We start from the raw sequence: 72,089 nt of genomic DNA, 5'->3' as shown, positions 1-72,089 counted from the left end.
AAAATAATTAAAAAACACACCACATAAAATAATTAATAAGGATTATTAAAGGAACTAGAAGATAAGCCCGCTGTAGGCGAAATACAGCGGGCATTAGCAGCCTGTCCCCCGCCCCCCCGGGGGATCCTGTTCGCAGCCTCACCTGTTGGACAGCAGGACGAAGAGAAGGAGGCCTGCAGGGAGGAGGAGGTGCGCAAGGGACAGTGCGGACGAACGCAGAGCAGGCGGCTCGAAAGATACAGAAGGCTGGCATGGGGGTGGCGGCGTCCGAGGCTGCAGGGAAGGCAAAGAAGCACAGCCATGGCGCTCCACAGCCTTTAGGACCCGGGCAGGCTCAGGCCGCATCGCAGGCTGCAGAAAAGGCCAAGGAGCACGGGCGCGGTGCTGCACAGCCTTCCCCGAAGCCTTTGGGCTCCGGGTGGCTCCTAGGCTTGTCGGAAGGCTTTTGCAAAGGATTGGTGGGGCGCTCCTGTGCTGGGCCCGAATGGTTTGGGCCGTGGGCATCTTGCAGTCGCGGCGCAGGCATAGCTGAAGGGCCAGGAGCACAGGCGGCGCGTCCCTTTGTGGCTGGCGAAGTATTTGGCATGCGGCTGGCTCACAGCCGCGGCAAAGGCAAAGTGGCATGGCTGCGATTCGCAAGGGGGGGTAGGCCTTCCCCCCGTCATCATGCTGGCGGGCCAGGGCAAAGGGGAATTCCCTTTGGCTGGGGCGAGGCCTCCCCACGCGGCTGGCAGTCGGCGCGGCGCAGGAGAGGCAAGTGTAAGGGGGGTGAGCGCGAATCACTTAGGGCGGGCGAAGAAGGCACGTCCCCCCCAGCCTCAAGCGTTCCAGGGCGTTCCGCGGCTCCCCGCAGCCGAGGTGTCTTCTTCACGTTCCTGGGCATAGCCGCCGCCAACCTGCCCTGGCCAAGGTGAGGCAAGTAATGGCGGCGGCCGGCGACATGGGTTTGACGTCAGAGGGGGGGCGGATTGGGAGGCGCTTTGCGCCTCCCTAGTGGTCAGTCCGGCGACAAGGGAACAATTGCGTGCTTTGCACCTGCCGACTAGGCCCTCCGATTGTCAGTCTGGCGGCAAGGGGCCTATTGGCATCCTTCCTCATCCCAGACAGGGCCCTCCGACAGAGCCCTTACTGCTTTATTTATCCGCTCCATGAGGAGCGGTTAAAGATGTGCAAAAATGTATAATATATGAGCAGTGAGGAATGATGATAAAATAATAAAGCTAAATATCAATGACAGGCACATCTATAATAATTGGTTTACTAAATTGAGATGTTACTGACCAGAGTGAGTCCAACAGATTTTCCAAGTCCAAAACAGGTGCTCTGGCCAGCTTGGCCCACCCAGTATCAAGACGTGTCCCAGAGATATAATCCAGACAAAGAGGAAAGACTAGAATAAAGAATTTTTCTTTATGCTAAACGATCCACATAGACCTGGTTTGGTTGGACCAAGAAAATATATAGTGAACGATGTAATATGACTGGTCAGGTATATTGTTAACTAGCTGACCCAACCAATATGTGTATTGACATAATGAGACCATATTCTCTGTGGCTGTATAGGACCAAACCAAGCAAGCACCCTTTCTCACCCATGGGTCCTTGCACTAATGAGATGGAATGTGTAGGCCAAACTCCTTGATTCTTTGGCCTTGAAACCATGAGGTGTGAGCCTGTGTCAGCCTGCCATCTTCATTATCTCACTCTTTGAAGCTGTAAGCTTGAACTTGCATTCTCAAGAGAGAAAGCTTCCATGATTTTTGCAGGTCTCAGCCTGAATCAATGTTTTGGATTGGGCAAGAGACTGCCAGGCAAGCTAGTCTTTTGACTGGGAGAAGAAAAAAAATGGTACGGTGATGAAAAAGAAATCCAGGGAATAAGGTTTAGAGGGGTAATGTGACCCTGGAGGTTACAAGAGAAGCATGGAATAGAAAAGGAATGTGGGTTTTGATTCAAGGATGGCAGAAGGTCCCAAAAGAGTGGGACAAAATAATTTACCTTTTTGAGGATGATTCTTTATCAATAAACTGAATTATATGCATAAGGATTTTTTTTAAAAGGACTTTCCTTCTCCAAATGCCTCCATGCCCCATCCATTGAATCCTGTGACTTATCTCCTCATTCACAGTTAGCTGGAGCTGGAAGTCACCCATAGTGAATGCATCTGATTTGCATTTAAGATTGAAGCTTCTTGGAGGAAAGTTCAAGGGAGGATCAGCGTTCATTTAAAATAATTTATTTTATGCCAATTTCTTTGCATGCCTCAGTAACTGATGCGATTAACAGTTATAAGGGGAAGAAATCTGGGGGCTGTATCGCTGTAATCATGAATGCTTCAAATTAGAAGGATGGATATACTACCTGGGAAAGCAGCTATTTATAAAGATGAAGAAGCTTAGTGATAGAAAAAAGGGACAGACGTTCAGAGGGAAGGACAACAAAAGAGTGGACAAAAGAAATAATATCAGCAAGCCCAATAGTTCACTCCCAGTGGGAAGTGAGACAAGATGATGGAGATGTCATGTCCCTATTATCAAGGCATCCCAAGGGATTAGTAAAACGGCTGCAACCATTTATGCCCAAAATATTTTCCAGGGATACCTCCAAATGGAGTTGTTTAGGGCAGGGGTAGTCAACCTGTGGTCCTCCAGATGTCCATGGACTACAATTCCCATGAGCCCCTGCCAGCAAATGCCAGAAAACGCTGGCAGGGGCTCATGGGAACTGTAGTCCATGGACATCTGGAGGACCACAGGTTGACTACCCCTGGTTTAGGACATTTATTTGTCCCTCAGCTTTCTCTCGAAAGGGGCTTGTATCGTTTCCACCATTTTATACTCCCAGTTAACCCTTTGAGATAGCTTTAGGCTGATGGTGTTCTTATTTCAAGGTTAACCAGCATGCTGTCACTGTTATATGGCTATGGTTGCCAACAGACCTGGAGAAAAAAATGTCCTGATCCTCGAACACTGGGTTAATGTGTGGAAACGGGCAGTTGATGCTCTTCTTGGCATAAAGGTCAATAACATGACATGCTAACATCCCACTGAGTCTCTATTAAAACCAAAACTCCCCCCTCTTTTCAGGCTGTTGTCAACCCTATGTGATTGTCTTCAACAGGGTAAAGAAATTAGCCTGGAAGAGAGCCTGGCCTTTCTTCTGCAAAAACACACTCGCATGCACATTCAACATGTCAAGCAAGTGATTTCCAAAACTTCAGGAAATAAATGCCTTTATGCATAATTCATTGGGGGCATTCTTGGCAGCCACTGTGCCATCATGAAGTTTTGTTCTGGAGATTTGCCATTGACCTCAATTTTGGCTCTATGAACAGGTTTCCTGTACTTTAGACAATCTGTGCCATGGAGCACCCTTTCTCTTCTACTAAGATTTCGCTTCGCTAGTTTTCAGTGGTCCCTTTGCACATATGGATGTTTTAAGTAGAAGTTCAGTTTTAATAAGGTATAGTAACAACAACAACAACAACAACAACCCATAAGCCAGACACCTATAAATTCAAGAATTACCACCCCAGTAAAACAGAAGTTTTCTGCATCACAACACAATGTTGACATAAAATGCTCAATAACAATTTTAGTCTTACATGATCAGTAGAAGTCTGTTTCATAGCAGAGATAACCAGCATTCACAGGACTCATTCATAGCATCCAAGCCCAGATATTAATATTTGCTAAAGAGGATGAGATTGCACTACTCTTATTTGGGCTGACTTCTAATGGGAGTGATTAAACAACTCAAGTTATAATTTTAATATTTATTTTGTTAGTACTTTAGTAGATATCATGTTTTTGCATGATTTTTCTCCCCTGAGCATCTAGGATGGAGAAGATTAAAAGCCAGCTGGGCTGATTCTGCAAAGACAGAAAAGGCCAAGGGGACACTCATATGGAAGTGGGGTTAATCCCCACTTCCACATTACGCAGCTGTCAGGCTGGCACCTGGGTCTGACATGGATTGGACCCTCATTTGCCCAGGCTAAGGGAATGTGGGAGAATCTGTGTTCCCTTAGCTCGCTGTGGGAGCCAAGGGGGCTAGTCCCATAGCAGGCCTGTGTGGATGGGGAGAGCCAGGCCTTCCAGACCCAGCTCCTTCCCTCCCTACAGAGGTCGGTATGGGGGTAAACAATACCCAAGTCAGCTTCATGGCACTCCACGCAATCCCACCTTCCTGCAAAATAACCCCCCCTGCCCCCCATGCAGCAGAACCTATCAGCCACCACTGCATTTCCCGGGGGGATACATTTCAGCATCGGACCAGGTGCCCCATTGAAATGTGTCCTCCATGGGGACACAGAAAGCTGTGGAACATACAGCTTCGAAGCATGGCCCTAGAGAAATAAAAACAATAATTTGATTATTTAGCCTCCACCACAGCCAAGTGAAAGCAATAATGATATATACTGCCACTGAGCAGTTACTTGAGCTGGCAAGTATCACTTGACATCAAAAGGTGTTCACTGTATCACTCTGTATCACTCAACAGAGTAGAGTGGCAATCAGGACTCTCCCATACAGACATCTTCCGATTAGTCCCCTCATTTGCACCACTATTGGTCACTGTTGTTTTTCACCTTACAGAACTGAAGCAGAAGGATACTAGTATCCCCGAAGTCACAGAATGATATCAGTGTAGACTATGGGTCTTATATCCAGGGCTTTGCTCACCAAGTCCCAAAACACACATATGTTGTAATTGAAAATGCCACGTTAAGCTTGCAGATGTCCATGGCATTCCGTTTTTATGAAAACTTGTTCCAATGGCTTAGCAAGCTAAATGATATCCTTTTCCGTAGTAGATTCCAAATGAACCACATGCTCCTATTCTGTATATCGTTAGCACTCAGCTGTTTATTGGTGGACAATTTGCATGTATAATTCATACGAATCCAGTGCTTTCTGGTAAATGTCTAAACACTTGAAAAAGATGCATAAAATAAAGAGTGGTTTCATCCCCCCAATATTGGCTTTCTAGCCATACATTAAGCAGTCCATTAGGATGGTTGCCTATGTTTACAGCTGGGACATTTCTGAGATCCACACTTTATCAATCACCATTCAAACTATTCAGTGTGGCTTTTTTCTTCAGATTTTATTAGTCCAATGAACATTGGCAGCCAGCCGATCAGTGTCTATCAATTTTTTTAAAGAAAGAAAAAGCAAAGGGTCAATAGAGAAAAAAAATAGATGGTTTGAACTCAGTGTTGAAGATTTCCAGATTAACACAACTGATCTTTCCAGAAGTATGAAATATGCATTATAGGATATAATGAAATGGGTTTTTTTAAACAACTCTTGGGCTTGCCAAATGTGTGGTTTGCATAATATGACTGCAAAGAGAGACAGATAATAAAGCACTGATTATGAGTTACTTGCAAGCAAATGGATAGTCCCTTATCCCTGGAAATGTATACTTGAGTTTTCAGTGTTTAAAAACTGAAACCTCTACACAGCTGGTCACTCCACTTCAAAGAAGAGGGTGCTGTGAGGTCATGTCCATACTTGAGAGGAGACAGATGGAGCATAGTGTCAGGGTCTCTCCATTAATTACTTTCAGCATTCCACAATTAAGAAGGATACATCTGCCTATCAATCTTTCCAATTCTGATATATTCATTTCCTTCACTATGTTTCCACTCGGAATTAAGCCCAAGCAAGTAGCCATATAAACAAAAGGCCTGTGTCTATTAAACATGTTCATTATTTTGCATGCCAATGTACTGCTCATTCTCTACCTATATCCATGTACTGGTAACTTCCATTTCACTGCCTCTGAAGCAGTGTACACAAAAGCTTATACCTTGAATAAATCTTTGTTGGTCTTAAAGATGCCACTGGGTGTCATCCACATACTGGTGATCCCCATATCTCTGGACTAGCTGTGCTAAAGGGTGCTTAAAGATCTTAAATAATATCGGGAAGAGGATTGTGCACTGCAACACCCACACTAGAGTTGATAGTGGCATGAGTGTTCATGCCCAATATCGACCCTCAATCCTTGACATTAGAGAAGGGAGACCAGCCACTGTAAAGCTGACCCCCGTATTCCCATGTCCAGAAGGTGGTGAGCTAAGAGCTCATGATCCACTATATTGAACGCTGCTGTGAAATCTAACAACATGAACAGTGCCAATCTGCCTTGGTTCAGAGGTCGTCTGTAAGAGCAACCAAAGCTGTTTCCACCCTATGGCCAGGTCTGAAGTCAGACTCAGAAGCCTCTGAATTCCATGGCTAGCCAGTGTCAGTGAAAGCCTCAGGCTCCATGCCCAGTTGTTGGCCATCCAGAGGAACCGGTTGGCCACTGTATGAGAGAGGATGCTGGGCTAGATGAGACACTGGTCTGATCCAGTAGGCCTCATATTCTGGGCAGAGGAAAGATTCTTTTAAAATTGAGCCAAAACCTGATATGTACTGGATAGTTTCTCTTCCTCCCTTGCTTTCCTCCATGCATTCATAAGGAAGGAATCATCTCTAGTGGCTATAAATGATTTTATACCATGTTTATGTTATACTGTACAAATTGTAATTTGATTTTAAACATAATTCTTTCTTTATTTACATATTTTCACTAAATAACCAATGCTATTTATGAGAACTCAGTAGTATATCTGCATATTATATATTCCAATTACCCTGAACAAGCCTCTTGGCAAAATGTATAGAGAATTTTAACTGAGTAATAAGATATATTTGTAGTTTACTTTTCATTGGCCTTGGGCCTTATTTATATCTCTTAGTGACTGGTGTGGCCCTTTAAAATTCTCCTTCCTTGTTCTTTTTGTTTTAATTCCAAACTGAGGCAAGTCATATTCATCACCAATCAGTGTGACATCTTCATGCAGACATGAGATATCTAAAAGCAAATGAGTTTACTAATCCTTTGCTATTTCCATGATATGAAATCTCAATGTCGCTTTCTTCTAATTCGGATATTCAGGATCTTTGTCTCTGTTGCAAAAGTAGCCAAAAAGTCAGGCTGCATTGAATTGCTTTCTCTTCTTTGATCAGAACTGGGTATTTCAGCAGGGTAGGTAGTGATTTATCTTAGAAAGGGCTTCAAATAGGAAAACATTTGCATTCAAAATATTTTATTATTATTATGTGCATTATCATTGTGCTTCTCTCTCCTTCTTCCACCCCAAATTCTTTCTCCTCCTTTCTGAATTCTTTACATGGATGATGTAAGCCAACAAAACATCACATAGTGAATAGGATGATTCAAGTGGGTAGCTGTGTTGGTCTGTAGTAGCACAACAAAATAGAGTCCAATAGGACCTTTATGACCAACAATAACTTATTCAAGACATGAGCTTCCAGGTGCATGCACTCTTCCTCAGACTAATGAAAAGCCATCATAATAGGATGATGTGAGGGTACTAAATCTGACACGATGTCAACAGGATTCAGCAAAGAAAGTCACAGTACACAGCTGGCTATGTTAGGGATGGCAAACAAAGGCAACTGAGAGTGAAGGAAACTGAACCAACATATAGACATTTACACAAGGAGTATTAAAATACTTATGGAAAAAAGAATGGTGATGCTTATGCCAGCAACAAAGTAGCAAAAGGTTTCCACTGTGTTATACCTAAAGGAATACTTCCAGGCCTCAATGTGCCTCTCTCTACTGGTTGCAATGTTGGTGTACATCCAAGTGGAAGCCTGACAGTGAGGGAGCCTCTTTGTCCCTCATGCATAGGAGAAAATGCTTTGGATAATTTATCCCTGTGAAGTTGCAAGCTGCCAAGGTCACTAAGAGCATCGGAGATTTGCTGAGTAAGTGCCCTGCAAGCAATATGAAAGTGCCTAGGTTCAGCGTTACCATATGGACCTAATTTGTCTTATTATACGTCTGTATTTTCTCCTCGCATAGCTATCTCTTGCTCTTTTGCATCCAGTCATATTTTTAAAAGAAATGTAAATGCTATTCTTACTATCGTGGCCTGCTCTAGTAAGATTGTGATTATGCTATTGTTCCTAATGCTATATTTCTCAATAAGGTATTTTGTCTAGAATCTCAGAGCTCTATTGGGTCTGGTGACATAATAACTTAACCAGCTTCCAAATACATTTTGGTAAAATTGTGGAAGATTATGACATAGAACTTTCCAACAGAAATTACAGTGATGACTTCAAATGTCATGAATTACCTACATGGAAATGGCCACTATAACAGCAGAAGAGGTGTCCAGTGGTTCCTCTAGTCCAGCATCCTATTTCACACAGTGGTTGATCAGTTTTTCTGCCACTCCTGCAAAAGTCATAGAGACCAAGGCCTTCTCCTGGGGCCTTTTCGCACGGGGATCTTTGTTGCAAATTGTTTGCGGAATGAAAAATCGCCATTTAAAACAGAGGAATTCGTCGTTATGCATACCTGCCTTTGTAGTGGAATCAGTTGCGTTTTTTAGCGTTTCCCACAGGCTTCCGGTCTCGGCAGAAATCGCTAGAAAGGAAGCGCTATTGCCAAGCTCGTCCCGCCCCTGGCCGTCAAGCAGCCAATGGGCAGCCGTTAGCATGCTCCCAAACAGCCCCTTTCCCTTTAAGAAAGGTTTTTTTTAAAAAAAACAGACCCATAGCAACGAATCTATGTAGATTCATTGCTACGGAGAGACCCATCCAGCTGCCTAATGTGAGCTGTCGTTTGATTGTATGATCGTTTGCACGCTGCCTCGAGTGATAAAAAAAAATTCCCCCCCCTTCTCACGGGCCCGATTTTCGGCTGAATTTATGTGTAAAAAATAAAGGGACTTTATTTCAGCAAACGGGCTTTTAAGTGGTTTGTGCTTAGTGACTAAAGGTGAAGGACTGAAGCCAGGGAAGCCTCTAAACAGAAAGAGGCTCGCCGGTGCGTTTATCCCCGCTCGCTCGGAGAAAAAAAAATGGCGATCGCTTCGCTGGAAGTTTGGAGGAGAGAGCCAGGGGGAGGGACTTTGAAGAACCAGCAACAATGGTAACGCACAGGTCTTTAGCGCTACTGTTGCAGATTGGTTGCAGGAGTGTATCGCTATCCGGAGGGTGAATCCACTTTTCTGGATTCCCCTGAAAGCGCCACAACGAAGCGCTTTTTGCGGGTCGGTTTCAGGATTGTTGCAGATTGTCTACGACGTCGTGGGTTATGGCAAATTAGTAGCGTTTCCAATTAGCAACCATTGTGCTATTTTGAAGCCGTGCGAAATGGCCCCTGGTATTGCTTTCTATCACTGTTGTTTAGAGACCTATTGCTTCTAGAGGAAATGCTGCTCAGTCACCATGGCTAGCAGCCACCAATAGCCCTATCTCCATGAATTTATCTAGTCTCCTTTTAAGGCCATCTAACCTACTGGCCCAACAGAGGCTGATGCCCAGAGGGGTCACTCCATGTCACCTCCCCCACTTTCAGCCTGCCATTATGTCCAGGATTTTGGGCTGGATAGTCAATGCAGCTCATTGAGGGGTAGGCTGCGATGGGCTGCTGATCACAAGAGGTCAGCTGACCACAAGAGGTCAAATTTCTCTTCCCATGCTTGCCATGCTCAATGTTGAATAATGGCTGTGGCCAAGTATTTTACGCCAAATTATGGTTGTCAGTGTCCTCAGTAGGTGGTTAATATCCCCCTGCAAGGCAAAACATGACATCCTGCTAACTTAATTCTGGTAGATCCCATGTTTTGAGTGCAATGAATAAAGTGTATAAAAAGTCAGAACCATTAACAGATCCATTTTAGGTAGCTGCTTTCACTTTTCCAGTATATTAAACTTTTGCATGAGCATTTTATCAATGTTTCTACAATGTAATCATTCTTAATTTCCTGAACACTACTAATATGTAGCTTTTTAGTATCTTTCTGTCTTGAAGGAATTTTACTTAAGCCCAGTTACGTTTCTTATTAAGATTCATCCTAATATAGTTTAAAATACCTATTCCCATTAGATTTAGGGACAATTATAAAAAGCAAGACGTAAAATATATCCAGGATCAGAATCTAGAATATTTTCTGCCAAGTGATATTGGGAATTCAGTTGTACCTTGAGCAACAAATGACAACTAAAGTGATTAGGAGTTTGGGTCACTTTCCCTAAAGCAGACTTCTCAATCGGGTTTTGTGAAACCCTGGGGTTCCTTGATAGCCCTGGAAGGATATCCTGAATTAGTGAGAATTAATTAATTTTTAATATATATTTAAAACATTTATTGAGTGATATGATATAGAAGGCCAGATCTTGAAGATGAAACTCAAATACTTTGGCCACCTCATGAGAAGGAAGGACTCCCTGGATAAGAGCCTAATGCTGGGAGCGATTGAGGGCAAAAGAAGAAGGAGACAACGGAGAATGAGGTGGCTGGATGGAGTCACTGAAGCAGTCGGTGCAAACTTAAATGGATTCCAGGGAATAGTAGAGGACAGGAAGGCCTGGATCATTGTCCTTAACAACAACAACAATGACCATATTTGGTCATGTTGACCTACTCCCCCCTCCCAAATTGGCCAATTGGAAGCATGCATACAGGATGTGTGTGAACGAAATCTCTGGTTACTTGTGGACTGTAAGCTAAATATGAACAGATAGTGTGATGCGGCAGTAAAGAAGGCAAATGCAGTCTTGGGCTATATCAACAGAGGCAAATCAAAAGATGCTATAGTCCTGCTGTATACCACATTGGTCAGACCGTACCTGGAGTACTGCATGCAGTTCTGGAGGCCTCACTTCAAAAAGAACGTGGATAAAATTGAGAGGGTTCAAATGAGAACAACAATCTGGGGCTAGAGGACCAAACTTTATGAGGAAAAGTTAAGGGAGAAGGTTTGGTCAGAAGAAGACAAGGTTGAGAGGGGACATGATTGCTGTCTTTAAGTATTTGCCCACTTAGAAGAGGGCAGGGAGTTGTTTCTGTTGGCAACAATAGACAAGACCTGCAGTAAGGTCTTTAAACTACATGTAGAACAATACTGGCTAGATATCAGGATTTTGTTTCACAGTCAGAGTAGTTCAGCAGCGGAATTGACTGCTAGGGAGGTCGTGAGCTCCCCCTCACTGACAGTCTTCAAGCAGCAGCTGGACAGATAATTATCCTGGATGGTTTAGGCTGATCCTGCATTAACCAGGAAGTTGGACTTAAATGGCCTGTATGGTGCCTTTCAGCACTGATTCTAAGCACACCTCTAATGGTGTGGGATCCTCCAGGTGAACAATGTGGTTTTCCTCCCATTTCTTTACATAGCAAACAGACAAAAACAAATACAACTTTAGCTATATGAAGAGACAGTAAGTATAAATAAAAAGAGTGTCAAAACACAGTTCAGTAGGGTCTTGTCATGGGAATCAACTATTAAACAAACTGCAGAGACTTAAGAGGCCCTAGAGTTTGGTGATAATTGGAAAATGAAGTTTGAGAGGTGAGTTATGTGTATTCTGCAAAGGAAAAGTATTTATTATATTCTGTTGGGAATGGCTGGAAATAATACCTCCTAACACAAGAAAGCTACAGTAATGGTGAGATACTGTTGTACAGGTTGAAATGAGGGTCCCAAGACTTCTTCCAAAACCAGGATACAAAATTTATTGTAAGAATGTCATTAAAATTTAGTGATAAACTTTGTCTTCACCTGCATCAGATTCTGTTATAAATAAAAATACATAAATAGCAATCTGCAATAAAATGTTGCAAATTGTTCCTATCTTTCTCCTCATGTATCCCTTAATTTTAGCCCTGGCTGTAAACTACTCTGACCTGGATGGCCCAGACTAGCCCGATCTCTTCAGATCTTGGAAGCTAAGCAAGTTGGATCTTGTATTCGGAGGGAAGGCCTCCAAGGAATACCAGGGCTGTGACGTGGAGGCAGGCAATGGAAAACCATTTTTGACAGCTAGCTTGATATAGTGGTTAGGAGCGCCAATTTCTAATCTAGCAAGCCGGATACTTCTTCCTTTGTGGTCTCAGCAACATGTGCTGAAGATGGAGTTCAGGTTCATAGTCAAAAGTACTGAAAAACTAAGGACCAAAAAAGATGTTCTTTTTTTAAATGTTTCCCCATGTAGCCCAAAAACAGTTGTGAAGAATGTCTGTAAAAAAATAAATAAAGCCATTGGGCTTGGAATGCCGATTCAGGAGGTAGGAGGAAAGGCTACAGGTGGTGGTGGTGGTGGTGATTTTATCATTTTTGCTGCTGCACATGCACAGAATAATCCACATGGACCAATGACAACAGGTAAATAACTGTCCTCAGTGCTATTTTGGCAAGGGAAAATGGCTGGCGGAGGAAGGCAAAGGCTTTCCCCCCACCATGGTGACATTCCATGCCCAAATGTGCTCTTCTTTATTTTTAATAGACATTATTTGCAGTTCCTCTGTGACCATGTGGAATTTTATAAAATAAAAGAGCATGTCTAGTTTGGCTGTAAGAGTCTTTTAGAATAGCGATCCCCAACCTGTGGACTGCGGACCACATGTGGTCCTTTGACTAATTGGAGGTGGGCCCCGAAGGACGCCTCCCCCCCCCCGGCCCTTTACTTCATCCTCCCCAGCCCTTTACAACACACTTCATTGTTGTGGCGTGTCTGTATCTTATTTTGAAGGGATGTTTAAACATTACCATAGCGATCAGAGAGCATTAGGGCAGTGGTTGAGAGTAGAGGAGTAAACTACCCCCCCACCGGGCCTCAGTAAAAGGCATTTAGTGGTCCCCGGTGAGTGGTCCCCAGCGTTGAGTGGTCCCCGGTGAGTGGTCCCCAGCGTTGAGTGGTCCCCGGTGATAAAAAGGTTGGGGACCACTGTTTTAGAAGGCCTTGTAGCAAATGGTGGTTTCTTCCTCTTCTTCAATAATATCTTCTGCCCTGTCCTCACAGACCCTCTCTCTCTCTTTCTGTTCCAAAAGGAAGGTCTGTTCTTTCTCTTGGTCCATTGAAGATCTATTACCAACTTTATTCATTTCATTACTTTATTCATTTACATTTGTATTAGCCTAGATGCTTGGGACATCCATCATACACTCTTCTGTTTTCACTTCCTCTTCTGCCAGTGGGCACAGCACATTTATTTAACCTCTAAACCTCTACAGAGTGCAGACCCAGTTCCAATATACTTTGATATACCTTTTAGTGTGTGCAAATTCTGCTCTGACCTAGGTAGCCCAGGCTAGCTTAAAATCTTCAGACCTCAGAAGCTAAGGCATGTTGGCCCTGGTTAGTCTCTGGATGGGAAACCACCAAGTAAGTCCAAGGTCATGATGCAGAGGCAGGAAATGGGAAACCACCTATGAATGACTCTTGCCTTGAAAACTCTACTGGGGGTCTCCATAGGTCTGCTGAAGTTTGATGGCACTATCCATCGTTGCCAAATTATGGGGTGGAAAGCATTTCACCACAGTGCCTGACCCCTGTGCATAATTATTGCTACTGATATAGAGGCCAAGACTTCAAAATTAGGTGTTCCACAACATATGGTTGATTCAATGAAAACATGGCTGGTTTAATATGCCTGCCAGGCTTCTTGCAGTAGAACACATGCCTACAATATTCTATTGCTATATCCCGCGCCATGTCTGCACTACATTTCTGAATCAAATCTATTATTTAAGGTTCTGCTAAATTGAAGTGATCAAAATGCTTGCACTGCTATGAAATACTAGCTGTGGTACTTAATCTCATCCAACTATCACCAGTGCTGTGCCTTCGACTTTGTTTCAGCAGTTCGCAAGAGTCAAAATGCAGGTCTCCCAAACATTAACCTAAGTCGTCGTGTCTACAATTTCTGACTAATTGAAAAGAGTTTCTTGGAGTACTTGCAAAGTACCTTTGCCTTGTCTCTGAGAAAGCACTGCCCATTCTGTACATTTTCCAGGGTTAATGGAAAGAGCCTGAGGATCAGAGCACATGACTTCCAAGCATACACACTTCTTTATGTCTATCCGCAGAGGTTTTTAGCACCAATTTTAAACATTCTTTGGGTTTGAGAGTCTGATGAATGAGTCAAGGTTAATCTGAGTCAGGGCTCGCTAAAGCTGAGTGAGAACTGAACACCAAATACAAGAGAACCTGTGTGGAACACATTTCTTTTGATCCTCAGCAAGGGCCATGCATTCCAAGAATTCCAGGTGAGAGGGTATGATTTGCCCACTGTATTTATCTTTATCAAGAGCTTGCTTGCACTGATGGTTAAGTACCACTTTTCACAGCAGGATAAACATGTGAATGTTTATGTGTGTCATGGGCCAGAAATGAACTGTGTGTTATGGGCCAGCTCTGAATACTGACATTTCATGGCCATTTCCCTTGCTAAACTAAAGGTTAGCTAAGAGGACCAAAATAAAAATAAAATAAAATAAAATAAAATAAAATAAAATAAAATAAAATAAAATAAAATAAAATAAAATAAAATAAAATAAAATAAAATAAAATAAAATAAAATAAAATAAAATAAAACTCCTGTTCCTCTGTTTCTTTACTCTCCAGTGCTCATCTTGTAGCTTCTTTCCCCTGGACTGTCATCTCGGAGTGAATCATGACATGACGCCACACAGGTGCAGTAGTATATGAATATTATTTATCACTATTGCAGATTTTCACACAGGAGATGTATGACAGTTGCACAGATACAGCAGTATCTACTTGATTTACTTCTTGGGCATATGCTGTGTTTAGAAGACAAGATTTCATTCTTCTGTGCGTGATTTATGTTTCACTATATTAAAAAGTAACCCACGGGAAGCCTATCGAAAGGAACAGGAGATGAGCAACATTTCTGATTAGTACCACTGAGAAGACTTTTAAAACGATGATTTGGAATGCAGTGTTCATCAGCCAAGTGGGGGGAAAACGTACTTATTTGAGAAACAATAAATATTGCTTCTGAATCAAATGTAGGCGCAGACAGTCTCAGTGTTTTATGTTATAGATTGCGAGTCCCAGAAGTCTGGTAAGCCACAATTAATTGTGATGCTTTATGTCACAGCCAGGCCTTCCAGAGCACAGCTGGCAAGAACACCCCCCTCCCTGCATTCCCCATGAAAGACAGTGTTAGTTGGATACAGGGAATGAGGGTAGTGTGATTTGCCTTACTCTACTGCCTTACTCTACTCTATTGCTGGCCCAAATTATTCTTCATCAAACATTCTTGGCATAAGAGTATATTTTCCTATTTTAATAGATAATAGCATTGTAGGAAGCCCTAGTCAAAAAAAATTTAAAGCTTAGGGTAGATATATTGACATGGAATGGTGATAGATGAACTGTAACGGTCCCATCACAATCCTGGGGGTGGGTTATATCATAATACATGACTGTAAAGGATTCATAAACAATTCAGATGGAAATATTAGACAGAAAACAAAGTGGCTCTGAAGCCTAAAACCTACTTTAAAATTTAGCCATAAGCAGCCAGCTGTAAATTGTGCTAAGGGAAGATCAAGGATGGTGTTGGGTTCAGGAGGATGCTTTAAACCTTTGTATGTCATTTAGGCTTACTATTGGAATCTTTGGACTAGCCTTGGTCCTAGGTCCCTCAATAAGAATAGAGCTGCAGAGTAACAGCATTTTCATTTATAGGCTTCCTTTGTGGATTAGGCAAAGATCCAAACTCACAGCACTTTGAGGTTTAAAAGGAATAATCTTTACTGGAAAGATCATATAGAATGTATATCATATTAATCTGCTTCAGTTTTCTTATTGAAGCAGTGAACAAAATCTTAAAGGGTAGTTACAAAGAAACACATTGCAAGTCTTTATGGCTGGGCTACAAGCAGACTACATGCTTACATATCAGCAAATGAAGAGAGCTGAGAGCTTAATGGAGGGTTCCTTCCTCCTCACTATCAGAAGAACTTCTCTTCCTGAAGAAAGAGGAAGTGGGTTGTGGCTAGGCTTAAACAAAGAGATCTTCTAACCATGTGCTTGGAAAATTCCACTATCCTACCAGATACCATTTGGTGTCACCAGTGAGCACACAGGTCCAATTTAACAGGTTAACAACAACCCTACAGGATTGACTTCACCAAATTACTTGCTGATTGCAATGTCAACACTTGCCAATCTTGAGATGAAGAGTTCTGGCTGTACAACTGATTTATTATTATTATAATTAATTAATTAATTAATTAATTAATTAATTAATTAGATTTATTTCCCGCCACTCCCCGTAGGCTCGTGGTGGGTCACAATAGTCTTATCCCCATTAAAATGCCCATTAAAAGACTTTAAAACATTCCGAACATGGCGGAAGCTCTCATTATTCCTATCCCCTGCTATCAAAGCGGCAGGGAGGGTGGGGAGGAGATCTAACTTACTAGGTCCGGCTATAGAGATCTACTCCCCTAGAGGAAATGTCAGCTTCGGTGACAGGCCCTAATGACTCCTTTCCAAAACTCCCTTCTTCCCATGCCCTGATCCCAGATATCTATGCATTCCAAAGCCAGAGTTAAAAATTCTAACATGACGTACTGTAAGTGCTAGAACTTCTAATCTTTTATACCCATTGACATCAATATGCTCTCTCCCTATTGGTGGCACACCTCCAGCTAGGGCCAATCAGGTAGGGATTGAGTTATCTGCATGGTATTTGACCTGATTGGCCCTCACTGGCAGAGTACAGTTTGAACTGATTTGCTCTCATTAGCAGAGTGCTTGGCAGACTCCTTGGCAGCTTGATTATGTGATATCATGTTTTGTGTGTTTAGTTATTGGATGAATGGAAACATACAGCACGGGTTGCCTGGAGATCTCCCAGAATTACAACTGAGCTGCAAACAATAGAGATCATTCCTCCTGGAAAAACTGTTAGGTTTGGGAGGTGTACTCCTTGACATTATAGCCTGCTTCTCTCCAAATTCTCTCTAAATTCTGCCCTCCTCAGGTCTTTCTCCCAAATTTCCAAGCATTTCCCACCATGGTTGCCTAATCTTAGATACGTTGTCATACAGTCCACCCTCTAAAGCATTCATTTTCTCTAAGGATACGGATCTCTGTCATACAGACTTTTAAACTTCTGTCTTGGGCATCATCCATTTTTCTAACAGGTGATATGAATTCACCCTTCTGTACAATCTTTAACAAAAGGACATATGTCCATTCTATTGGTTTTCTTCAGAACTCCACTACAAATTTGAACTTTTAATCAAAAGCCTTGTTAAAATGCAAAAGAGCCTGAGAAACATATACCTCGGGGCAGCCATACAAAGTGACAGACTGCAAAAGCTCACCAGAGATACAACCTTCCCCCCCCCCAGGGGCTAAGAAAAGAAGAAAGTATTCAGAGTTCAAATAAAGCTTCTCAAGGCAGTCTGAAGGTACAAGTTCAAATGATTTTATGTTATGAATTAAAGGTACCTTTTAACGGATTTAGCCTTTAGGTTTGTTTTTATTTAAAAAATATTTTAACTTTCTTATCAAATGTGTTTTAGTGCAGGTTTTTGTTCAGATTTATGCAGAACTAGTTTCAAAGCCCCTTTATAAAAAGGGGTTTTGAAAGGGGGGTTGCCTTGTGCGGCGGTCTGACGCTGCGCGAGGCGCTTCACGCCTCCCGCAGCGTCAGACCGGCAAGGAGGGAATCCCCAGCAGCCGCGCTTCGCGCGACTGCTGGGGGTTCCCTCGGGCAGCGGTCTGACGCTGCGCGAGGCGCTTCGCGCCTCCCGCAGGGTCAGACCGGCAAAGAGGGAATCCCCAGCAGCCGCGCTTCGCGCGACTGCTGGGGGTTCCCTCGGGCGGCGGTCTGACGCTGCGCGAGGCGCTTCGCGCCTCCCGCAGTGTCAGACCGGCAAGGAGGGAATCCCCAGCAGCCGCGCTTCGCGCGACTGCTGGGGGTTCCCTCGGGCGGCGGTCTGACGCTGCGCGAGGCGCTTTGCGCCTCCCGCAGTGTCAGACCGGCAAGGAGGGAATCCCCAGCAGCCGCGCTTCGCGCGACTGCTGGGGGTTCCCTCGGGCGGCGGTCTGACGCTGCGCGAGGCGCTTCGCGCCTCCCGCAGCGTCAGACCGGGAGCAACTGCGAGCCGCGCTGCGCGCGGCTCGCAGTTGCTCAGCCTGGGAATCGGAGGGACCAATCGGCAGGCGCTTCGCGCCTGCCGATTGGTCCCTCCGATTGTCTGTTGTGAGGAAGGGTCCAACCCGGACCCTTCCTCATCACGGACAAAGCCCACCTCTAGGGGGCTTAACGAATTATACAGTCCGTGGCGCCCGTGGCGCCACGGGCTGTTTAAAGATAACAGGACAGAACCTAGCAAAATTGAGGCAAATTACTCAGTGCACCTGAAAAGCATTCTCAACTGAAATCAATAGTCTATCGAGCACATTCCCTGATTGCCATGGCCAATACCAGTCCATTTTCTTTCTTCCTTTCAAGAAGAGCAAAAATATAGGAAAGTATACTTGGAAAGTATAGGGCGACCTGGACCATGCCAGCATAACTGGGAGCTTTGTAAAAGTGGCACATAGACAAAAAAAAATTAGAAGGTAGACATTCATCTTCTGTAATAAATGGCAGAAGTAGCTGCAGCCCAGATTCCTAGCTTTCATAATCTTTATTGTGAAATGGGGAAGCCCTTGAACAAAATATTTCTCCTGGGGCTATTATGCATGTCAGGAAACCTCATTAAAAGCTGCAAAAAGAAAAAAAATTCAACATGTGGGGCTGATTTCGCCATGGAAAACCCATCATAGTATTTTTGATTTTGTATGGCACTCACCCCTCATGGCATTTTCTGCATCGTTTCCTCATAGTATTGTAAACTTGCTTTGCTATGACGTCTTCATTTACGCCGGTTCCAGGGATGCTTTTTATGGCACGTCAGGACAGTCCACGTGTGCTGGTGGATTCCTTCCCCTGTGCATTCTCAGGACCGGCGGGGCATACTACCCTGCTGGAAGGAACTGGCAGTGGCATGGTGCAGCCACTGCCATGCATATTCAGTCTATAATGCATAATCATTTACTTCGGTCTACTATGGTATGCAAAAAACCCCAACTACTCATGTTTTAAAAAGAAGCAATTTAACAGCATTGGTGAACTGACGTTGGTGAAAAACTGTGCTTAATAGCCCCTGGAGAGGCCTGCTTGTAAATTAAGAACTTTTGCATTATTACCCACCATCCTTTTAAAAATCTGCACTAATATGCAGAAATTGAAAGTTTTCCTAGGAATCCAATTCTTCAATATATAGGAGAACAACATCTCTCCAAAGTACACTGTCCTCATGTGAGTTGCTTCATTTATGCTCATTCTGCATTGGCCTGCCATTTGGGCAACAGAGTTTCTTTGGCAGGGTCAGATGTTACTCTACCCTTTTGCCCTCATACAGTCTTGCTCTGTAAATGGGTTTAGAATAGTGCAACTCTGTTTAGATGATAGTGTAAGAATCAGTCATAATATACTTGAGAAAACAGTGACTTCTAGGTATCAAATTTATTTAATACAGCACTGCAGCCAGATAAAACAGATGGCAAAAAAAAAAAATCACAGCAGAAATCACATAATCAGGGAACCAATTCAAAATTTAAAATATTTAAAATTACATAATTGATAGGTACATTATAAAAAGTGCATAGTAAAATTCCTCTAAGACACCTTTACTTAAGCTTAAGTTGTCTTCCCCATGTGCTAAGCACATGAGCACAACATTTGGCAACTTGCTTAATAATATGGCCTCTACTATTCCACAGGAGAAATTTGACTTTTCCTGTGTTTGAGCTATTGGAGGAATCCCTGAGTGATGGGAGAATGAATTTATTTCTTACAGAGTTGAAGGTAGGGCATCTCAAGAGGACATGCTCGATTGACTCTATCTCCCCAGAATTACAGGGGCAGAGTCTTTCAGCTACTGGGGTTTTCTTGAAGTGGCCCACCAGAATGGCAGAAGGTAATGCAGAGCATCTTGCTAATGTGAGTGCTCTCCTATAGTATTTTATTTCCAAACAGGAGAGATAGTCTGCCGAGGCTTGGATATATCTGAAACACAATGGTGTGCCATACCTAGGGGAGCGAGAAAGATCAGTTTGATGCTCTGTGTCCTCAACCTTTGTTTCAATACAGTTTTTGCCTGATCTTAACCTAACCCAAGTAATGAAAGTGAGGAAAAGCCTAATTTTATAATTTCCCTCTCGGTGGCCAACAACCACTGGGATTTGAAATTGTCACAGAGGATTGAAGGAAGTAATTCAACTGTGGCCCAGTGTGCCTTTAACCATAGAGAGATGGATAAAATTACTGCTTTAGCTTTGAATTTTGGAAACAATGTCTCTAAACATATCCATGAGTTTGAAACAGTTTGGAACCTGAAGTAATGCTCTAAGAAATTTTGTTTGGACCCATCCAAGTGGGGCAAAGCAAGAGATTGGTGGGCCTAAAATGGTCCCACCATTTGAGCTATTTTCTTGGATTGAAAGAGTATGAGTGCCTCTGGAACAAAATAGGCTCCATTGGAACGATGAAATTTAAGTATATTGAGTGCACTTCTGTCCCCTATGTTCATAAGCTGTCTGCAGTGTTCATGCCTTGATCCTGAAGCCTGAAAAGTAACTCCCAGTTATTTGAAGGACTTCACCTGTTCTAACTTCTTTCCAGCTAAACGCCAGGTTTTAACTCTGGGGCAACTGCTGAAGGCCATTACCTTAGTTTTTAATTCATTTATTACCAGGGCTTCTTTCGCACTATATTTCTCCAGGCCTGCCATGGCTCTGTTCAGACCAACAGGGGTTCTCGACGATCATTGGCATAAAGGAGAGCAGGAATGTGCTGCCCTGCTAATTTAGGTGGGTGACAATCTATGGACTCAAGGTGGCTCACTAAGTCATTAATGTAAAAAATAAAGAGTAAAGGGGCCAATAAACAGCCTTGTCTGACCCCTTTATGAGTTTTAATCTGCTCTGTTAGGTGACCTTTCCTACTGCATCTGACTCTGAGTGTGGTTTGCAATTTAACAGCATAGAGTGTATCAGAAAACTAAGTCTTTTATCAATTGTGGAAGCTTCCAGTTTCTCCCATAATTTGGGCCTTGAGATGGAATCAAATGCAGCCTTGAAATCTACAAAGCTCGCATATAATGAGGTCACACTCCAAGAGGAATATTTTTGACTAGATGTTGTAGTGTTAGCCAATGCTCCAGAGCAGGGGTAGTCAACCTGTGGTCCTCCAGATGTTCATGGACTACAATTCCCATGAGCTGGCATTGTACCCTGCTTGCATGGGTACAATGATCCTTTCCTGTTCTAGGCATGAGATAAATTTATCCAGCAGGTGTCTGGTATACAGTTTGCTGACAACACTTAACAAGCTTATTGGCCTATAATTGGCAGAGTCGTTTCTCTTTCCTTTTTAAAAGAAAGGGATCACAATAGCCATTTCCCAGTCTCCAGGTATCTTTCAAGTGGAGTCAATGAATGTAAATATAGAGGCTAGATAGGGAGCCCACCAGTCCTTAAATTCTTTAAGAAGTTCTGATGCCATCCCACCCAGGGGCTTTCCCTTTCCTTAGTCTCTCAATATGTCCAATTCTCTCACTCGGGGAAACGGGGGACCATTTGGGTAGGTCAGCAGGATCTGGAGTTGGCATTGGATGGAGGGGAACATCACTATACATGCTTTTAAAATAGGTAGACTTCTAGGTATGCTTCTGCTTGTATGTGTATTGTGCCAGCAAGTCACAGCCAACTTATGGCAACTCCATAGGGTTTTCAATGCAAGAAATGTTCAGAGGGGCATAGTGATCCTGAATTTGCTTGAAAGACATGTGGACTGACCTCATAAGAACTCAAGAAATAACTGCAGACAGAATTGGATGGCAGGCCTTTTTCATAGTTACCATGAGTCGGAAATGACTTTGTAGAACCAAACAACAACACCCATCCAAGTGCTTAACTCCTGAGATCTGGGTGTTGGAATGCAATCAGCATGTAATTTGGAAAAAGCCAACCTTGTAGTTCTGTATGCTGTAAGGTTTAAAGGTTCCTGGTTGTGTGCTCAACAGAGACATAAGTGGTTGCTGGAGAAAGAACTGCCAGTCCAAAAGGCATACCTGGGCATGTTCTCAGTGACTTGCCTAGGGGTTCCTGGAAAGGAAGAAGGTTATCTCTCTGTTAGCCTTTATCCTTTTCTGCTGAAAGAGCAAGAAGTGATCTCCATTGCTACTGTGGCTCAACATGTGAGAGCCAGGTTTATGTCTTGTGACTTGCTTAAGCTTCTGTGTAGCCCTGATTGGCAAGCAGGCTAATCAGAGAATGATATATCTGAATACATGCTTTTACCAATAAAGCTTTTTCTAAATTTTACACCTATGTTCCTATGCTTCATTGGGGCTCTGCCTCATGGATTCAAGGTAAAGCCTTCACTGCAGTCTCTCAACTTTGCAACGAGAGTGGAACCTTTGAGCATTGGGGAGATATATATTTTTTCTTGTTTTCCCAGAGCCTTCATATTTGCTACCACATCTGTCGGAAAGTTTATTAGGAAAACCCCCCAAATGGGGCCATCCAGGTGAGGGCTCCTGCTTTCACTAAAAATAAAACCATTCCTGGACATTTACTGCAGCCACTTATATGATGGGAACTTTCTTTTAACGTTTGCAGTTACTTCTTTTAACTAATTGGACAGTGTTGCTGGAATCTTGTGCACACCTGAATGCCCTTCAGGGGCTTAAACATGTGGAACTCTGGATAAGTTTGAAACCATAATTAATGGGCAAGGATAAATATTGTTGTTGTTGTTGTTAGGTGCGAAGTCGTGTCCGACCCAGCGAGACCCCATGGACAATGATCCTCCAGGCCTTCCTGTCTTCTACCATTCGCCGGAGTCCATTTAATATTAGATAAATATTAGAGTGTATGGACAGAGGGCATATATTGGGGATGTTTAATGATGTAAACTGGGATATAGAAGACAGTTTGAATTAAAATCTGAGATGTGTTTGTTAATCACCCAGTCACTGGGTTAAATTTCTGGACCTATGTTTCATCTTCCTGTCAAAGATTATTGCTGTAATTGTTTTACAGCAAATAGCACAAACCTTTGTTTCTTAAATGTTTGTGTAACTCTGGTTTAAAAATTTCCAGGTCATCTTTACAGGAAACTGAGCAAATAATAATGTACTTTAAAACAAGCAAAATGTTTGTAACTGGACCAGAAAAACTGAATTTAATGGGACACTCATATGATAAATTGTGTACGAGATTCCACTATTCATAAAATGGCATTTCCCTTCTTTGGGTGGCCAATTGGAGTCTTGGAAATGTTACCACTAAAGGCCCCACCCCAGCAGACAATGCTTCCCAGCCACTGATCAGCTGGCCAATAGAAAGAATTACCTGGATAAAGAGAAAGGCCCAGATCTCATAGCTGGCCTTGCACAGGAAGGGATGTCATCACACCAGCAATGTCCAGGTGATGCTGTGGTATTTGGGCAAAAACTCTATCGTAGAAGCTGGTTTTACCATAGAGTTTTTGCACAAGTACCAGGGTTTCACCTAGATGTTGCTGGTGTGATTATGTCACTTCCTGTGTATTGCCAGCATTGAGATCTGGGCCTTTCCCCAGGTAAATTCCTTTATCCCCTGCTTTCAGAATGAGAACATTGTTCCTACCCTACTGTGATAGGGAAAACATGTTTTATTTCATTTCTTAAACTACTGAGGCTCATCCCTTCCTCAAATCCCACCGATTGTAGGCTCTATCCCCCAAATCTCCAGGTATTTCTCAACCCAGAGTTAGCAGCCTTAGCCCCTGCACAGTACAATTTCAAACAGTTATAACCTTCTAAATCTGTTGAAGACAATGTGCTAAAAAGGGTATAACAGTTAAGGACTGCACTGTCAGTCATTAAATAACAACACAGCTCCAAAGTGGATCGAAGTTTCACATTCTTGTCACTTGCCCCTACCAAAACACATTAGACCCAGAAGTGAGGGGGATCATAAAGAAAGTGGACACTTGCTGTCACCTCCATAGTCAGCCTTCTCTCACACTGGTAGAACTGATTCAAGTGGGAAGCCCTGTTGGTCTGAAGCAGCACAACAAAACAAAATTTTGTTGGTCTTAAAGGTGCCGCTGGACTCTGGTTTGATTTTGTTGTACTGGTAGAACTGTGGTTCTAGGTTCTCAGAGAAGATTATTTTTGTACTTTACCTGACCTTCACTTATAGATAGGAAAGACAAACTAAACAATCAGCATTTTAAAGGTCATAAGTAAGGTCACCCCTACTGCAGAGTCTGTAAACAATGATAACAAAAGTGCTTCTCCTAAGCTGGTATGTCATGGGAGGTCTGAGGGGGGGAAACATGTTTAGGTAGGCTTGCTTTAAGTGGAAGACAACACATAAAGGGCAAGCACACACTGGAAAGCATAAGCCTATAGGAGGCATAATTTATCTCTGTCATGTATCAATGGAACTGGCCTTTATTTGAAAAGCAATCCCATTAATGAGATTAGTGCTGCTGAAGTTCTTCTCCATGCTTAAATCTATAGTGCCTCCTGCATTAGAAGGCCTTTTTGCACATTTTAATATAGGTCCCAAATACCAATATCGATCCTTCATTTATCAGATTACAAAAAAACCAAAGATAAACAACCAACGAATATAGACTCTTAAACTCTCAATAGAGACCTTTAAAAAAAACCCCTGCAAAACAATGATGAAATAGTAACTGAAATGGTCAGGAAAAGGCACCAAGATGTATTCTTTGTGCCCAAATCCAAAAGTGTTTTCTTTTTTAAATATAAGGGGAAATTATGTACACACGCACGCACGCACGCACGCACGCGCACACACACACACACACACACACACACACACACACACACACACACACATATATATCAACCTGATACTGTTCTGAAGTCCCTAGGAGGATTTTGTTCTTTCCCCTCTCCCTTTGTGTTGGATTTTTTCCCTCAGCCCCATCTGTTTATTTTCTGTTTAGCAATCATAGTAAACCAGATAGCCAAGCTATAAAGATCCTGGAACAGGTGGAACAGGGAGATAATTTGCAAGGCACAATGTTATTGCATTCTGGAAATATAGCATCTCTGATTTGATGGCTTGATGGTAGCTTAATTTGCCTGGCTTTATTTATGTATGTGTATATTTGCTTTAATAGATATACTTCCCTTGTGAGAGAAAATACATATTGGTGGTCAAATATTTTCTGCATCTCTATCTGAAGGGAGCACAAACAGACTAAAACTTTTGAAATGAATTAGTTTGATCAGTGAACATTTTAACAGTTGCTGAAATATCACAATCATCAACTGCAATTTTTTTTTGCATGCACAACAATGGTGCTGGCTGGCAGGAGAAGGCAGGGGAAGGTCCTGAAACAACTGACCCAATTGCAAGACCCCTAGCTCCTTCTTGCAGTATCATCACATGCATGGCTGTAAGGGAGCTGAAGGGACAATCTCAGACTGAGAAAGCTGTGGCGAGCAGAGAAGAAAAACCACACAGCCACGTGGGTGGTGTGGCACATAAAATTCCATCCTACTCAGCCCCATGGCCTCTCCTATGACCTTGTTCAGGTCTAGCTATAGACCATGCCTTGGAAGGGGGAAGGCCCAGATTTCACATTGTTGCAGGTGCCCGCCCCTCACCTGACCATGAAATAGGCATTCTATGCCAGATCCTGCCTGGCCATGCCATTGTCACCTCCCTCTCCTCTCTCCACCCCTGTAGGGCTGCAAATGGGACCCACGGGTGAGTCAAGGTCTCAGCTTACGGCAATGCAATCATGGACCAAAATCTCACATGAGGGCAGAGTTGTGTCAGATTTTTAGGAGAAGTTGTATGAAATATCCATTATTCGAGGGAGGGAGGGGTTTGTATGTTTTTGATGCTCTTGATATTGATAGAATAGAGATAAACTATGGCGTTTGGCTGTTGGAATGAAGGAGAATTTTCATACTTGATATGTTTAAAAAAAGAGTACTCCATTCTGGACACAAAATATACTCTCAGATTGATCTCCTTGAAGGCAATCCAGGGACTCAGTTTGTGGCCTGCATTCAGGCAGCCATGGGAAGATGAAGAGGCTGATGGCTGGTGGATGATCTGATTGGCTGAAGTGGTGTTCTTACTTACTATTTCTCCATATAGGATCACCAATGGAGTATGGGGGCACCTTCTTTGGGTACCCATAGAATTGGGCACTTATTGCATATTTAGTGCCTCTACCTCAAGCTCCCACCCCCTCAAGTCAATTGACTCAGGCTGGATTTTCCATTGACTTTAATGGCCCCACAGGGTATAATGGAGCTGAATATTTTTGGCTTTCTTCTGTATTGACTATATCAGTAGCTGAATACAGAACGAGGATCTGTGTTCAGCATAGATAATACAGTAAACCCACCAGTAAGGCATTTATTTTGATATTTTTTCCAGTTTGGATAAACCTTAATACCTAGTCATTCCATGGTTCTCTCTCCCCCACCCCTGGAGTCCGGAGTGGAACTGGGGTTCATCTACAGGCAAGTAGAGCAGTCAGTGCGTAGATCCATTTGCCCTTTGCTGTACCAAGGCTTCTGAAGCTGTGACCAATAACACTGTGGCCAATTTTATTGCAAATCTGATTTGTTAAAACATATTATTTAACTATTGTTGTAGAAGGGATCCTTGGGCTTCACTGTCCTCTCCCTTCCCCTTGGTGCTAGGGCTGTAAGGCAGATATAGACCGTTTATGCACTGGGAACACCGTTTATGCACTGGGAACAAGTTTATGCACTGCCCCACCCCCCTGTCAGGAGCACAGATTCGGGGCTGATGAGGTGCACCAGGCCAAATGCTCCCCCATGTGGGTGCAGGAAGAGGTGGGGCAACCTGCCATGACTAAAACTCCAGCCTGCAGCCCAGCATGAAATCTCCAGTGCATAAACGGTCATACTGTGAAACCTATTTATATCATTTCTGGCTGTAGAACTTGTACCCCATAAAATTACCCCATAGAAAGGTAAAGCTGTTACTGTGCTGTCTGGAAATACAGGCTCTTAAGACTTGCATTTGTGGAAAAGCCCACTGTGGCACCCTGAAGAGAACTGTGAGTGTCCCAGGCAGGGATCTGGAAACATCTTTATTTTTGCATATGTTTTCACCTTCTGTCCCATAATATTGGATGTTCAGAACATTTAATGAAAAATTAAATATATTATTTTTGTCAACTGAATAGTTGTGCATGGCATGCAGATTATGATATATAATTGTGCATCATATTGTTCTCTCAAAAGCAGGCAGAATTTCAGATCCACAAGGACAATTAGCTAATTTCTGTTTTGTATTCCTTGTTCAAAAGCTAATACAGCAGTAAGGTAAGATCTGAATCATTGTTGTACATCACAGGAATAATTGGCTAAGTTTCACAACAACTTGCACAATTAAGCTGCCACTTTTTCATAGCTCTAATGACAATATTTATAAATTTGTTTCTTAGTAGGACATTATCAGCAAATTTGAATATGCAAATTTTAATTCATAAGAAGAAAATCACATACTGTTTTGGTACTAGCTACAGATGCAGATTCTTGATTTAGATACAACAGGAAGTGGTCTAGATTTCCAGGGAATGAATTTATGGAGACAGCTCCATATCTGCTCAAAACTGCAAATGGATGCTAGGGACCCTGATTAGAATGCTCTTTCATTTTCACTAGCCTATGGAGTACCAGACATGAAATTAGTAGTGCTGGTGTCCATGGATCTTCACTACTTTCCCTTCCTTTTTGACTCTATTAAAATTTCTTCCCAAGATCATGGGATCCTTTTAGATGACAGCGCTGTGGGTCAGAAGGAGTGAAATTGCTTCTTCCTTTCTTTACTATGAATAGAGCTCTGCTGATGTCAAAGAAATGAATGATTTTACCTCCTACCCCTCTCCTCACTGCATATGCCTGACCCAAATGACAATACTCTACATGGCTTCTATGACCTGAAAATAAACATTTCTAAGGTTTTAAAAACTACTGGGGGAAAGAGCAAAGCTGGGAGGATCCATGGTCCTCGTGCAGTTCTTGCAAGATCTTTGTGTTGGATCCAATCTATGGTGATGCTACTATAGCACCTAAAGTGCATTACAAGTTTCCAATTTGATAAAATGCTACTCACTCCTTAATCAAATGCAAGCTGATGGTACAATAATCCACTATCTAGGCTATCTATCCGCTTACGTTATGAAACACACATTGCATGTATCTGTAACCATAGTGCCTCTATATATTTTGGAAATGGCACTAGGGGCAGTCCGCTGTCCGGGACGGTGTCTGGGACACATCTGGTGTCCAGACTCTGTTTCTGGATAGTGGTCAATCTGGGTTGGGCCAGCCTCGGCAACACCCACCCCAAAACCTGGCTGCGAGGCGCACACTGCCTTGCAGCCATATATTCCCTGCCAACCACCAAGCCCTGCTCAGGCGGCTGTTTCACCTGGCTGGTGGCAGCGGCTGTAAGGTGAACTGCCAGCCCTGAGGAGGTGATGGCCGTAAGGAGCTGACAGGTGTGGCCACCATGCCCCACCACTACCCATGCAGTGGTTGCGAGGCCGCCGGCAGCACGCCCAAGCAGCACCCGCCTGAGGCCTGCCAGCCCTGGGGCTACCACCTGCTCCCCATGCTTCTGGAGGGAAGGTAATGGAGGGCACAGGAGCCCACTCCGCGCTTTGCCTTTCCAGCCCTGTCTTCATCCTGCTCCCCCCAAATAATCCCCTGCTAGCGCTTGCTGCGGGCTTCTTACCTAGTCTATTAAACACTTCCTTGTGCCATAGTGGAATAGAATCATTAGAACCCATCTCTTAACTGACAATTCCTGGAAGCAAGTAAGGAACTTACTATGCTTCTGCTATAAAGCTTGGAATAAATAAATGATACAGATAGACAACTAAGATGTCTAGGAAGATATTTTTCCTTGACCTCATTTTTACCAAGAATCGAGTGTGAGTTTTAAAAATACTTATTAGAACATTTATGAGACTGCTTCTGATATTAAAAAATGAGCTCTGTCTTCACCACATAACGACTCTGATTAAAATGTAAGAACAAGTTCTGTGATGGAACATGCACAACTCTGTCGTCCCCCCCTCCCCCGCTTTTTGTTCTTGAGTCACCTACTATTAATAGATATTTCGAAGGCTTTTTGGTAGTTGTTATGACTATTTTATATTTATTATTTTAAAACTTTATATTACATTAAATGCCGATTACAAAGAAACTCTTCAATTATGGTAGAATTAGGTCATTAAAAAGGAGCCTGCTATTGAACCTATTTCTACTACATTCACTTTTTAAAGTATTGCATTATATTAGAAACAATGGCTACCATGGAATAAAGGCTCAGAAAGCAATTAGCTTCCATTGTGTCTGATTACTTCTTCCAATTTCACTGATTAGTTGCAAGGATTTTGAGCAGCAAATGTAAAGACCTGGCGTATTCAGCGGAGACACCACTGGTGGTGTGTTGAGAACGGCTTTTGCAACCCTGCTTATCAGGGGGAAAGGGTGAGTATGGGGGCATATCCTCGAAACATTCAGAAGAAGAAGAATAGCTGGTTTTAATACCCCTCTTTTCTCTACCATGAGGAATCCCAAAGTGCCTTACAATCTCCCTCCTTTCCTCTCCCCACAACAGGCACTTTATGAGGTAGGTGGGGTTGAGAGGCTTCTGAGAGAACTGTGACTGGCCTAAATTTCATGTGGAGGAGTAGGGAATCAAACCCAGTTCTCCAGATCAGAGGTCACCGCTCCTGACAACTACATTATGCCATCTGCATTCAATCCATGCAGATCACTCAGCAAACATGTGGAGGCTGGGGCCGGTGTCATAGCATCATAGAATCATAGAATCATAGAATCATAGAATCATAGAGTTAGAAGGGGCCAGACAGGCCATCTAGTCCAACCCCCTGCTTAACGCAGGATCAGCCCTAACCATCCTAAAGCTTCCAAGAAAAGCGTGTATCCAACCTTTGCTTGAAGACTGCCAGTGTCCTCATGCCTGCTATCCTTTCCCATGTAGGGAGTGCCTACACAGATAGGACATCTGCACAGAGCTACTTGGTCAGTAGTTAAAAGCTAGTTACATATAATATAAACTTGTATTTAATCAGTAGTTCTTCTATAATATTGCTCAGTTAAACTGCAGGATGTCCAAATTTACAAGGTCTCCAGAGATGAATGCCAGTATCTTCTTGGAACTTACAAATAAAGGACCCACTCCATCCTTCCACGATGTCACCCTTGTACCTTTTTTTTGAAGTTTACTGCTCACTGTTAGCTAGCCTGAAGTCTTGTTATACCCTGAGTTTCAAAGGAGCGTATGGGTTGTTTCTTTTCTCATTTGCAGACAGAACTGCAAGCAGAAGGCTGAAAGGAACTCATGCATCTGTTGATACAATTTGCTGTTTCTTGTTTTGCCCAGTCTTGCAATATTAGTTTATCCTTAGACACGAATAGCTGGGGAAATCAAGAATGGGACATTTATACAAGCAGGGACTGCATCACCTCCGAATGTATCACTTCATTCTTCAATCAAAGCACATGCAGGATAACATAGAATACATTTTGTGCTAATCCTCCCTAAGCTAACACTGAACCAATAAAATAATGTCTGGCACATAAAGAAGACTTTCTTTGAGGCAAAGTAATAATAATAATAATAAAGACTGCATTTGTTCACCCTTTACAAGAAAACAAGGGCTTTCATGAACAGACCTGCCAATGCTTGGCTGGTGAGAATCTGTAAACTTTATTTCAGATAAAAATAACCAGATGACTCACTATGAATTGCAGTGGCTCACGAGCTGAAAGGTGTGCTGTAGATAATCTATAATGGTTCCACTGTTGTTCCCCCCCCCATGTTTTTTTTTTCTATTGCTCCACATAGAGAACTAATTTTGACAAGTTACCTTCATGTGTCCTTGGCTAATCAGAGCAATTACCATATGTCTTCTGCTCCATCGCCTTTGATTGTTTTTAAACAAGACTGGTTCTGCTGACAACTCTCTGAACCTTGTATGAGAGGGAAGCAGATGAATTTATTTATTTAATTCACTTAAACCGAAATGCAAGTACAGTGTGCATAAATCCCCCCCCCCTTTAATGGCAAAATGATACAAGAAGCATGGCCAACTGAACACAAAAATGTTTGCACATTTGGGGGCGGTCATGGTATTTTAGTGGCATCCATAAATGTTAACTAATCCCTATAATTCTCAAATAGGTGACAGGGTTGTACTTGAAGAATGTACTTGAAGAAGGGATTATTTGAATTTTTTAATGTAATTCACAGGGCAGACCTTTGAACCCTCCTGGAAGTAAGCCTGTTGAATAAACCTGAATAATGTTATAAGTAGAGGCATTTAGAGCTGTTATCTCAGTGTCTTTAGTCCTTCTAAGTCACATGGTGGTTTGGTACAACCCATTAAGATCTCCCATCAGTTCACAGATGCAGTTCACAAATGCAGATATTTATAAAGTGACTTGAGGCAAGGCCCGTTGTAGAATGCTTGCTTGCACTGTGGCCTTCCTCCCCTTGCTCAGTCTTGAGATCCAGCATAGTGTAATAGAAGGCTCTAATATCAAGAGCCAGATTTGATACCCTACTCTTCCTCCATGTGCAGCCTGCTGGGTTGCCAACCTCCAGGTAGGGGCCTGGAGATCTTCAGGAATTACAACTGATCTCCAGGCATCAGTTCCCCTGGAGAAAAGAGCTGCTTTGGAGGGTGTCTTCCCCCCCCTTCTAATCTCTGTGGACTTGGAGGGTGAGGAAAACCAAAGAGTGCTATGGTGGCTGGCTCCAAAGCTCTGCCACAGCCATGTAGGCTGCTGCCTTCTGCCCTCCCTACTGTTCTCCATGGACTTGGAGGGCAGGGAAGGCCAAGGAGTGCCATGGTGGCTGGCTCTGAAGCAGGCTGGCCCCTTCCACCCCCGCTGCTCTCTGCAGACACAAAGGATGGGTAAAGCCAAGAAGCAATGCAGTGGCAGACTATGAAACCATGCTCCAGCCATGCAGGCTGCTTCCTTTTGACCCCCCTCCCTGCTGCTCTCCATAGACACGGAGAGCAAGGAAGAGTGCTCAGCCAGCCAACTGCCTTACTGGCAGTGGAAACATGCAGTGAGGCTGGTTCCTGTTCCACCTAACTAATTGTCAAAAGCAGCAGGAAGCAGAAGGAGGAAGAGGTGGAGGAGAGATAAGATCCATGATTGACCCTCAATGTGAGAATTCCCTTTCCTATTGGGGGCATTTCTCCAGGTGAGAGCCCATGGGTTAGGGTGTGTGTTGTCTGCACACCACCCTATTACTAATGGGGACAGATTAACATGTTAAAAGTTCAATTTTAAAGTAACATTGATTTCCTAAATGAAAGCCACTGTTATATAAAGGAGATTTTGAAAAAAAAACTATTCTACCCCACACATTGTGAGATGATGTGGTCAAAGGGCTATACCGTCACATGAGAATAATCTCTTAGTGTACAGCCAAGCTTTGAGAGCAGCATAAGTGAAAAGGCAGTGTGTTTCAATGACCTTTCCTTCCTATTCTCTCATCTCAAGCTATAAAAATCTGGGAGATTATTCCACTGCATCTGACTAAACTGAAAGGCACATAAGAAATGCATGCCAAACATTGCTCAGAACCCTTCAGATGAGTTGGGATACTCTCCCACTTTTTCTTGTACATTCAGCGGACACAGCAATGGTACACAGGATATTCATAAGTAGATGAAGTCAGGAATTCTGGGTAGTTGTATGGGTTGAATCTGAAGATACCCTTTCATGAAGCAAACAAAATTCTATTGTTTAAACAAAAAGGAATCTTAGTCCATTTAAAGATTTATCATGTTATTGAAGGAACTTGTGACAGGCTTTTGCAGCAAACTGAGGGTCTTCTGATTTTGTGGAACCCAGTTTGGATTAAGCTGTACAATTTCCTCCCAGTGAGACAATGTTCTGAAGGTAGCAAGGTAAAGGCTTGGGGTTCACTGCTGTAAGGTAAGTTTTGTGGCAAGCAAGTAGATCACTTGAAGGCTGGTCTTAAACTCCCTCCTATTGTGCTTTTCCCAGCTTTCTATCTCCCACTGAAAGGTGACCGGATGCTGGAGCAGTACTCTCAAAAGCTCAGCTGAGTGGTTGTTTTACCCTTTGGAGCAAGACCACCTCCTGTCTGTCATAGAAACTATTAGATCTAGCTGTGTATGTTTGGAAATGTACATATTTTTTCAAGTGTCAATTAATCTTGGGCAGGTCATTCCACTGTTTTCAAACTTGGTGATCAGTTTAAGTATTTTCAGTGAGACTAATAGCATGTCATTGTGGAAAGGTTCATATCCTTAGTACACAAAGAACCGGGGGCTAGGGGAGGGGACCATTTCAAGGCTCATTCTTATGAACGGGCTTTGAAGCTAGTATAATATAATTATATTTATATATAGTATATATAATTATATATATATAAAACACACAGCATATAACTTCTCTGGAGTCATCAAGTAAACAAATATACACCCATAACAGCTTCCTCTTTTCAACTATTCCACATTAGTCTTTTTAGAAAATGTTCATTGAAATGTATACGTACAAACAATAGTTGCAGCAAAGTTCTCATGAAAATGGAGCTGTAATTATGTTCGGCTCCAACAGATCAATGCACTAATTAAAGGGCAGTCGTGCTTTTTACCTTGAGAAGAACCTTATAATGATAGTGTGCTATGAAAATTTAATACCTAGTTTCTCCTATCTTAATTATGCCTAATGAGCTACTTGCTTTAACAAACAAACAAATTTCAACATTCCATCAATACCTCACCCTACAAGACACTATCATGCTCAGTGAAATGGTGTTGTTCGATAATTAGATGAGTTCCAGAGAGGCAAGATCTACCCACTTTCTATTCATGCCTCTTACTGCTGGTGGTGACAATTAATTTATTCATTCGTTTATTAAACTGTTTCCTCCCCAAAGGATAGCTCTTCCCAATTAGGAGGTGAATTTCTAAATGATAAAGAAAAATTAGAATTCTAGTAAAGAGACTAATTGGCAACTATGGTTTTTAAAGATTGGCATGAATTTGAATATTCTGTACCAACTAAAACCACTTGTATTTATAGTTACACAACACAGAAGAAATAATTTCCTATTAACTAGGTTTGCATTTCATCTCTGCTGAACATCCAATGCAAATTTTCTTCCAAAGTGTCTTGGTTAATGCAGGCTTATTGTGAACAGAATTGTGTCAAGAGAGGTTAACTCCAGAATGGGAGAGTAAAGCCAGTAATTAGAGATAAATACCAAATGACAAATAAACAGCTGTTAGAATGACCAAAGAAAAATGGCATCAAAAATTAGGAAAATTGTTAGGGAATGAACAAAGAACAAAAGTGCTGGGCTAAAAGGATATTAAAAATTTGAAAACCCAAAAAACCTAAGCCTCTGTAAAGGTGAGAAAACTAGAATAAAACTTTGACAGATTATACTAGAGGATATAAATTACAGCAAACTATCTTTAATAAATCATGTTAAATCACTTGAGTAATAGTAACAATAATAATATTGTATACAGAACTGTTTAAATATCCACATAAAAAGGTAAAGGTAAAGGTATCCCCTGTGCAAGCACCGAGTCATGTCTGACCCTTGGGGTGACGCCCTCCAGCGTTTTCATGGCAGACTCAATACGGGGTGGTTTGCCAGTGCCTTCCCCAGTCATTACCGTTTACCCCCCAGCAAGCTGGGTACTCATTTTACCGACCTCGGAAGGATGGAAGGCTGAGTCAACCTTGAGCCGGCTGCTGGGATCGAACTCCCAGCCTCATGGGCAAAGCTTTCAGACGGCTGCCTTACCACTCTGCGCCACAAGAGGCTCTAAATATCCACATACATGATGCCATTGATCTGCACAACACTTCTGTAAGGTCAAAGAGTACTACTGTTTCCAGATATGTGATATAGCACATTGTTCACAAAACAATCTGCACACAGACCTCTATGCCAATGGTTGCTTTAGTGCAAGGGAGTGCATGTAAACCCAGAGCATTCTGATTGACAAAGTAAGTATCCCTTACAGGTGAGCAACTGTAGGGCCTTAGGCACATGGACAGACTTTTGTGTACTATGGACTGCATACAAATACAGCCAGAACCAACTTTTTATATTGTGTCACACATTGCTGTAAGAAAAGGAATAGCTGTGGATGTATCCATGCAGAGTCTATTTTGCGCTATCATCACCATGCACCTGGTTGTGTGCAGGACAACCAGTATGTTGCAGTGCTTTGTAGGGATTCTCAGCCTTTTGACCATGGAGTAACCTCTGAAATATTGTTCAGGCTTCAAGTAACCCAAGAAGTGATGTCAGCTAGCCATGCCTCCCTGCCACACCCATGAAACTCACATGTCTACAGTGTGCATGGCATCACTAATAAAAATATTTGTTCAATAAGAAGTTAGTTTCATTTTTGTGTATGCAGTACCCTGACTGAGTGAAACATGGAACCATTAATCTCAGTTGTCAAAGTCCATCATGCAAAGCAGCAATTCTCCTAAGAGGCAATGATCTGTGTGATTTTGAGATCACTAGTAACTTTGGGAGATATCTAGGAACTACTAGGAGGTTGGCAGTCCTAGAAAACCTGAGAACATCTTTTCCCAGGGTCAGAAATGGCTGCTAAGGCAAGGGGAAACATGGAAAGAAAGGAATCCTTGTGCAGGCTATGCACAGTCTGTGCACTGGATCCAGGTCTGGTAGTTCTCAGCTAGGAATGCCAGCTTTCAGGTGCTATCTGGGGATCTCTTGGGGCCATTTCGCACGGCTTCAAAATAGCACAATGGTTGCTAATTGGAAACGCTACTAATTTGCCATAACCCACGACGTCGTAGACAATCTGCAACAATCCTGAAACCGACCCGCAAAAAGCGCTTCGTTGTAGCGCTTTCAGGGGAATCCAGAAAAGTGGATTCACCCTCCAGATAGCGATACACTCCTGCAACCAATCTGCAACAATAGCGCTAAAGACCTGTGCGTTACCATTGTTGCGGGTTCTTCAAAGTCCCTCCTCCTGAGCCTGTCCTCCAAACTTCCGGCGAAGCGATCGCCATTTTTTTTTCTCCGAGCGAGCGGGGATAAACGCACCAGCGAGCCTCTTTCTGTTTAGAGGCTTCCCTGGCTTCAGTCCTTCACCTTTAGTCACTAAGCACAAACCACATAAAAGCCCGTTTGCTGAAATAAAGTCCCTTTATTTTTTACACATTAATTCAGCCGAAAATCGGGCCCGTGAGAGGGGGGGGGGATTTTTTTTTTATCACTCGAGGCAGCGTGCCAACGATCATACAATCAAACGACAGCTCACATTAGGCAGCTGGATGGGTCTCTCCGTTGCAACGAATCTACCTAGATTCATTGCTATGGGTCTGTTTTTTTTTAAAAAAAAACCTTCCTTAAAGGGAAAGGGGCTGTTTGGGAGCATGCTAACGGCTGCCCATTGGCTGCTTGACGGCCAGGGGCGGGACGAGCTTGGCAATAGCGCTTCCTTTCTAGCGATTTCTGCCGAGACCGGAAGCCTGTGGGAAACGCTAAAAAACGCAACTGATTCCACTACAAAGGCAGGTATGCATAACGACGAATTCCACTATTTTAAATGGCGATTTTTCATTCCGCAAACAATTTGCAACAAAGATCCCCGTGCGAAAAGGCCCTTGGAATGACAGCTCATCTCCAGGATACAGAGACCAATTTCCCTGGAGAAAATGGCTGCTTTGGAGGGTAGACTATGTGGGCACTGGACACAATCCCCGCCTGCTTGAATATTTGAATCCCTTTGCTTGTACCAGCCTTCCTCCGGCCATTTTTCTGCAGGTGGGCTCTGAGAAGAAATTCTGAGAGCAGAAATGAAAGGAGCCAATGGGGGGAGTACAGCAGATTCAGCTCTTCCCTCCCATTTCAACAAGGCCACGGCAGAAAGCCACTCTATCTGCCTGACAACTTCCCAGGTACCTTAAATTTTGTTACAAATATATATGTTTTTAAAATTAACCCTGCCCCCAACTGGAGTAACACCTCTGGAGTAACCCTGGGCTTAGCCTGGTTGAGAATGATGGGATTAGAGTGCTGGGCTAGTACCTGAGAGACTCAGGCATTCTTCACACCGCCATGGAAGCTTGTTGGGTACCCTTGGACCAGTCTCACATTCTTAGCCTAACCTACCTCACAAAGTTGTTCTGATGATACAATTGACAAGAGGAGAATGGTGTAAGCCCCATTGGGTCCCGCTCTTAGAGAGAAAGGATAGGTACTAGTAAAACAAAACACAGACAAAAATAGACTGTGAGCTGCTTCTGCCACTGAAGTATATGGAAGAGTCTTTGCTAGCCTAAAGCTCCAAGCACATGCCTGTAGTGGGTCTAATACACTGGGATGGACAGAATGCCCTTCAGAGATAAGAGCCATCGTTATTGGAAATCTCTCTTGCATAAGCCCCCATGAAATGAATGGACTACACGGCAGCACATTTCAATTTCCTGCCTTCACTTCAAAAGCCCATGTAGCTTATTGCAAGTCTACTAATGATCAGGTATCACTCGAAACTGCTTAGGCAACAGGTTGACCACATGAAGACACAAACTATTTTAAGCTTTCTCATCTACTGCCTGTGAAAAGAGCCCCCCCCCCCCACAATGTGTAGAGTGAATAGGTTTTGAACCTCTTTATTCCACCGATTTACCTTTTGAAATAAATGTACGCAGCCCTTCCATTAATCAGAATGTCATGTTATCTGAATGTTTCCAGTGTCCCCAAGGCCAAATGGATAAAAGAGGTTATAATATACAATTTGTCATTATTCTGAAGGCCTTTGGTCTGGGCTTGTTTTAGTTTAGCATAAAGCATTTCCACAATTATCTGAGCCATATATTTCAGCCTCTCACGGGTCTGTCAAACGTAGCCACAGATCTCGGAGGCATTGGTTTGCATGTGATTGTTTCTCACAATAACATTTCTTACGGTATCTCAGTTCTTTTGTTGGTTATTGTCCCCAAGCCCTGTCCGTGCAATATTGCCAACACTAATCAGATGTTATATGTAAATATGAAGCAAGATATGACAGAAATGCAGTGAAGTAGAGTAATAGACCCCAAGAGACACGCTGTAGAATAGCAAAGAGTCTTGTGGCACATTAAAAACAGACTAATATGTAGCACCATTCTAAACAGAGTTGCACTCTTCTAAGTGTGTAGACTACAGTTGACATAGAAGAACATAGCTCTGCTTAGAGTGATGCTGGTCTTGAGGCACAACCTTTTATGAGCCATAACTCAATTTTTCAGAAGCATGAACACTACAGAAAGATATATTTTTTAAAAAATGTTCCCCAGATAGCAAGTAAGAGCCTAACACTTTTAGGAGAAGAAGAGTTTGTTTTTATACCGTGATCTTCACTACCCAAAGAAGTCTCAAAGCGGCCTACAATCACCTGCCCTTCCCTTTCCTCACAACAGACAGCCTGTGAAGTAGGTGAGCCTGAGAGAGCCCTAGGTCCATGCCGCATGACTTTAATATAGCACTAGTATTACATTTTGGTTTTGCCACTAAAACTATGTTCCGCATGACGTCGTGAGCAATCTGCAACACTCCTGCAACACTAGCGCCAAAATCGCTTTGTTGTAGCGATTTCCGGGGAATCCAGAAAAGTGGATTCACCCTCAGAAAATCGCTACACTCTTGCTAGCAATCTGCAACACTTGCGAAAAAGACCTGTGTGGTCTCAATGTAGCGGTTGCAACAAAGTCCCTCCCCCTGGCTCTCTCCTCCGAACTTCCGGTGAAGCGATCGCCATTTTTTCCCCTCAGAGCGGGGAAAGCAACGAACCAGCAAGGTTTGATTCACCCAGCGAGGCTTCTCTGGCTACAGTCCCTCCACAGAAGTGCTTTAAAGCTCCCCTAAGTCTCCAAGCAAAACACAGCCCCCTGTTTGCCAGTTCCCTTTAATTTCAGCCAAAAATCGCGCCCATGCGGGGGGGGGGATTTTTTTTTCACTCGGAGGAGCATGGTAACAATGACTCGCCAGCTCACATGCCAGCTAGATGGGTCTCTACATTGCGAGAAATCAAGGCATATTCGTTGAAACGTGTGTGTTTTAAAACAAAAAAACCCTGTGCTTAAAGGGAAAGGGGCTTTTCAGGAGCATGATAACAACCGTCCATTGGCTGTTCCGTTTAATTGATGGACACGGGAGGGAACAAGCACAGAAAAATTCGCTTCCTTTCTAGCGATTCCTGCAAGACCAGAAACCTTTGGGGAACGAATGAAACGCTACTGGATACCACTACAAATGAAGGTATGCGGAACACCGAAATTCTACTATTTAAAATACCAATATTGCTTTGTGAAAGCAATTGGCAACATTGGTCCTTGTGCAGAATGGCCCCTAATATTACTGCTCTTTGAGAACAGCACTATCAGGGCTATGACGAGCCCAAGGTCCCGCAGCTGACTGTATCTGGAGGAGCAGGGAATCAAACCTGGCTTGCCAGATTAGAAGCCACCATTCTTAACCACTGCACCAAGCTCTTGCTACAGTTTGTGGGTCAAGTGTAAGACCAAGAATAATCTAATAGGATATACACTGGGTGGCATTCTGTGTTGGCAAGTTATGCAGATATAAAAGAAGAAGAATTGGTTTTTATACCTTGCTTGTCACTGCCCTAAGGAGTCTCAAAGCAGCTTACAATTGCTTTCCCTTCCCACAACAGACATGCTCTGAGGTACGTGAGACTAAGAGAGCTTTTAATAGGTCTGCTTGGTCACAACAGGTTTATCAGAGCTGTGATGAGCCCAAGGTCACTTGGCAGCTGCAAGTGGAGGAGCAGGGAATCAAACCCAGTTTACCAGATTAGAAGCTGCCACTCTTAACCCCTACACCACATTGTGGAGAAAACCATCCCGTGTGCACCTGCCTTAAACTTAAACAGCCTGGAAAAATGATACTTTGTTAATCCTTTGCTTTATAAGAAAAAAAAACTCTATATGCTTTCATCTTTAACAGCAGGTTGCTGTTAAATAAAAGGCTAAGTCCTAAGTGGGCGATGAGTGGGCGGGGCCTGTCCGGGTGGAGGCCCAATCAGAAGGCGCAAAGCACCTTCCAATTGGGCCTTCACCAAGACACACAAGAGTTCTACCCAGTCGGATGAGGGCCCAATCGGAAGGTGGAAAGTGCCTTCCGATTGGGCCTTCACTTGAGACCATCTGGGCCACTGGGGAAGTGGCGTGATGACGTGAGTAGAGAAGGAGGCCGCACCCGGGGGGGAGTGGGTGGTGGGAAGGAGGCCTTCCCCCGGGCCCAGAGGCACACTTCTGGGCCTGGGGGAAGGCCACAACCCTGCCGTGGAAAAGGGTGGCACATCTATGGCCTCGTGCCCAGGAGGGAGGGGGGAAGGAGGTCGTGACAGGGGGGCCTTTCAAAGCCCGTTCTAATGAACGGGCCTTGAATCTAGTCTGTTAATATATTGCTTGATAAAGTGGAACCTGGATTATGTAATAGTGAGAAACCCATGGCTCAATTTAGACAAGGAACATGTTACTGTTGTAGAAGTCTGGGAGCCCTCTTATATCCTGCAGGATCAGGCTTAGGGTTCTTGCTGTCTGCACTTTTCAGCTCCTAGTTGAACTGAGCTCCTACCTTTCTAGTAGGTTTCTTTTGTTAGCAATCTTGAATCAGTTCAGGGTAAGCTTTGCCCAACTTGGCCCACTTGGAACTGGAAGGTTTTTAAATTAATGGCTGAGCAGAAAGTGAAATACAAATCTTCCTAAATTCAAGTAAAACATTTCCATAGGTTATGCTGTCCCATTTATCCAGTTGGTTTACATCGGTGTAAATGTGCATCAAGATGAGCCTTTTTTCCAAGCTTTGTAACCAGAACAATGACATGCTCAAAATGTGTAAGCATGCGCACATAAATGTATATAAAAACATATACACAGATTAGGAACAGAAAAAATCCTAGGTGTCTGATTATTCAAGTGCTGAAACTCCCAGTGCTTGGTCCTAAATGTTTGATGGCAATGACAAGGCATTCAAATAAATACATTTTTGAGCCCTGTGTGTACATGCATGTATATATCTATATAGAGAGGTATTGCTATGGTTACCTGTCCTTTGCCAATGAGGAGAACAACCATATGTGATATAAATAGCTTTACATTCAAAGAGCTTTTGTTTCTATTGTCCGTAGGGGGAAAAAAGGAGACAGAGCTGTTTTTTTCTCAGTCAGTCTTGGAAGCAAGGGGAGATTCTTCCTGATCATATCTTTTCCTCTCTAACTCAAGGTGACCTACCTTTCCAAATCTATAAACATATGTTTTAAAGTTTGTTTTATTTATTTGTTGCAGGATTTATATTCCTCCCTACCTTTGGGAATTCAAACAGCTGATTTGTTTTTTGTTTCTGACAGTTGAGAGAAGCTTTTAGGAAAATCGTTTTTTAAAAAAAAAAATCAGAATGGATAAATGGGACCATGAATTAAATAAACCCTTCAGGTCTATCCAAACAAATATGTGGTCAGTATTTGCAATTGTTGCATTCCTGGGTACTCAAGTCAATACAATTATGGTGGATTACTAACATTAATTTAAACGTTTTTCTTTGGACCATCCATCTCTATGCACCTCCCGAGACATTCCTCAGCCACAAACCATGAGAAGTTATACAATTTTTAAATTCCTCATGCTAGCTGATAGAACAATGGGTACCTTATGACTCACCATTCTTGTTACAGTCATGCCCCTGCTGGGTTTTAGAGGAGCACTGGGCTAGTATCTGCACAAGCATGCCTGATGTTCACTTTTTGCTCCACCCATTTGTAGAAGAACCGCATGCCATGGTGTGCAGAAATGCATTCCATGATGTTAGTTAGCAATACGCATAGGGAAATGACACACTTTAGGCGTCTCTCCTTTCACACTTACTTAAAATACTATCTTTGAAATCAATTCAATTTAATTTTGAGTAAACCTGTTTAGGATAGATATGCTAAGTGTGTCTGAAAGACACTGTTCCTTCTAGCAGCTTTGATACATGTTGAATAAAGTCCCTTCTCCAACAGTGCTTGGCAATCATAGCAGACTCATTATGCATAATTCATTATGAAGCAAAACGTATTTCTTGTACACTGTTGCAGTTCTTTATCTGAGGACCACTTCTAAATTCATTACTCTTTACTTTCACCTTTATGGAGTAGTACTAGGCTCCTGGTCATACATAATAATAGGGCTCCCCCCCCCTCACCTTACTAATCAATTCTGGCTCCACACTGCTTTGGTTTATTCCCTGAATTCCATGCGCATTTTTGCACCTTTAGTTTTTCATTCCCCCCTGGTTATTTTGAGACCGTTTTTACCCTGAAGTTGTTTTAGAAACTGATTTTGAGGCATATTTTTCTGGATTTTTTTTTTTTTGCTGTGCTAGGAAGCTTGCCAATAGCTACATGTTGGGCAGATCCACTCTGGCAACAAACTTGGTCAGAAATTCCATTGACCTTCCTTCTTCCTCTGAGTGTGGTCTCTACCAACCCAGCCAGCCATAAGGCATGTTCAGGACATGATTCCCCATTATGCCCGATGTCCCAGGGAACTTGCCGATTATCTGTACATATTGTGAGCAATCCATCCTACTTGATCAGTTTATTTATTTATTTATTTATTTATTTATTTATTTATTTATTTATTTATTTATTTATTTATTTATTTATTTATTTATTTCTATACCACACCCTCTTGGCACAGCCATCTTGGGGTGGTTTACAACATAGACAATAACAGTCATAAAATAAAGCAGTTAAAAACCAATAAAATGAACCAAGACACTGTGGGTGTCACATTTGCTGAATGAATAGCTCTTCTCCCTTCACAGTCCAGGGTCGGAGAGGGTTACGAAAGAGGGCCCTTTTGGAGGCATCCTAATTTACTGGCCTCAACCAAATGCCTGTTCTGCAGGTCTTTAAGAACTGGGGCAGTTTCTGTGGAGGCTGCAGCTCTTCTGAGAGCTTGTTCCACCAGGTTGTAGGCAGGACTGAGAAGGCCCCAGCCCTGGTTAAGGCCATATGTATATCTTTTGGGCAAGGGACCACCAGCCTGTTGCACTGGCAACCTTTATATGCTTTTCAGGCTATTGAGAATTCCATAAGCTTTTATTAGTGTTTTAGCATCTTCAAGATGAGAAGCTTTTGTTCTAGTTTTTCATGAACACTACAGTACATTTTCTTTCAGAATTCACTGACTATTTGGGTTTCTAGAAGTCGGGGACAATTTATCCAGTACTAGGACCCTTTTCTAAACACACCTATACTCTTTGTGAATTTTAAATGATTCTTAAGATTTCACAAGGCAGTCTCTAGCTGCATTAGAGCAAGGATCAGTCTCCAAAGCCATCTCCCTGTATTAACTGGGCATGGAAAATTCTTCTTTCTCTAGAAGATCTAGCCCCTTTTTCTGGACTGAATGGACTTAAATCAGAATGCTCAGTACTGGACTCAACTCAGTCAGGTTTAATCTCAGCTTGAGTCTCTCCTCAGCAGTCAGTTTTCAAGTCTTTCTTTGCTCAGTTGAAGCTAATCAATCAGATTCCTTGGAGCAGCCTGTCACTCAGGGCTTTCTGCTTCTGCAAAGAATTAACCCTTCACAATCATTTATCTGTTTACACAGCTCTTTAAAGCTTTTTCAAAGTGCAGTCTGTCACACAAGCTGTAGTTCATAATCAGTTCCGTCAGCACTAGATAATGTTGGATAATAGTTTACCCAGTTGACATATATCTGTTGTTATACTTCACAGGCTGTCATAAGTAACAAAATACTTTTCAGGTGTATAAAAAAGTGTTGTTTTGGTGGAATTAACTAACCAGCTATTTTGTTCACCTAATTTAGTATACAGTTATATTATCTGGAGACTTATGTAGTCAATGATTACATTTTAAGAATTTAATATCTGAGCTATAGTTGTGACATATAGTAGGTCACATAGTTAAACTGCTATCTAAACTCCAAGAGGTAATACTGATGCATGAATAGGAGAGAACAAACTGTACATTTCATTACTATTTTAAGATCTGAACTATAGAAGAAGTTGCTGCACAAAACAGACGGGAGATTCTGAAGTGTTTTCCCAGCAGGAAATTAAAGATTTTGAACTGAAACCATACAAACCTGGAGAAAGGACAGAAAAAAATATATTAGACAAAGTTTAAGTGTTATAAAAAGAAATACTGCAGAGTATGTAGAAATGTATATAAATGAGGACTTGAAGAGGCAATGTGAATAGAATCATAAAACTGAAAAATAGACACAATAAGTCAAAAATTTAATGCAAAAGCTGCAGAATATGAAAATACCTATTTTTAAAATTCTATTGCCCAATAACAGCATGTAGTGATGGTGGTAAAATGGCAGGGGGCATCGTCTCTTCCTAAAGCCAGGTAGCCTATTCAGTGAAAAAATAAATAAGTTCCCATAGACTCCCTCTCTTGCTGAGCCCTTGAGGTTTGGGGCCCCACAACCAACAGTTGCCGCCTTCATACCAAGCCTGCAGAGGTGGCTGGTGTTCGCTGCGGTGGCTCTCAGACACAGGGCTAGGTCCACTGTGACTGCCAGTGTCCTCTGCAGCTGAATCCTCAGCGGGCGCTGGCATCCATCACTGACAGGCCTGGAGCAGCAGCAGCATCTGTTCTGCCCTGGTTGCCAGCTGGAGTGGTATCCCAAAGTGTGGTTGTATCTCAGAGCTTATTCCAGCACTCTAACCACTACACCATACTAGCTACCAAGTGTACTACCCCACACTAGCTCAAAGTATATGATGTCTACTGGATTGTCCTTATCTACATGCTTGTTAACCTGCTCAGAGAACTCCAAGAAGTTGGTAAGGCTGGACTTCCTTTTGTAGAAGACATACCGATTTCCCCTCAGTATGCTTTGTTCCTGGATGTATTTAATAATGCTTTCCTTTGTAACAGTTTCTACCTATTTAGCTGAGAGTTAAATAGCTTCCAGGAGGTCTGAAGGCCCTAAAGGAGCTCCCACAGTTTTCCAGGGCCTGCAAAATGGAGCTCTTCCACTAGGCATTTGGTTGAGGCCAGGTGGTGGAACATCGACTGCGTTCCTCTTCTGAATCAGCCCACCCTAAGGTGGGAAGTGGCGTGGACAGCCATTGAGCTTCAGGAGAAGGTGGGGGGTGGGGGGGAGGGGGGAGTCTTCTGGTTTTAAGTTGTATTTATATACTGATGTAAACTGCCTTGAGCTAGCTGGCCAGGAGTAGGAGTATATAAGTTCAATATATAATAAAATAAAATAATCAATTATTCAGAACAAATGTTAGGCTAACTGGCCTGTAATTTCCTGTACCCCTCTTTTAAAAATTGAGGTGATGACAGTTGCTATTTTCCAGTCCACCGGTACAAAGGCTGATTGTGGCAATCAGTTACATACATTTGTTAATAGATTAACAATTTCAACATTTGTGTCCTTTAAGAAACCTTGGATGTATGACCCGAAGACTTATTAGTTTTCAGTTTGCCTAGTGGTCCTATAATTTCTCATCACCTCTACTTGACTCTGTTATTTAGATACTCTTTCTAAAAACTGTGGCTCTGGTGTGGGGTGTCTGTCCCACATTTTCCACAGTAAAAACAGATACAAAAAATTAATTAGGTTTGTCTCCCATATTCCAATTTTCCTTAAGCAGCCATTTTATTATTTTGTCATCTAAAGGCCCCATCACCTCTCTAGCTAATGATTTTAAAGAAATACTTATTGCCTTGTCTTAATATTTTTGGCCATCAGCTCCTCAATTCTATTTTTGCTTGCTTTATTGTAAATTTGTTTTGCCAGAACCAGTACGTCCCCTCAACTGGGGAAGCCTTCCACTTTTTACAGATGTACCCGTCATTCTCATGTTATCTCGGTAAAGCAGTTAAGAGTGATGGCTTCTAATCTGGTGAACTGCGTTTAACTTCTCCACATGTAGCCAGCTGGGTGTCCTTGGGCTAGTCCTCACAGAGTAGTCCTGGCAGAGCTCTCTCAGCTCCATCTACCTCACAGGGTGCCTGTTGTGGGGAGAGGAAGAGAAGGCGATTATAAGTCACTTTGAGACTCCCTCAGGCAGTGAAAAATTGGATATAAAAACCAAATCTTCTCCTCCTCCTCCAATATATTGCCTCTTATATCTTCACCTTGTGGTGCATATCTATTAGCAGACCTGTCATGCTTGTACAGTTTTGCTGCCTCATATGCTGGGTGAAGGGAAATACAAAAATAAACTTAACATTTATCCACTTTCAGTTGCAAAAGTTGTGCTTGCCCCTGTTGCTAGGTATCATTTTTCATCTGTACTTTAATCCTGCTATTAAGGGGGCTAGCACCACTGTGGATCGTGCCTACCTAAAAGTATGTAAAATATGCATGTGTGTTACTGACAGTTAGAAGAAGTTCCTGACAGTTAGAGCGGTTTCTTGGTGGAACAGGCTTCCTCGGGAGGTAGTGGGTTCTCCATTCTTTGGAAATTTTAAAACAGAGGTCGGATAGCCTCTGGATAGATGGAGAGGCTGATTCTGTGAAGGCTTAAGGGGGTGGCAGGTTACAGTGGATGAGCGATAGGGTTGTGAGTGTCCTGCATAGTGCAGGGGGTTGGACTAGATGACCCAGGAGGTCCCTTTCCAACTCTATGATTCTATGATTCTACTTTTTGTCTCACTTAATAAAAAAACACACACACAGCATGGGAAAAATAAAATTTAATGGAAGGATACTAGCATTACCTTCTAAAGACACATTACATTTGGATCCTAAACTAAAAACGGTATGTTGTGTCAACTACAATCCCTTCCCACTGCAGTGCACGATATTCCCCCAAAAGCTACTCCTGGGGAACAAGAGCTACAAGGAAATGCATGGACTCAGAGATCTGTAGTGGAAGGAATAATCAGCAATTCTATTCCATTAGCCAAAATCTACTTCGGTGTGGTTTCATGCGTGTGCCCGTGCTCTAGCTGCCACCACTGTTGAAGGAATCAGTTGCATCTGCTCCATTGCCAGAGGACTCAGTGCTTGCACTGTTAGCCCTCCTGCTGCTGCTGTCCGGGCACGCAGTGGTGGAGAAGAGGTTAGGCAGTGAGGAGCCAGAGTTTGATCATCCAAACCTGAGCTCCAATCCGCTGGTGCAACTGGGTCCTAGCAAAGCTGACACACTGCCCTTTATACTGGCTGGAACCTTGAGCCCAGAGAGCTTGCCAGAATGCAGAAGGTGGCAATGGTGGGTTGGCTTCACTGAACACTGGTGGAGCACCTGGCTCATGGCCCACTGTCAAAGCAGATAATGCCTGAGGTTACAGCTGTGGTCACTTAGCTGGTTAAGGAAAGTTGCTTGTAAGCAAGACAGGGACTGCGCTTGCTGGTGGTTGTAGCTGTGCATTGATCCTACCAGCACCTCAGACTTCAGTTCTTTTGCACTCAGTGAAGTTCTGCCTGTTTGTCTACCATTCCTGATTCTTGTTCCTGGACTTTGGCTTTTGATACTCAGACTTTGACTTGGCTCCTGACTCGGGTCCTCAGTTGCAAACCCCAGTTTGTGCTACGACTGTTCTCCCAGCTCACCCTCTGGACTCTGACTTGCTCAGTTAGTGCTAAGAAGCGGACTGGACTAGGACTTGGGTTCGGTCTTGGCTTAATAGCCGAGGGTGTCAGAACTTTGACTCCTCTGGGTGCACCTGGGTAGGGCAGCACATTTGGATCCAACTGCTGTACTTCACTGAAGAAGGTAAAAGAACTGATGGGGTATAATATCCCAGCAATCTTAATTCGCAGCCTCTCCCTACAGAAAAATAAGCCCTTTGGGGAGGATCAAAATAAATTTGAACCAAGGACACTCACTGTTGTGTTTGCCATGAGTACAAACACTGTGCTCATGGGCAGAGTGCTTTCTTTAACTACACATTTCAATCAGTCTTGCATGGGGGTCAGTTTCTAGACTGGAGAGAATGATTTATTGGCAGGTGTAACTCAGGAATCTCCCATTTTGGTATTTAAAGTACTGATTAATTGCTGTCTTTTTGACCTCCGTTTTAAGTCCTGCCTCATAATCTTATGCCCTGAAATGCCTCTTGAGAGAAGATTACAGGCACACTAATTAAATCAACATATGGGTGAATATAGGAAGCACTTTCTTTAGTCTCAGGAAGATGCCACAAAATGAGTCAACTTCAGGTAGGTCAATATGTGGGTTGTTTGAAGCCACAGCAAGGGTAAGGCACTGCCTTTTCCTCTCTTGGTGGCATTTTTGGGAGGGTAGTGGTGGTGTTCAAGCATAACAAATAGAATCTGGCAAAGTTAAATGGGCTATGACCAACCATTTGGAAGGCGTTTTAGTACAGAAAGCACCCATTTAGGCAAAACTTAGAAAAGGGAACAATGCAATCACAGCTGTGCCAAATGATAAGGAATCTGGTCAAATAAGTTTGGGACTTTGTAAAAAGATAGGAAAGCATGCCTTGCCAGAGAAAGGGCAAAGTAAGGGGTGGAGACGTGACAGAAGGGATAGTTGAGGAAGGCAGAGGTAAGGCCACTTACGGAGGAGGGAGAAGAAGATCAGACTCAGAAGAAGAACCAAGGGCAAAACCAGGCAGGAGAAGTCAAGAGAAATGTGGCCATCCAGCCAATAACAGTTTTTGGTCACAGTTCCATCTATATATTCCCATAATTTGGTAGACACCTATTTAGTTTATAATAGCCTAGTTTTTAGCCTCCAGTTAAATGTCTTGCAAGAGTGTGGCTATATTGATTTGCTGCTTGTTTGTAGCAGTGGGAAAGCCCAATCAAGCACTCAATATACAAAAGTACGGCTGTACTTTCTGGAACTAGTTGAATGGCTAATGGTTACATAACAAGCTGATTCTTTGCCTCCTGCTTGGCTTTTCTTTCTCAGCTTCAAAAGTCAGTTGGAAGCCAAAATTAAGATAATTTGGATTAACAGGAAACAAAAAGCAGGTTACTCAAGTAAAAATGCAAGATGCTCCCTGATGAACAGCTAGACTCTCAACGATTTTTAAAAATTAGTTATCAAGAAGATGTAATGTCTAAATGGAGCAATGTGGAGGCTATATTGGTTGGGAAAGCTGATGTTCAGCATGGGATTGACTTGCCAACTTCAAAGATAGCTTAGACAGTATGCAAAGCCATGGGGGATGTTTTTGCAGCCTCACTTGTTGGTGAATAAACAGGTTGGAGAATTTGCAAGTAATATGTCTTCAACTGATTCCGCACTGGAAACTTTGCGCCGGGCTGCAGGTTGCAGTTTGAATTGGGGCAGGTTGCCTTGCCTCTTCCTGCTCCCACATGGGGGAGCATTTTGCCTAGTGTACCTCGTCCACCCCAGGTTTGTGCGCCCGCTTGGGAGCCAGGGCAGCGAAATTTCCAGTGCGGAAATGGTAAATTTCTTTCTTCCTTTTTTGTTTTACATTTTTCTTCCTTCTTTCCTTGTAGCATGCAACCACATGCTTCTGTATCTCTGAAGTGATTATGCCCTGTTGTATAAGGGGTTACTATTGGATGACCTGAAAGTTTAACATGGTAAAGAATATAGCAGTACATCTATTGGTCAGGACCAGCTGATATCTCCATATTAATTTGGCAAGCTAGGGTTGCCAACATTCTGGAGAAAAAAACCAGCTTGACCCTTAAGTAGTTGCTTAATGCTGAAGATATGTGAAAAAAGGAAAAAATTCTTCACAGTCAGAGTAGTTCAGCAGTGGAATAGGCTGCCTAAAGAGGTGGTGAGCTCCCCCTCACTGGCAGTCTTCAAGCAAAGGTTGGATACACACTTTTCTTGGATGCTTTAGGATGCTTTGGGCTGATCCTGCGCTGAGCAGGGGGTTGGACTAGATGGCCTGTATGGCCCCTTCCAACTCTATGATTCTATGATTCTATGTGAATTTTTTCAGAGCGTGAGGCTGAATAACAAAACATGGTAACATCCTATTACGTTTCTAAAGTGGGCATTCTTTATGCAGATTCCTAGCGAGTGTATTGCAGGGTTGATTCAAGGTACCTTTTTGACTCTTTATGACCCAGGACATATTCACATAAAAGACTGCATTTCCCTGTATGACCATGTTTGGCCCATCAAATCCTCCTTGTACTGCCTTTGCTGCAGGCAGTTTCCCCCCCTACAAGTGCTTACTCAACACTTGTTCAGTTCAGTAAGCCTGCTACTTCTGGCGTTTCAGGAAGTCTCTATGAGGAGGTCTTTTGGTGTAGGAATTATATTTTTAATCTCAAATTGTTTATTGAGGACTATATTCCAATTTGCTGAATGCTGGCGTACTGTTTTCAAGAATGCAGTAACGTTATCTGCAGATTAGTTCTTGAAAAATTCTGTGGTTCCTATGTCAACTCCAAAGGCCATCAGAGTGCTATCATTCTTGGGTTTGATTATTTTGAAAAGTTGTGGGTGGCGGTAGGTCATTTAGAACTAGTTGAAATTAAAATAACTGGGCATCATCATCAAAAAAAGACAAAAGGAAATTTCGCAGACAGACTGAAATGGCAATTCTTCTTTATGTGTATTAATGTGCTGTGTACTGTTTAAGTGGAAAACTGAGGAAAGGTGTCCAAATTCTGGAGTTGTTTCCTTGCTTCCCACTTCATCATGAATGTCTATGGATAAATCACCTTCCTATTATGCACATAAGAGAATTTAATGCAAGAATAAAGTTAGAAAAATACCACATTGAATCCGAGCAATGTCAAGCAAACAAAGTATTAGGCAAGAATCAGGCAAAAATTAGACTGCATGTATATGACACTCTTATGAGCCTCTTGTGGCGCAGAGTGGTAAGGCAGCCGTCTGAAAGCTTTGCCCATAAGGCTGGGAGTTCAATCCCAGCAGCCGGCTCAAGGTTGATTCAGCCTTCCATCCTTCCGAGGTCGGTAAAATGAGTACCCAGCATGCTGGGGGGTAAAACAGTAATGACTGGGGAAGGCACTGGCAAACCACCCCGTATTGAGTCTGCCATGAAAACGCTGGAGGGCGTCACCCCAAGGGTCAGACATGACTCGGTGCTTGCACAGGGAATACCTTTACCTTTACATTATATGACACTCTTGGTGAGGGGGTTTGTATATGTCAGCGAAGCCAAAAGGCTAAACTTCTAGCAGAGTCACTCAGGGCTGAGGGCATCACCACCTTCAGGAATCAGTGGCCACATCAGCAGAAGAGAACAGACAGTTCAAATGGCAAAGGGGGCAGAAGAATCCTTGAAGGGGAGCTACTGGAAAGCAACAATAGTGGAAGGTGACACTGGTGGGGGATCTTCCATAGACAATGGCAGTGACCCTTCAGCTGACACTGGCTGGTACTGCACAGAAGAAGGCCATGGTAAACCACTTCTGACCATTTCATACCTTGAAAACACAACCTGACAAAATCCAAAATGAAAAAGATATAGAGCTGGAAGATAGGATCCCCCCAGGTTGGATGCCATTCAATTAGCTACTGGGAAAGAGCAGAGGACACAATGGGACTAAATCTGAAAGGACATTCAGTTGTTGACGTGAATGGATGCAAGGGGAAAGTCCAAAGCTCTTGGACACATATAATAGCAACATAAAAACATGAGAAGTATGAATCGTGTAAAACAAGAAATGGAATGTTTAAACCAGGGGTAGTCAAACTGCGGCCCTCCAGATGTCCATTCGCTGGCAGGGTCTTCTGGGAGTTGTAGTCCATGGACATCTGGAAGGCCGCAGTTTGACTACCCCTGGTTTAAACAGTGCAACCTTTGGAGTGAGTGAATGAAAGGGGACTGACATAAGACTTTTTCAGTGAGAAAATTGGAGAGGATGTATATACATGCATACTCCCAGGTTTTCCATGATTTGACCTTTAGAGAATCTGTAACCTGTTTCTTAAACTCCTTCATGTTCAGAAAGCATTTTTTGGATTTGGTTAAAACCATTCTTACCAATGAAATCTTCCATTTGGACCCCCCCCCCAACCTTCCCTTCAAGTAACTGTCTTGCCAGAGCCCTAAACTTTTTTTAAGTGAAATTTAAAAAAAAAACATGGGGGGTAGGAGGCGAAAGTCCTGTGAGAATATTCTTTGAGTAGTATTAAATAGTCTTTGAGTAGTCTTTGAGAATAGTCTTTGAGTAGTCTGCAGATTAACAGCCACATTTGGGGGCCTGAAAGATTTCAGTGTGGGTGTGGAAAATAGGAAGCCTTCAAAGGAATAATTGGAAAAGGAAAAGTGAAGCAATATCCATGTTATTATCCAAAGAATAGGTTAAATGAGAATAGGTTAAATGATAAAGATGCTGCGTGTTTTAAGAACACTTGTTCTGGTTACTTTTTATATCTCAGAATTACACTAACAAAGCAATGTTATCACATTGTCAAATCACACATTTTCATGCAAAGATATTTCAACCGTTGATAGACATATCTAAGCATACAGGCCTATTTATTATAATAAGCCCTCAAGTGTGTAAAACCAATGAATCAGGAATTGAGATAGGTAATAAATAATCACATGAGGTCCGCATTTGGGGGGGGGGGAGTAATACTGTCCCTGCCCTTTCCATATGGCAGCCCCTGTGCGTGCCACTTGGTATCTCAATCTTCATCCTGCCAACTGCATTTAAGGCCTGTAGAATTCTCATCAGTTGCCACTACAAAACACTGACCTAACAGACCACAAAAATTCCAGAAACTACGGCTTTAATTAACCTTTCATAAATGAAGCCAATCAACCGAAATTGTGTTTTTTTAAAAAATCACCATATACACAGTGCATGTTTCAGAGATTTATTTTTAAAAGTCATTCAATCACATTAATAACCTTCAGAATGTATAATTTTGTGGGTGACACAGACACTATTTTTACAGCTGTTCTTCAGAGAAAGAATAAGTTTCTCTTCATTAAAGACTAATGAGTGACATTACATTTAAGTGCTCACATTAGATATGCTTCTTTGAATTTAATGATGAAGCAATGAGGCCTTTAATTAAATAGTCAAAAGTCTCCACTGGGAGAAACAAAACAAATTTATCTGCTGCTCCCCCCCCCCCTGTTTTCTAAAAATAATATAAAAAATCTATTGCTTAGTAATCAATGTTGTTCAGTTTCTAAAATTAGGTTGGTTTGCTAATCTTCCTTCTGAAAGTTTACCCCAATTTTTGAAGCTTATGTCATGGGATTTAACAAATCCTGTAGTAATTATAATAATAGCCATATCCTTTAATGTATTCTCTTGAAAGCCCAATGGAAAGAAAAAATATGTTTTTCATACATTTCAAGCTGTTTAATAAATAGATGTTCACAATGCATCCTGTTTCAGTTATTGGCTGTGGACAGGGGGCTATAGTATATGCCCAATAAGTAGTTATGCTTCTCATATACCTGTTGGTTGGCTAATGTCCAGCTTGCATATGGAAAACGGGGCAAAGTCATTCAGATCATTTCTGCGGTAGCAGAAACCAGGCATGGGCAAAACAGGGAAAGAAATGTGTACAGTCTCAGATTTGGACGAAAACAATTGAACCACATTTGAAACACACTAATACCCATTTATCTTTTCGGATTTGGCTTAATCTGAAACATTTTGGGGCTTTTTGTGTCCATGCCTCTGTTCCTTCCCTTCCCAGGCAGCAGTGCTTCCATTGCCTTAGAAGGGGTGGGGCGGAGACATCACGTGCCAAACAGCTGATGATGACAGGCATCCTACCAGATGGGGAGGAATTTAAAGGAAGTCTGTCATTATCAGCTGTTTGACATGCTAGTCACTCTCTTTAAATGTTTGCCCCCCTCTTTCCAGATAGATCGAGGAGGGATTTAAAGGGACCAAGCAGGATGCAAGTCATTGTAAGCTGATAGGCACATGCTTTCTCCCTCACCTTCTCAAGCCCTGCCTGAGAAAGTGGGAGGAAGCCTTCAAATGGAGGAATCATGGTCAAATCATGAATCACAGTTCAGCCACCCTGATTTGGACTGTTCATATGCAGGGAATGGGTGGTTCGGCTGAGATGAGCCGCAAAAGTAACCAAATCAGTATTGCGTACTTTTCAGCTTACCTGAGCCAGACTATCCATATTTAGCAGAAACCCTCACTTCAGTTATCTTAATGAGCCAAAAATGTTGCAGAGATCCTACAAAAATCTATCTTTTCAGAAGAAGATCTGAATTTTGCACTTCTTTAAAATGCATTTTTGGAATCCATTTAAACAGTGAAGTTATTTTTTCTTCGGACTGCAGCTTGGGCTTTTTTCATTGCAGAATTCCTGAATCTGAATCTGTTCTCCCTCCTCTCTGTGTTTTTCATCATGATATCCCCAGCTTCTGCCCACCCGTCTCCCCTTTGTCCGTAAACTGTCCCCCCTTTTTAATGTTTATGATAATCATATTGTAATGTGATCAAAGAGGAACACAATGATAACTTCCTTTCATTGACGGGCATGGCAGTTGAGAAAGCACATTTTAAAACATTTTTTTTCAGTTGGTTAAGTCAGTGCTGCCTGGTGACTGCAAAGAAGCACCCATATCTTAATCCCCTCCAGACTTTTTGAGAGAACTGCTTTGCAAGACCAATTTAAAAAGAAATGTGACTAGCCCAAGTTCACCCAGCTGGCAGCATGTAGAGGAGTGTGGAATCAAGCCTGTTTCTCTGGATCCGAGTCTGCCACTCTTAACCACTATACTACATTGGCTCTCAAAACAGAATTGATTTGATAGCACTTAATACACACATACATCCTAGTAATAGTTATCGCTCATATATCATCCATGACATTTTATCTGGATTATGGGCTATTTTGGAGTCATGAGGAGCTTAAGTGGAACTACCATAATTGCTTTCTCCAAAAGGTTTTTGCCTTTTTAAAAGCTAAATGTTCTATCCATTGAATTAAGAAATAAGAACATAAGAAAAACCCTGCTGGGGTTCATCTAGTCCAGCATCCTGTCTCACAAAGTTGCCAACCAGTTCTTATGGATGTTCAACAACAGGCCAGAGAGGCTGAGGCCTCCTGGCTCTGGGATTCAGAGGTTTAGTGCCTCTGAAGGCCATTCTGCACAATGACCAATGTTGCTAAATGTTTGCAGTATGCAAAAATGCTATATTTAATAGTGGAATTTCATCATTCCGCACACCTTCAATTCTAGTGGAATACTGAAGTCCCAGAAGTGGTCTCGCCAGAATTGCAACAAAGGAGGCAATATTTTTCCATGCTTCTTCCTGTCCATGGCCGTCAATCAAACAGAACAGCCAATGAACTGTTGTGTTCGTGCTCCCAAAAAGCCCCTTTCCCTTTAAAAACGTTTTTTTTTTAACCCAAAAAAACCGGGAGCAATGAATATTTGTTCATTTGATGTCTCAAAACCTTTTTCGCTGGCGTAGGAGCTGGCGCTTAATCATTTACACACTCTTCAAGTAACCCCCCCTCATGGGTGCAATTTCAGGCTGAAATTATGGGGCTGTATTGTGCTTGGGAACTTTAAAGACAATTGCAGAAGGGAGTGTTGTTTGACTGTTAAGCACTACTGAATTGCTTGTGGAGGGACTTCAGCCGGAGAAGCCTCGCTTATTCGTTGCTTTTGCCGGTTTAAGGGGGAAAAAATGGTGATCGCGTCTCCGGAAGCTTGGGGGTGAGAGCTAGGGAGGGACATTCTTTCTTCCGCTATTTTGAGAATGCACATGTCTTTCGCTGATGTGTTGTGGCTTGTGCTCAGAAGTGTAGCAGTTTTTTCAGGGGGAATCCATTTTTCTAAGCGCTATAAAATTCTGATTGTTTCTGGAGTTTTGTGGGAGTTTTGCGGTTTGTTTATGACATCATGCGGAATGTTAAATTAATAGCGTTTACAAAAGGTAAGACTTCGGCTACATTTAAGTTGTGTGGAATGGACCTGAATGTAGAGGTTCCTCTCAGTCACCAAGACTAGCAGCCACTGATAGACCAATCCTGCATGAATCTATCTAATATCCCTTTAATGTTGTTTATACCTTTAGCCATCTGGCAGCAATTTTGTCTGTCCTGAGTCTACTGAATTTTAAGTGCAGGTACTTGAGAAAGAATATCTTCCCCATTTCCATTTCACTGCAGTTCACTCTGAACTCTGAAAGGGGTCACAGGACCCACAAGCAGAAAAAGTAACTGAACACAGGGGCCAGTATATGAGATAGGAATTGGGTGAAATTGCCCCTCCCTCTTCTAGCAACAGAATTTCTGCTGGAGTCTGCTGGAAGAGAAAAGTGGAGTTGGTTTTTATACCCTGCTTTTCACTACCCAAAGAAGTCCCAAAGTGGGTTACAATTGCCTCCTTTTCTTCTCCCCACAACAGGCACCTTGTGAGGTAGGTGGGGCTGAGAGAGGTCTGAGAAACAAGCCTGTGACTAGCCCAAGGTCACCCACCTGGCTGCATGTGGAGGAGTGGGGAATTAATCTTGGTTCTTCAAAGTCAAGTCCACTACTCTTTAGCCACTACACCACAGTGGAAGAAGAGAGTAATTTTGTCTCCTCTCTGCAACCTTCCCCCTGGATGCTATTTGACCCCCAGCAATGCCCTTTGGAGGTCACAGAGGGCTGCCTTTGGGATGGGAGCTAAGTAGATTTGACCCCAGCAGTCTGTGGTTAAGTTTGCTCATGGTTATTTTAAAGTTCAAAACAACAAAAATTGGACATGGTAATGGTGATAGAAGATGGGATGTGTAGCCCAATTGTCTTATTACATTCCCCTGATCTAAGTATTTCTTCAGAGCCATTATTTACCTCCTTGGGGAAACTTATAGGTAATTCTGATGCAGCAAGGAGCTTCAACCAGGATTGGGAAAACTGGCAAAAACTGAGTGTACCCATTCCCAGCAGTCACCCTGTCTGAATGCTTTGAGTCTAAAAAAAATTGGATCCTGATCCTGGATTTCTCAAGCCTTAACTAGTTATACCCCTATTACATACTTCTAGCTGTGACATGAGAGCTAAGATTTATTTGCATAAAATTATAGAGTAGGGTTACTGCAATCAAATTTGCTTGCAAAAACACCCTCCCAAATTGAACGTTACAATATGCCCAAAAGGAATAGAAACCACTTTGTCCAACAGGAAAGTAACCTAAATGGGGGTGGGGGGGGGAAGGGAAATCACAATGGCTTACATCTGTCATGCAGAATCTTGATCACTAGGTGGTGGGAAGCACTTCTCCAATTTGTCCAAAAGAATTAACAGTTTTGACTAACAAAAGATAAAACAAAGCCTGCTCTTTTTATTAGCATCTGGTGAAGGAAACAACACAGCGACCCAATGAATAGCAGGGGGGGGGGGCAGATTTCCTAAGTACAATGTGAAACAGATGAAACTCTTTCACCTTTATTGTGGAAGCTCACTGAGCCCTTGCGGCTGTTATCCATGGTGAGGAGAGAATAATGAGGGAAATTACATTGCTGAGTATTAATGTATTAATAAAACAGGAATTCTACCTAGGCGGGATGCCATGTTGGTCAGAAGCAGCAGAACAAAGTTAATCTAGTGACACCTTTAAGACCAACAAAGTTATGAGCATGAGCATGAGCATGTAGAGAATGGAAGGGCATTGTTGGCGTTTTAGGGCATATACAATATTAGAAGATGAGCATGTGAATGAGATGGTGTAGTTGACATTGTTAGGTCCAGTGATTGTGTTATCTGGATGAATATGACAGCAACGTTGACATATGAGCTTATTGCAAGCTGCGGTACAATGGAATCTCCAGGATTTAACAGGGATACTGGTTTCTTATCTCACTACATATACTAACATCTTTATTTTATTTATTTGGAATAATAGAACAATATATTGTAATGTAACATAATGAATAGTAGAATGTAATGTAATTTGGAATGTATTTCTCTGGTCTGGGGTTTGCATCAACACATGTTAAGTCTTCCAGTTCCCGCTTATACCCAAAATTTATTTGTTGTTGTTGTTAGGTGCAAAGTCGTGTCCGACCCATCGCGACCCCATGGACAATGATCCTCCAGGCCTTCCTGTCCTCTACCCCAGAGTCCATTTAAGTTTGCACTGACTGCTTCAGTGACTCCATCCAGCCACCTCATTCTCTGTCGTCCCCTTCTTCTTTTGCCCTCGATCGCTCCCAGCATTAGGCTCTTCTCCAGGGAGTCCTTTCTTCTCATTAGGTGGCCAGAGTATTTGAGTTTCATCTTCAGGATCTGGCCTTCTAAGGAGCAGTCAGGGCTGATCTCCTCTAGGACTGACCGGTTTGTTCGCCTTGCAGTCCAAGGGACTCGCAAGAGTCTTCTCCAGCACCAGAGTTCAAAAGCCTCAATTCTTTGACGCTCGGCCTTCCTTATGGTCCAACTTTCGCAGCCATACACTGCAACTGGGAATACCATAGCCTTGACTAAACGCACTTTTGCTGGCAGGGTGATGTCTCTGCTTTTTAGGATGCTGTCTAGATTTGCCATAGCATTCCTCCCCAGGAACAAGCGTCTTTTAATTTCTTTGCTGCAATCCCCATCTGCAGTGATCTTGGAGCCCAGGAAAATAAAATCTGTCACTATCTCCATTTCTTCCCCATCTATTTGACAAGAATTGAGAGGGCCGGATGCCATGATCTTTGTTTTCTTGATGTTGAGTTTCAAGCCAACTTTTGCACTCTCCTCCTTCACCCGCATCAATACCGCATCTTTAGTTCCTTTTCACTTTCTGCCATTAGAGTGGTATCATCTGCATATCTGAGGCTGTTGATATTTCTCCCTGCAATCTTGATCCCAATTTGTGACTCCTCTAATCCCGCCTTTCTAATGATGTGCTCCGCATACAAGTTAAATAGGCAAGGTGATAGTATACAGCCTTGCCGAACTCCTTTCTCAATTTTGAACCAATCAGTGATTCCATGTTCAGTTTTCACTGTTGCTTCTTCACCTGCATATACGTTTCTCAAGAGACAAATAAGATGTTCTGGTATTCCCATCTCTTTAAGAACTTGCCACAATTCATTGTGCTCCACACAATCAAAGGCTTTAGCATAGTCAATGAAGCAGAAGTAGATGTTCTTCTGGAACTCCCTAGCTTTCTCCATGATCCAGCGTATTTTGGCAGTTTGATCTCTAGTTCCTCTGCCTCTTTGAAATCCTGCCTGTACTTCTGGAAGTTCTCGGTCCACATATTGCTGGAGCCTAGCTTGTAAAATTTTGAGCATAACTTTGCTAGCATGAGAAATGAGTGCAATGGTATGGTAGTTTGAACATTCTTTGGGATTGCCCTTCTTTGGGATTGGAATGTAAACTGACCTTTTCCAATCCTGTGGCCATTGTTGAGTTTTCCAAATTTGCTGGCATATTGAGTGTAGCACTTTTACTGCATCATCTTTTAAGATTTTGAATAGTTCAACTGGAATGCTATCACCACTACTAGCTTTATTGTTGCTCAGACTTCCTAAGGCCCATTTGACTTCACATTCCAGGATGTCTGGCTTGAGGTCAGTAACTACCCCATTGTGGTCATCAGGGATGTTAAGCTCGCTTTTGTATAGTTCTTCTGTATAATTTTGCCACTTATTAAAATCTCTTATGCTTCTGTGAGGTCCCTACCATTTTGATCCCTTATCATACCCATCTTTGCATGAAACGTTCTCTTCATATCTCCAATTTTCTTGAAAAGATCTCTGGTCCTCCCCATTCTATTGTTTTCTTCTGTTTGTTTACACTGTTCATTTAAGAAGGCATTCTTATCTTTTCTAGCTTTTCTATGGAATTCTGCATTCAATTGGGTGTATCTTTCTCTTTCTCCCTTGCCTTTCACTTCCCTTCTCTCCTTGGCTATTTGTAAAGCTTCCTCAGACAGCCATTTTGATTTCTTGCATTTCTTTTTCTTTGGGATGGTTTTAGTTGCTACCTCTTGTACAATGTTGTGAACCTCTGTTCATAGTTCTTCAGGCACTCTTGTCTATCAGATCTAATTCCTTAAATCTATTTGTCACCTGTACTGTATATTTGTCGGGGATATGATTTAGTTCATACCTGAGTGGCCTAGTGCTTTCCCCTACTTTCTTCAATTTAAGCCTACATTTTGCAACAAGAAGCTGATAATCTGAACCACAATCAGCTCCTGGTCTTGTTTTTACTGACTGTATAGAACTTCTCCATCTTTGGCTGCAGAGCACATAGTCAATCTGATTTCTGTGTTGAGCGTCTGGTGATGTCCATGTGTAGAGTCGTCTCTTGGGTTGTTGGAAAAGAGTGTTTGCTATGACCATTGTATTCTCTTGACAAAATTCTACCAGCCTGTGCCCTGCTTCATTTTGTATCTTTTGGCTTCCTACTTTAGCATTCCAATCCCCCATGATGATAAGCACATCATTTTTTGGCGTTGCTTCTAGAAGGTGTTGTAGGGCTTCATAGAACTGGTCAACTCCATCCTCTTCATCAGCAGTGGTTGGGGCATAGACCTGGATTACTGTGATGTTGAATGGTTTGCCTTGGATTCGAAATGAGATCATTCTGTCATTTTGGGGATTGTATCCCAAGACTGCTTTTCCTGCTCTCTTATTGATTATGAAGGCTACTCCATTTCTTCTGCGAGAAAATTTATTTAGGGCAGCTAAACTCTGTGTGTACTCTGGGACATTCACTGAGTCATGTGCTACAGCATGCGCTAACAACAGTATCTGTGCATTTAGGAACATTCAAAAGCTGCCCATTTACAAGTGAAAACTTGTTCAAATTTCAGCCTCTGTGTCAAACTTGTTTTCAGTTCTATCACACGTTGAATTTATATTTATTATCAACTCATGCATAATAAGACTCCCTGCCCCCCAACATTCCCAACTATTGTCACATTTCTTCTGTAATGCCAAGTGGTCTCCTCCTGATGCTGCCTGCAGCAGGGGGGAGAGTTTTGCATCTCAGCTACCTTGTAGAAAAGGGCAATTCACAACGTCTTCTCTCTGAATAGAGGCTGAAAAGAACCAATTGGGAGTTTGATCTGAAGGGTAGGAAGGGAAATGAAAGAAAAAACAGGTGCTTTGAAATGTGATTAGAACTATCTCCAAAAAGAGAAGCACTGGGGAGTTGCAGGGCTGTTATTCTCTCTTCTAGGACACATGCTGCTTCAGGATAGCATTGCTTGTTGGTGCTTGCTTGTTCTTCCACACTGCTTGTTTTTGTAAAGATAGCCAATGTTTGCTTACAAACTACTATCACTGGGACATCAGAGAGAACAGCCCCCCAAATCATCCTATTAGTAGTGGAAGGAAGGAGTGTTTTACTAGTTAGTGTTTTAGTGTTAGTGTTTTACTAGTTAGTAAAACTGAGGTTGCATTCTTCTGCAGCTGGGACTAAGGCCTACTGAGTGTAAGGCCTACTTACCTCAGACAAAAGATACAAGAGTTGAATGACAAGTTATAAAAATGAGATCCATCATGGAAATGATCAACATCATTTGGCACTGATTTGCATGTGGTTTAACGCCTGGCTGGCTAGATTTTTTTAGGCTTGTGGTCTCATTGGACCATATTGGTGACCTCAGTGAAAAGGCTCGTCATCATTGAGTTATTGCTGGTTTGGAATAGAGAGACCTGTGATACAGATTGCCCTCACCTATGCTGCTTTCTGGCCCCCATCTTCGGAGGCACATGACTTAAACTACAAGTAGGATGTACTTTAGGACCGTGGTCCCCAACATTTTTATCACCAGGGACCACTCAACGCTTGACAATTTTACTGAGGCCCAGTGGGGGGGGGGTAGTTAATCCTCTACTCTCAACCATTGCCCTAACACTCTCTGACTCTGGTCGCTATGGTAATGTTTAAACATCCCTTCAAAGTAAGATACAGACACGCCACAACAATGAACATAAGGAACATTTTATTTTCATGGAAATTTTAACTCATGACAATGACAAATCAATGGGAACCCTGAGCTTGTTCCTCTGCAACGAGATAGTCCCATGTGCGCCTGCTGGATCGTGGATGAAATAAAGGGCCGGGGGGGGGGGAAGTTAGTTGACGGACCTCATGTGGTCCATGGCCCACAGGTTGGGGATCGCTACTTTAGGATGCTTTAGGATGCTTTGGGGTGATCCTGCGTTGAGCAGGGGGTTGGACTATATGGCCTGTACAGCCCCTTCCAACTCTATGATTCTATAAGTACAATGATATAGGCTAGATATCAGGGAAAAAAAATTCACAGTCAGAGTAGTTCTGCAGTGGAATAGGCTGCCTAAGGAGGTGGTGAACTCCCCCTCACTGGCAGTCTTCAAGCAAAGGTTGGATACACACTTTTCTTGGATGCTTTAGGATGCTTTGGGCTGATCCTGCGTTGAGCAGGGGGCTGGACTAGATGGCCTGTATGGCCCCTTCCAACTCTATGATTCTGTGACTTTTTCAGTGGTGGCACCTCACTTGTGGAACGCTCTCTCACTTCAGGTTCACCTGGCACATAGGTTCTTCTCTTACAGTTATCAGAAACATGTATTTCTTTTTCACCTAAGCTTTTCACTGAAAGGTTGATCTTTTACAATTATTTTAAAGGTCTGCTCTAGCCTGAGGACTGTCTTCCACGTTCAATGGCTTGTTTTTAATCCTCTAGGTTGTTTTTAATGGCTATGTCATTTAATTTTCATGTTTTTAACTATGATCCAGTTTGAGCTGGTCTCTGGAGAAATGGCATTATATGTTTGTAAATAAATAAATACAGCCGGGGGTGGGGTGAGGGAGAAAACTTGTTAAAGGAGTTCTCCGTTTACATCAATGACTGAAGAATGACTTGTAATTCTACCCTTCATTATTAACTGTCACCCCTCCTGATTCTATGATTCTTTCCTCACATTCTCATAGTGAATGAAAGGGACAAAGAGAAAACTTGAATTACCCATAGGGCAAATTACTTGATAAAGCATAGCATTTCCAATATCGTGGGCCTCTGGAGCTCTCCATGCTAGAGCTAGGCAAGGCACTGGTGATTATGGAGGGAGGGAGGATTTGGGGCAAAGCTAGGCCTAATCAAAAGCAACTCTTCTGTTGTTTCCAGCAGATGTTTTGCTAAAGGATTCAACAATGCTGACAGAATTCTACATACTGGAGGCCATAGTACCTAGAAAGATAAGGGTTGACAGGGAAATATGTCCATTGAGCTCAGAAGCCTCCTTAGCACCAGCAGAAGAGGAATTGTCCTACCCTCAATTCCAAAGCAAATAGCTCAACATTTTCCAAGTTTTGACCCCCCCCCCCAAATTAGGTGGTTGTAATTCTTCAGACACAACATATTGTTCAGGCTGTCTGCTTAGTGTTATGTACCCAGACATTCACATGCTTGCTTTCCTGTCAGGAAGGAAGGAAGAGCCTGCTGTGACACACGCAGCTTTCTGTTTTGTCTTAAGCATGACTATTGTTTAATGTGATAATTAAAAAAAACAAAGCTAGATTGCCAGCCAGCACCAAAATATATTAGTAGGGATACTGGGAACTAACAGCTTTGCACCTCCATCTGTTCCGTCATTGAAAGCTAATTATTTTTTTAAATATCTGAGCAATTAAAAAAAATCATTAACTCAGAGTCTGGCTAAAACATGATTTCTTAACAAATAATGCAAATAAGTTACTATTAGCATATTACTGAGAAAATGATAAATAGCACTTGTTTAGCCCGCACAGCCTAATTCAGCATGTGACTACGGTGAGTAGTATTCTGCTGGAATGTAATATAGGATGCTCTGTCACAAGCCATTTCTTTTATTCTTACAAAATACCAAGTACAAAACACACTTGTAAACATTATATGCAGACTGATGCAATTTGTTTAGTCTCTCCCCCCCAAAAAAAACTGAACTTCTTTCTCTTAAAGGTAAAGGTAAAGGTATCCCCTGTGCAAGCACCGGGTCATGTCTGACCCTTGGGGTGACGCCCTCTAGCATTTTCATGGCAGACTCAATTCGGGGTGGTTTGCCAGTACATTCCCCAGGCATTACCGTTTACCCCCCCAGCAAGCTGGGTACTCATTTTACAGACCTCGGAAGGATGGAAGGCTGAGTCAACCTTGAGCCGGCTGCTGGGATCGAACTCCCAGCCTCATGGGCAGAGGTTCAGACTGCATGTCTGCTGTCTTACCACTCTGCGCCACAAGAGGCTCTTCCTTCTCTTAGCTTAGGTCAAAGCATGTAGGAGACTTAACTCCCATCTTCATAAGTATGGTTCCTGGAGTAAGTTACTTTGTAAGTAAGTTACCTTTGCCTCTTTCTTCAGTTACCTTTGGAGTAAGTTACCTTTGCCTCTTTCTTCAAGAGACTAACCTGCCAAACAGCTTTGGAGTCATCCCCCAGACCTTCTGCTTTGCTTTGGTAGACAGGAACATAGGACTTTCAAGGCCCTCTTAGATGGGTCCTTATAATACCACTTCTTCTTGATAAGGCCAGGATCGTTGGGGATAGACCAGGGCTTGTCTCAGCTAGTAAGGAACAGATGAGAATGATGGACCATCAGCTACTAGTTTGAAGATACATGAGTCTATATTGGCATAACACTCATTAGGTGATGGCTGCATAATATTTCACCCAACTCTACCAATGGAGGGGCTGAGATTGGCTATTGGTGGTGGGAGGAGCTGGATTTTAAGTTCTATCATATTTCCTTCTCACTGCAGTCTTCTGTGCTTGCTGGAATCCTGATCCTGGGAGCCAGTAAACCCTGAGAAGCAGTTTGTGGGGCCTGCAGGGTGACTGCTGTGGGAAGGGGGAATGGACAGAAATCTTGCACAAGTGTAAGTGTTACTTACATGAAAAGAACAAAATATAGAGTAAGGTGCATTTTTAGAAAGGAGTTCCAGTATGTCATGAGCCATGTTCCTCCATAAACAGATATGGTTCCACAGGATATTGGCCAACTCAACAGGAAGCAGCAGCACCTTTTTGAGTTACTCTATTTCAGTCTGTGAGGGCGTTGATCTCAATTTGCCAATAGTGGTGTGCCAAAATCTTGTCTATTTAAATTAATGGGGGCTCTACGCTTTCTCCATGAAGCCATGAAAAAGGTGCAGAGTCAAGGGTATTCCCTAATCCCAGTATCATCCCAGCATTGAGCAGGGGGTCGGACTAGATGGCCTGTATGGCTCCTTCCAAATCTATGATTCTATAATTATGTTTTCTTTCAACATTGAAAATCTATAGGATACCAAATAAACTGCTTGTGTTAATGGACTATAAGGCAGCTCTTCCCATAATTTATTAAGAAGACTTAAAATAGTTGTGCATTACTTTCACATTTTTACAGCATCCTTGACCATCCATACAGAAAGATTATGCATTTCAGTAAGCACAGACATGAATGGTGCCTTAAATTTCTATTGGAGATGAAAGATAGGCTATTTGTTGAATGGATAAAAAAGTACACCTAATTAAAAACAGCACAAACCTAATTTTTATAACTTATGTTTAATCCAAAAGACACTTATGAAATGGAGGGAGCATATGGCTATATAATATTGTTTTTTTTGATATTATGTAGAAACTCTTTACTTGTTTTATAGTGCATTAATTCTGTGAGTATGTGAGAGATCCCCCCCCCCCGGAAGATTTACTTCTTTACTTTCACTTTATGCTTTCAACATATATTGACTGAACAGATCATAAAGATATACAGGAATTGGAAACTGTAGTATTGGGAGGTATTTTGCTACGATGTAATAGGATATCACAGCAAAGGGAATGACAATGCCTTTATGCGAGTCTTTCCAGTTCTCTAAAATCTTTGTTCTTTGTTATACTGTTTTGCATTGTATGATATCCATGCCTCTACTACTTCATCATGATATCTAACCTCTCCCATGGAAACATAACATCTTAGAGTATTTGTTCAGTCCAGGTCTGAAACTCGGACATTTTGTGGCTCCTCTGTATCAGAGAATGGTATGTCATGAGCAGGAAACTCAGCAAATTATATGCAGTTAGCCCATTATAACAAAGATTATCTTTTATCAAGGACTACCAAGGTCAATCGAAAATACTGTTGCTAGGAGATTATTGAGTACCTCTAGGAATAACCCTTTGTAGTACATGTTGGTATCTTTACTGGACACTGACCATCTTTCCTCCTTCCCTTAACCATATATAGTTGGTGATGAGATCAATTTTTTCTTTCTTTGCTTCATACCCTAATAGTATTATTGACATTCCTTAGGAACAATGGGGTAACTTTGTAATTTTCCGACTTTTCCTCCCTTAGCAGAGCCACACGAAAGATAGTCTATTGATTCACTTATATTTGGTGAAGGTGAGGGGGAAAAGTTGGTGTCTGCTCCGTGAAAACAACAATTTACCAAGAAAGTTGGTCCTATAACTACTGCATGATCTATTAACAATGCTTTGCCCAACTTTTGGAAGAACAGAGTTGTCCCATGGTTTAACACTTATACTGCTTCTACATTGCGGGATCCCATGAAAATGCACTACTTCCCATGTAGAAATACCCATATGTCTCTATGCCAGTGTGCACACATTTCATGGAAACATGGTGCTGTTAGCCATGCTGTCTCAGGCTCATTGACTTGTTCTTCTGACATTGTATGCACCATCAAATATCAACGATCAATGCAATTCTATTCTCTATAACAGAAAAAAGTACACAAAATTATATCAGTGATAAATCTGAGATAAAAAATCACAACAATAAGAAAGCAGGGGGAGAATATTTTAATCCATCAGGACATCTCATTGCTGATTTAGGAGTGGCAAGGAAGGTTCAAAGAGGGTTTGCAACATGAAATTGCTGAACTTGAGTTCATTCACAAATTCAAAAGGACCCCCACAGGTGGTTAGGGGCATAGGGCATCTCACTATAGATAACTAATTTTCTACTCCTAAGCATTTCTCTTCTGGTCTAATCAAGCTAATCACATTTTGTTTTTATACCTTTGCATTGTGACTTCTTTACTTGCAACACTCCTGCCACCTTCAGACTGAGATATAAGGACTCGGGGATTTCCATTCCTGCTTGTGTTTGACAAAGGGAGCCTTGGCTCTTGAAAGCTGATACCCTGAAAATCTTGTTGGTCTCTAAGATGCTACTGCTCTCAAATTATAGAATAGAATCATAGAGTTGGAAGGGGCCATACAGTCCAGCCTCTTGCTCAATGCAGGATCAGCCTAAAGCATCCAGGATAAATCTAACTTGACTGCACCTGTCATATTCATGTACCTTATAGATCAGTCCTGAGCACAGTTATAGCCCCATAAGCCCATTGACTTTAACAGAAGGACACAACTCTGCTTAGGATGGCATGCGTAAAACACTTTGCAAAATTCTCAGCCACAGGGAAGGCTACATAGAGTACATAGCATTTGAGGATTTGAGGTTATGACCATTATTTCTGTTCAAACTCATTTCTGCTTTTCATTTAATCAGTTTTACTTTCTTAACTGTCTTCAAATATTTGCATTCGTTGTTCAGTATGTGTATTAAATTGGGACCTTGCATGCTGATACAACTTTTGCCAAAAGCTATAGTCCATTAATGCAACACTAAATATGTATTTACTCTTTGATAACCTAAATATTTGCAATTCCCCATAACATTTTATAGCACATAAAGGTTTACAAGGGAATTCAGCAGGCACTCCAGTTATTTTATCAAATTATTATCCTTTCTTTGAACTATTGAACAATTTCTTAGAGATTTTGTTCCTTTTGTTGCAGCTTCTTGTTATTCATAAAGTATAAATAATTCAGATACATGCAACAAAACTGCCTTTTGTTCAAGCTTCCTTGTTGTCTTAATTGCCACCCAATCGCTGTTGTTTTATAGCTCAAATATCAAGTAATTGGTTCCCACATGCATGACTGAAGAGGGAAAAAAACTTCCATAAAAAAGCTAAAGAGAAAGAGCCTCAGAGCTTTATAAAATTGACTAGAGCTCTGTTGTTAAGATGTTTCTAGGTTGTTATGATTTTGATAAATAACAATATTTTATTCACTCCATGTTGTTCAAAGAAACTAAATATTCTGTACATATGTACATACATAAGCATGTACGTGCAAATGGACACACTCAACTGACCCTGGACCCATTTGGATAGAAATAGAATTGTGACCACTGTCACTTATATGTTATATGTGACGTTGTTTGACGTAAATTGGGGTTTTTATGGGGATTTTATTGTGTTTTAATTGTTTATGTTGTAAACCGCCCTGAGACCTATTTGGAGAAGGGCGGTCTAAAAATTAAATAATAATAATAATAATAATAATAATAATAATAATAATAATAATAATAATAATAATAATAATAATAATAATAATAATAATAATAATAATAATGGTCACACATACATGTTTGCAGTGATGTTTTTAGGTACTACTGTCCTGGTTCCCAGAGGGCTGGCAGGAGGCTGTTTCTGGGCTTCCCACGCCCCTCCCCCCCTCCAGAAGGTGTGCAGAGGCTGCACCAGGAGACGGCTTGCTTCGCCTCCCATGTCCTCTGAGTTGAAAGAGGCCAGGATGCCAGAGCAACTCACTGGCAGCAGGGCATGCTCTGAGTCTGGCTTCCACCCAGAAAACTTCTAAAACTGGAAGGAATTTGGAGGCAGAGAGCTGGCCTTCCTGGCCAAGGGCTGCTTCCTGATTGTGGCTAAACTAGCAGGGTGTGTCATTTATGGCTGAAGTCCATCTCCTATTGGGGAAATATTTCCAGGGGGGCAATCAGGTAGGGAGTGCGTTGTCTGCATGCAATTTGAGCCAGTTGGCCCTCATTGGCAGAGTGCAATTTGAACTGATGGGTCCTTATTGGCAAAGTGCAATTTGAACTGATTGCCCCTCACTGGCAGAGTACTCTCTCTCTCTCTGTTGGAGGCACACACACAGGGAGGGCCAATCAGTTATGCAGTGAGTTGTCAATTTGAGCTTTATTGTGTTTAGTGAAGTGATGGTCTTAGGACTCATCGGGGGAATCTAGTAATGATAAATGGTGGGAAATTTTTCTAGTAACCAAGAAAAGACCCAAGACTCAACTATAAGAAATACAATGTATTTAACAATGATGTCATGTACATTACCGATCCCCAACCTGTGGGCTGCGGACCACATGTGGTCCGTCGACTAATTGGAGGTGGGCTGTGAAGGACGCCTTCTCCCCCCCCCCAGGCCCTTTACTTCATCCCCCCCCGGCCCTTTACAACATTGTGTCATTGTCTCCCATCACTCCCAGATGGGACTATCTCGTTGCAGAGAAACAAGCCCAGGGTTCACATTGATTTGTCATTGTCATAAGTTAAAATTTCAATGAAAATAAATAAAATAAAATAAATAAAATGTTCCTTATGTTCATTGTTGTGGCATGTCTGTATCTTATTTTGAAGTGATGTTTAAACATTACCATAGCGATCAGAGAGCATTAGGGCAGTGGTTGAGAGTAGAGGAGTAAACTACCCCCCCCCACGAGCCTTAGTAAAATTGTCAAGCGTTGGAGTGGTCCCCCGTGATAAAAAGGTTGGGGACCACTGATGTACATATTTTTCTTAGCTCACAATCAGTGGATGCAGGTGTATCTTTGATGTTTTTAGATATTAAAAATATATAACAAGGAGTTGATTGAAATGTAGTGGGTTTGGGGGAAATATTACCACAGGTTTCACCATTTCATGTGTTAGGTGTTTAGCTAGACAAACAAGCTGGTCATGTGAAAAGTAGTAATTTTTGTTCTGCCAAGAATGCATTTCATAGAATCATAGAGTTGGAATGGACCATACAAGCCATCTGGTCCAACCCCCTGCTCAATGCAGGATCAGCCTAAAGCATCCAGCATTCTACCTTTCCTAGAGGGAAAAACAAAAACAGTGATTATTCACAGAATTTATAATAAACATCAGACTATTTTCTTTTTAAGCTTGCAAGATTGTGCTAAAGAATTTAGAGACTAGTTGGCTTATTGTTACAACCTATTGTATATTGGACATCAGCAAAAACAATCAAAACTGAAGTCACATTAATATATTTGGATTATTTTCAGGGTTTCCCCCCACCTCCAAACTTCACACACCTAAAAGTATCAGGTGCAATATCTGAAATGAGCAGAAGGGATTATAATGAAATCTGAGCAAGTAACAAATGAGGGGAGAAACCAGTGAAGGTTATGTGATTAGCCTTAAAACAGTGGGAGTAGCGTGAAAAAAATGAACATCAGCTAACGCTGAATATATCAGCACTACAGCGTTTTCTTTTGTATTAATTTAAAGGTGATAGCTCAAAAGCACAAAAATTTAAGGTTTCCAAGGAGCCAAAGGGTGTGAATATGTACATCACTGAAACTTGTAGGAAACAAAGTATTCTGGGTACAATTAAACAGGGAGTGTTTCAGCATGAAAGTTGCCTAAAGAAAGGATCTGTACACAGAAAAGGGTTCTATAAGGTACAAAAGGTATCACATATCACTGATGCTTGCATGAACAAACCCCTCTAGACGTAGCATACAGCAAAAGGTATTATAGAACACTTGTTAAAAATGGTGGATTGGCAATACTATTATTAAAATTATCTCTCTGTTTTACAAGGAGACAATTATACAAGGAGCTTAACTCGAGACTGAATAGGCAAGGGTGAAAAAAGTTAATTTGATCTGCAAACATCTGTTTGAGAATATTGCATCATCTCTACTAATTTTAACAGGCAACACAGCAAGGAGAAAGTCTCTTTCAAAACCATGGATCCCACAGCTGACATAGACATACATTCTTGTGTCAACATTCATTTTCAAAGAAAAAAAACACATCAGAAAATGTAAGGGATCTCTTGAGTAGCTGTTGGATTGTTTCAAAGGCATTGAATGAAAAAGCAAGTTGTTGGAGACTAGAAGATGGATGGATTTAGAACATGATTTAACATATATGGCTCTTTGTCGCATGATAAAACTAAAGTTACTCTAAAATTTAAAAATCATATTATTACATGTGCCATTTTGATAATATGAAATAAATATAAACGTCGACTGTGTCTGAAAACACCTTTGTGGATTTCAGCACAAGAAGCATTCTGCTGGCGAAAAATGATATTTAAAGATAAGTAGTTAACATATTGTAACATATTAGATTTCACTCAAGGGGAGTCTAAAAAATAAACAAGAGAAGACTTGACAATAGAAGGCAACACCTGTCAATGTTTTTCTTATGCACAACTATTACAAAGGTAAAGCAGATTCAAAAGCCCATAGTTTTGATCAATTGTAGACTGAATTTGAAACAGAATTATGTACAAATGATGAACATATTATTGCCAAGAATTATAAAATCTGAGACAGACGAAGAATGTGTAAACTGATGTATGATAAAATGGGTGGAAATTTTTGGACATGACATACAAATAGAACCATGGGGAAACATGGGTATTAAGCTCTAGCATTGAGGAGAACTTTTATAAAATGATCTACCACTGGCATGTCACTTGACAGATTGTCTAAAATGGACAAAAATACTCTGTACGTTTGCTGGAAATGGGAACAACATGAAGGGATATTTTATCTTCTGTGGTGGACGTGTTAGCTAAAAAATTATGGATATAAATTGATCCAAATTTTTTAAAAAACGAATAAGCAAATGAAACCAGAAATGTTTATTTTGTGATTAATGGATAAAGAACTTGAAAAAAGACATGTTTTTATATATGACTACAGCTTCGGGACTGTTGTATGCTTACAAATGGAAAAGTTTTATATTACCCACAATGGGAGAACAGTTGATAAAAATGATAGAATTGGCAGAAATAGCCAGACTCATTTTATTAATTAAAGGTAAACATCTATATTCATTGCTAATTGGAAACCTCTTATAAACTTTGTGTATGTTATGAGGGAAATTATTGACAAGGCTGTGAAGATTAAGGAGGAAAATATGAGTTTATAAAAAAGACAGGATTTCATCATTATATATATAACTAGCTTCAAAGCCCATTCCTAAGAATGGGCCTTGAAAAGGTCCCCTCCCCTGGCCCCCGACCAGGCAGCTTAAGGTGGCTTTGGGCCGCAGCTCACAGCCGGATCAAGTGGGGTGGGTGGGGGCTGGCCAGCTTGTTAGCAGACAGAGTGCCTTAGCAGGTAGTCAGCTGGCCGGGAGATCCTCATTAACAGGCCCTGCTTAGCAGGCCAAGAGGCCCTTGTTAGCAG

This window comes from Paroedura picta, chromosome 3, assembly GCF_049243985.1.
Source record: "Paroedura picta isolate Pp20150507F chromosome 3, Ppicta_v3.0, whole genome shotgun sequence".
NCBI lineage: Eukaryota > Metazoa > Chordata > Lepidosauria > Squamata > Gekkonidae > Paroedura > Paroedura picta.
Note: the sequence above shows the minus strand (reverse complement) of the source record.